Genomic DNA, 72,089 nt, shown 5'->3' on the forward strand with positions numbered 1-72,089 from the left:
CATGGGTCCATTTCCTGGGCACAGTGTTCATTGCTTGGTAGCTAGTTTCACCAAATGCTGTAGTCAAAAAGGGGGTGTACGGAGGACACCACAATCCGATCATTTTGTGCAGCTCCACTAAAATCAAGCTGACCATCCCTGTTTGCAAAGATATCCAGTCAGTGTGATTACAATAATAGTGGAACTAGATGATGAAACATAACACACACAAATAGAAGCCGATCACCTCTATGATCTCTCTTTAGGACTAACTACTTGTTGGAGAAGATTAGGCATGGAGTTGGATGAGGAGGATAGCAAAACCAATCTCCCTTTCTGCAATCCCACAGAAATGTAAAAATGTTGCCCTGTGTGACATTTTGGAGAACTGCACAAAACACTCTTAAGAAAAAAAAGTGATTTGTGCAGTTCACCAAAAGGTCGCAATAGCAACGAGGTGAAATGGATAGCCCTGTTTGCAAAAAAGAGGTAGAAAGGAAACAATTACTGGCGAATAACACGAGTTGAAGACACATACACCGACAAAAAAGAAGCATATTCCATGTAATATGGGAAAGATAGCTGCATGGTGGTTTATCAAAAATAGTTTGAGGACGAGATTGCAAGATGGAAAGTACGCCGGCCGAGATACGTTTTAAGCAAACAACTAAAGAAGATCCACATGCAGCAACGTGGGAAGATGGGCAATGGAGCAAGGCCAGAGGAAGCTGTACCTGAGGGTCGTCGGGATGTTACTAGGAGAGCGCCGGCGACCGGGATCTGCCCATACTGCGGCAGCGAGCAAGTGGCGAAGGCCCTACCGCGCCGGAGCTTGGTCAGAGAGAACGGCGGGTACCGCAGATCGGGACGTGCTGCCTCAAGGCCATCGAACGGAGAAACGATGCACATCCTCCCTTTCCGCCGGCAGACGGGATGCGGCCAGATCACTGACCAACGGTGAGAGAGAGAGGCCACTGCCGCCTTGTGTGATATGGTGTGATGAGAGACAAACCCCAGCAGGCAGGCTCCGTTGTATATAGTGGAGCGGATTTTTCCATTTTCCCCACGGCAATCGTTTTATATTCTGTACTACGCGCCATTGAGGAGGAATATATAACTTTATTTAATACTAACGCGTCAAGTTGAACTTTGTTCCGTCTAGGCATGGTACCCGACCCTCCTTCGAGTAAACAACCGCTACACGCGTCAAATTATCACGTGGGCTGCCTTTTCGTACAGAAATGAACTCCACCGTGTACCTGCGCGGGTGTGGCCGGGAATGAGACCTGAGTACATGCGTCCTGCGTGCACCTCTTCTTCAGGTGCAGGTACGTACGTGGGTGGGTGTGAGAGAGATGGTTTGTGCGAAACCGAGGCAATGTGTCGATGATATCTCAATCAAAAAAATGTAACATATGCAATGTGTGTGAAAAAGAGTCATGGATATATCATATATAGAGGGACCAATCCAGGACAAGAGAGTGGAGGGATCATCGGCATGAGATATCGATAGAATCGAAAACAGGGATGAAGTGTGTGGCTGCGCGATCGATAAAGAGTGCCATCAAATTTATGTTTGCCCACGTCAAAGCTACAGGGCTGCTGGCCTACTAGAATTTGAGAGGGAAGAGGTGCAGTTTTCTCTGTGGCATGGATACGTACCTACAACATTCAACTATCAGTTGGGGGGAGGGGGCAGAGACCTAACTATAGAGAGGTAGATCGACTAGTATATGTGTGGAGAAGGAGAGAGAACTAGCTATGTATAGACGGAGATCGATCGGCATCCATGGATATGTGTAGCAGAGGAATAAGGTTGGGAGAAAGACAAAGGTAGAGTGTCGGAGGGTTGGTGGTGGAGTGGTGTCTCACAAATGGTGGGAGAGGCCTGCTAGACAAACGGAGGGTACGAGTGCAATGTCAATAAGAGAGGGTGGGGATGTCTGTTTGTCTATGCACGTGCGTGTGAGAGATGGGTCAGGAGGTATGCAAGGATTAAGAGGGGAGACGATACAGTTGTGGTAAGCATACGCAACTACATAGGAAGATCAACTGTTGTGTGTCCGAGAAAGGGAGAGACGTAACTAGTGAGGTAAGTCTATCAGTGCGTGGGGAAAAAGAATTATAGTCGACCTAGATATATGTAGGGAGATCAGTACGTATACATGCATGCATGTGTTAGAAGAAAATAAGGTCCGGAGAGACAGACATGAGGAGAGGGGTGCGGCTAGGAGGTGGTGCGAGAGGCCTACTATGTCGAGGGGGAGGAGTGTGCGAGTATGAGATTGATGAAAAGAGGGGCGGGAGTGTGCACCTGCGTGGAACCGTATTGGACATAGGGGGCATGGACGGTGTCGGCGTTCTGGGAACGGGGGTCCCCAGACTTGCCTGCCTGCCGCCCACGGCGTGGCTGTGCTAGCAGGCATGTACGGCCCATCTTCATCAACGAGGCACTCAAGACCCTCGCGAGGGGCCAAGCCTCGCGAGGCGGACGACACAAGACTTCCTCAGGAGCGGCCTCACCAGGCTGCCTCGCGAGGAGCGGAAAGATCAAGGCAAGGCAAACCTCGCGAGGTTCTCGTGACGTGAGCCATGAAGATCAGGATCAGGCAGGCGCCAAGCGGGCGCCAGCACGCGCAGCGTCCTTGTTTCCTCTTTGGTGCTAAGGAGGCAAGCGCAGGCGCGGAGTACCGAGGCATCAAGCAAAGGTTTCCATATCAGTGCAACGATACCAAGACCAGCAGGACGGCAAGAGGGAGGTCACCATGGAGCCCAAGACGGCGTCACCACCAGAGCCTTTCGCAGGCGAAGACCGCTTTTGTCAGGATAAGCTGTACTAGTTGTCCCCTTTCAAATTGGCCGTTGTTGGCTCCCTTCCCGCTCAATATTTGGGGAGAGGACCATGGCCTATATAAGTAGAACTAGCCACCATAATAGAGGGCAAGCAAATCAGATCTAGAGCCAGCCCTTAGCCACACACCGAACACAAGAACACCTCAACCTCAGGAGACAGTTCTTCCCCTTGTACTGTTCATCATCAGCCCAAGAGGCAATCCACCACCACCACACTAGACTAGGGTATTACACCACAACGGTGGCCCGAACCAGGATAAATCTTGTGTCTTTTGTGTTGTGAGTTCGTCGAGTTCGTCCGCACGATCTTAGCAGTTAGGACGCAGATTGGTAGGGAGGAAATCTTCGTGCGCACCCCATTATTCGAACCTTGAGGGTTTTGCCGGAACCCATGATCCGCCATTTGGTGCGCCAGGTAGGGGTGTGCCGTAGCTTCTCTTCAGTCGATCTATGCTCCGTCGCCACCGCGCTCCGCCCTCATGGCAGGCGCCCCGCTACCGACTCCGACGGCCGGCGTTGACGACGGGGCCAGGGGGCTCCGAGCCCTGGCCCCGCCCTACGGCAGGTGCGGTGGCCACCCAAGTTCAAGTCGGAGATGCCGCCGCGCTACAACGGTGCGGCGGACCCGTCGGCTTTCTTGCTGGCATATGAGGAGGCCGTCCTCGAGGCCGGGGGTGACGACAAGGTCATGGCCAACTGGCTTCCCATGGCCCTTGCCGGCGAGCCACGCGCCTGGCTGCTCAACCTCCCCGGATCCACGATGGCGTCTTGGGAGGAGCTCTGCGACCTCTTCACTGCGCGCTACGCGGCACCGGCGCACCACGCGGTCGCGGCCCTGCTAGGCGGCTCTCAGGCGCCACCTTCAGATCGCCACATCAAGCCATTCCTCCGCCAGATTGGTGCCGCTTCCAAGCGCTCGGGGGCTCCGCCGGGCTGGGCTGCGCCTGAGGCCGACCTCACCTTTAGCTCAGAAGACCACCCCGTCACCACCGCCAGCTCGGGCATGCTTCCGATGCTCTGCACGCCCACCATCTGCAACGTGGCCGTCACCAAGACCCTCATCGATGGCGGCGCCGGCCTCAACTTGCTCTCCGTGGAGGCCTTCAGCATTCTTCACGTGCCGCTCGAGCGGCTCAGCCTCAGCAAGCCTTTCTCAGGAGTTGGTGGCGGCACTGCCCGCTCCCTAGGGCAAATCCGCCTCCCCGTCACCTTCGGCACGCACGACAACTACCGCACCGAGCTGGTCGACTTCGACATCGCCCGCATCGGCCTCCCGTACAACGCTATTCTCGGGTACCCATCTCTGGCCCAGTTCATGGCAGCGACTCATCCGGCCTACAACCTCATGAAGATGCCTGGAAGCAAAGGCGTCCTCACCGTCAAGGGGGACGCCAAGGAGGCCCTCGCGGTGCTCAAGCTTGCCCTCAAGACCGCTGCGGCGGCGCAGCCTGCCGACGCGGACACCTCCGAGCCCAAGGGAGCCGCACCAACCAAGAAGAAGCAGTTGTTCACACAAGACAAGGCGGAAATCAAGCAGGTGCCAGTCAACGAGGACGGGTCCTCACGAGCCACCTTTATCATAGGTGCCGGCCTCGACCCAAGCCCAGAGGAAGCATTGGTGAAGTTCTTGCGCGCAAACAAGGATATATTCGCATGGGAGCCCAATCAGCTGGTGGGGGTCCCGAGAGAGGTGATTCAGCATCACTTAAGGGTATGCCCCAATGTGTGCCCTGTGAAGCAGCGGGCGAGACGGCAGTCCACGGAGAAGCAGGCCTTCATCGTCCAAGAGACCCGCAAGTTGGAGGCGGCAGGTGCCATTCGCGAGGTTAGGTACCCCGAATGGCTGGAGAACCCCGTCGTAGTGCCGAAGAAAGGCGGGAAGGAGCGAATGTGCGTCGACTTCACCAACCTCAACATGGCCTGCCCCCAAGATCCGTTCCTGCTCCCACGCATCGACCAGATCGTTGACTCCACCGCCGAGTGTGACCTGCTGTGCTTCCTGGATGCGTTCTCAGGGTATCACCCAATCAAGATGGCGGTGGAAGATGTAGAGAAGACAGCCTTCCTGACCCCCTTTTGGGGTGTATTGCTACACCTGCATGCCCTTCGGACTGCGCAACATGGGCACGACCTTTCAGCAGCTGATGCACATCGCCTTAGGGCGGTAGCTCGGGAGGAACACGGAGGCCTACGTCGACGACATTGTGGTGAAGCCTCGGGAGGCAAGAACCTTGATCCAAGATCTGGAGGAGACCTTCGCGAGCCTGCGCCAGGTGAACTTGCGACTAAACCCGGAGAAGTGCATGTTCGGTGTCCCTTCCAGCAAGCTGCTGGGATTCCTCGTGTCCCACAGAGGGATCGAGGCGAACCTGGAGAAGATCAAGGCCATTGAGGATATGAGCCCACCGCAGACCCTCAAGGAAATGCAGAAGCTGGCTGGTCGGGTAACTGCGTTGGGATGCTTCATCTCCAAGCTAGGAGAGCGCGCCCTACCCTTCTTCAAGCTGATGAAGAAGAAGGGCCCATTCGAGTGGACCCCGGAGGCCGACCGAGCTTTCCAAGACCTCAAGAGATACCTGACCAGCCCTCCGGTGATGGTGGCGCCACGGCCTCTCGAGCCTCTAGTACTTTATCTTGCCGCCACCCCATACTCCGCCAGCGCGGCGCTGGTGGTAGTTCGGGAGGAGCACCAAGCCAAGGGCACGCCGCGCCAAGCTACGCCGCCAGCCGAAATGACGCAAGATCAGGAAGACACAGCAAGAGCCGTAGCGGCATCAACAGAAGACCAAGCTCGGCAGGACGACATCATAGAGATTCCCGCAAGCGATCAGGCACCAGGAGTTCCACCACCTCAGGAGACACCCCAACTTTCGCAAGACACGAGCCTCACCAACGCGTCTGCCCTCGTCGAGCACCCGGTGTATTTTGTCAGCACGGTGTTGCGGGACGCGAGGGCACGATATACCATGCCTCAGAAGCTCCTGCTCACGCTCCTGGTGGCCTCGCGCAAGTTGCAGCACTACTATCAGGGACACCCCATCAAGGTCGTCTCAGCCTACCCATTGGAGAGGGTGCTCAGGAGCCCGAACTCTGCTGGAAGGGTCGCTGAGTGGAACATCGAGCTGCAGGCATTCCAGTTGGAGTTCAGCACCACCAGGGTCATCAAGGGAGCCGTGCTCGCTGATTTTGTAGCGGAATGGACAGATGCCCCGACACTTGAAATAGGCGAAGACCGGTCCACCTCACCAGAAAGCGAGGCGCCAGACGGTTGGGTCATGTATTTCGATGGCGCCTTCGCGCATCAAGGCACGGGGGCTGGAGCAGTACTCATCTCGCCCACTCAGGACAAGCTCTACTACACTGTGCAACTCTGCTTTCAGCAGGGCGAGAAGGTCTCCAACAACATCGCAGAATACGAAGGCCTCATAGCTGGCCTGAAGGTCGCGGCAGCTCTGGGGGTGAAGCGCCTCACCGTTAAGGGCGACTCACAGCTCCTCGTCAACTTCTCCAACAAAGTGTATGAGCCAAAGGACGAGCACATGGAGGCATACCTCGCGGAAGTGCGTAAGATGGAAAAGCAGTTCCTGGGCCTGGAGGTGCAGCATGTGCCCCGTGGCACCAACAAGGAAGCCGGTGCTACCTCTTGAGCACTGCATTGGTTTTCCCTTGAAGAGGAAAGGGTGATGCAGCAAAGTAGCGTAAGTATTTCCCTCAGTTTTTGAGAACCAAGGTATCAATCCAGTAGGAGGCCACGCACGAGTCCCTCGCACCTACACAAACAAATAAATCCTCGCAACCAACGCGATAAGGGGTTGTCAATCCCTACACGGTCACTTACGAGAGTGAGATCTGATAGAAATGATAAGATAATTTTTTTGGTATTTTTATGATAAAGATGCAAAGTAAAATAAAAGCAAAATAAAAGGCAATGGAAATAACTTGTTGATGGGAGATTAATATGATGGAAAATAGACCCGGGGGCCATAGGTTTCACTAGTGGCTTCTCTCAAGAGCATAAGTATTTACAGTGGGTGAACAAATTACTGTTGAGCAATTGACAGAATTGAGCATAGTTATGAGAATATCTAGGTATGATCATGTATATAGGCATCACGTCCGAGACAAGTAGACCGACTCCTGCCTGCATCTACTACTATTACTCCACACATTGACCGCTATCCAGCATGCATCTAGAGTATTAAGTTCATAAGAACAGAGTAACGCTTAAAGCAAGATGACATGATGTAGAGGGATAAATTCATGCAATATGATATAAACCCCATCTTGTTATCCTCGATGGCAACAATACAATACGTGCCTTGCTGCCCCTACTGTCACTGGGAAAGGACACCCGCAAGATCGAACCCAAAGCTAAGCACTTCTCCCATTGCAAGAAAGATCAATCTAGTAGGCCAAACCAAACTGATAATTCGAAGAGACTTGCAAAGATAACCAATCACGCGTAAAAGAATTCAGAGAAGATTCAAATATTGTCCATAGATAAACTTGATCTTAAACCCACAATTCATCGGTCTCAACAAACACACCGCAAAAGAAGATTGCATCGAATAGATCTCCACAAGAGAGGGGGAGAACATTGTATTGAGATCCAAAAAGAGAGAAGAAGCCATCTAGCTAATAACTATGGACCCGAAGGTCTGAGGTAAACTACTCACACATCATCGGAGAGGCTATGGTGTTGATGTAGAAGCCCTCCGTGATCGATGCCCCCTCCGGCGGAGCTCCGGAACAGGCCCCAAGATGGGATCTCACGGGTACAGAAGGTTGCGACGGTGGAATTAGGTTTTTGGCTCCGTATCTGGTAGTTTGGGGGTACGTAGGTATATATAGGAGGAAGGAGTACGTCGGTGGAGCAACAGGGGGCCCACGAGGGTGGAGGGCGCGCCCAGGGGGTAGGCGCGCCCCTACCTCGTGGTCTCCTGGTTGATGTCTTGACGTAGGGTCCAAGTCCTCTGGATCACGTTCGTTCCGAAAATCACGTTCCCGAAGGTTTCATTCCGTTTGGACTCTGTTTGATATTCTTTTTCTGCGAAACTCTGTAATAGGCAAAAAATAGCATTTCTGGGCTGGGCCTCCGGTTAATAGGTTAGTCCCAAAAATAATATAAAAGTGTATAATAAAGCCCAATAATGTCCAAAACAGAATATAATATAGCATGGAACAATCAAAAATTATAGATACGTTGGAGACGTATCAAGCATCCCCAAGCTTAATTCCTGCTCGTCGTCGAGTAGGTAAATGATAAAAACAGAATTTTTGATGTGGAATGCTACTTGGCATAATTTCAATATAATTCTTCTTATTGTGGCATGAATGTTCAGATTTGATATGATTCAAGATAAAAGTTTAATGTTGACATAAAAACAATAATACTTCAAGCATACTAACTAAGCAATTATGTCTTATCAAAATAACATAGCCAAAGCAAGTTATCCCTACAAAATCATATAGTCTGGCTATGCTCCATCTTCCCCACACAAAATATTCATATCATGTACGACCCCGGTTTTGGCCAAGCATTTGGTTCATACTTTTAACGCGCTTCAGCCTTTGCAACTCTTACGCAATACATGAGCGCAAGCCATGGATATAGCACTATGGTGGAATAAGGTATAATGGTAGGGGTTATGTGGGAAGACAAAAAAGGAGAAAGTCTCACATCAACGAGGCTAATCAACGGGCTATGGAGATGCCCATCAATTGATGTTAATGCGAGGAGTAGGGATTGCCATGCAACGGATGCACTAGAGCTATAAGTGTATGAAAGCTCAAAAAGAAAATATGTGGGTGTGCATCCAACTTGCTTCTCACGAAGACCTCGGGCATTTGAGGAAGCCCATCATTGGAATAGACAAGCCAAGTTCTATAATGAAATTTCCCACTAGTATATGAAAGAGACAAAAAGAGAGACTCTCTATTATGAAGATCAAGGTGCTACTTTCAACCACAAGTGTGGTAAAAGGATAGTAACATTGTCCCTTCTCTCTTTTTCTCTCATCATTTTTTTATTTGGGCCTTTTCTCTCTTTTTTTATGGCCTCTTTTTTTTAGTCCGGAGTCCCATCCCGACTTGTGGGTTAATCATAGTCTCCATCATCCTTTCCTCACTTGGGACAATGCTCTAATAATGATGATCATCACACTTTTATTTACTTACAACTCATGAATTACAACTCAATACTTAGAACAAAATATGACTCTATATGAATGCCTCCGGCGGTGTACCGGGATATGCAATGAATCAAGAGCGACATGTATGAAAGAATTATGAACGGTGGCTTTGCCACAAATACAATGTCAACTACATGATCATGCAAAGCAATATGACAATAATGGAGTATGTCATGATGAATGAAACGGTGGAAAGTTGCAGGGCAATAGATCTCGGAATGGCTATGGAAATGCCATGATAGGTAGTGGTGGCTGTTTTGAGGAAGATATAAGGAGGTTTATGTGTGATAGAGCATATCATATCACGGGCTTTGGATGCACCGGAGAAGTTTGCACCAACTCTCAAGGTGAGAAAGGGCAATGCGCGGTACCGAAGAGGATAGAAAATTGCAGAAAGGTAAGTGTGCGTATAATCCATGGACTCACATTAGTCATAAAGAACTCATATACTTATTGCAAAAATTTATTAGCCCTCGAAGCAAAGTACTACTATGCATGCTCCTAGGGGAAGGGTTGGTACGAGTTAACCATCGCGCGATCCCGACCGCCACACAAAGGAAGACAATCAACAAATACTTCATGCTCTGACTTCGTTACACAACGGTTCACCATACGTGCATGCTACGGGAATCACAAACTCCAACACATGTATTTTTCGATTCCACAATTACTCAACTAGCACAACAATGATATTACTACCTTTATATCTCAAAACAATTATCAAGCATCAAATTTCTCATGATATTAATTAAAGCAAATTGCCATGCTATTTTAAGACTCTCAAAATAATATAAGTGAAGCATGAGAGATCAACAGTTTCTATAAAACAATTCCACCACCGTGCTCTAAAAGATATAAGTGAAGCACTAGAGCAAAACTATATAGCTCAAAAAATATAAGTGAAGCACATAGAGTATTCTAATAAATTCCGAATCAAGTGTGACTCTCTCAAAAGGTGTGTACAGCAAGGATGATTGTGGTAAACTAACAAATAAAGACTCAAATAATACAAGACGCTCCAAGCAAAACACATATCATGTGGTGAATAAAAATATAGCTCCAAGTAAAGTTACCGATGGAAGTAGACCAAAGAGGGGATGCCTTCCGGGGCATCCCCATGCTTTGGCTTTTAGGTCTCCTTAGATTATCTTGGGGTGCCTTGGGCATCCCCAAGCTTAGGATCTTGCCACTCCTTGTTCCAGAATCCATCAAATCTTTCACCCAATACTTGAAAACTTCACAACACAAAACTCAGCAGAAAATCTCGTAAGCTCTGTTAGCGAAAGAAAACAAAATACCACTTCAAGGTACTGTAATGAACTCATTCTTTATTTATATTGGTGTTAAACCTACTGTATTCCAACTTCTCTATGGTTTATAAACTATTTTACTAGCCATAGATTCATCAAAATAAGCAAACAACACACGAAAAACAGAATCTGTCAAAAACAGAACAGTCTGTAGTAATCTGTAACTAACGCAAACTTCTGGAACTCCAAAAATTCAGACAAAATAGAACGACCTAGAAAATTTGTTTATTGATCAGCAGCAATTGGAATAAATATTTTATCACGTTCTGGTGATTTTTAACAATTATTTTCGTCAACAGAAAGTTTCTGGAATTTACAGCAAGATCAAATAACTATCATCCAAGAAGATCCTATAGGTTTAACTTGGCACAAACACTAATTAAAGCATAAAAACACATCTAACCAGAGGCTAGATCAAATATTTATTCCTAAACAGAAGCAAAAAGCAAAAAAAAACTAAAAATAAAATTGGGTTGCCTCCCAACAAGTGCTATCGTTTAACGCCCCTAGCTAGGGATAGATAATTCTAATGATGCTCGCATGAAAGACAAGAATTGAAGCGCAAAAAGGGCATCATAAAACACGTAACAAACACATCTAAGTATAACATACTTCCTATTCATAGGCATTTTATAAGCAAACAAATTATCAAGGCAATCAAAAACTAGCATATGCATGGAAGAAGAAAGAAACAATAGCAATCTCAACATGACGAGAGGTAATTTAGTAACATGAAAATTTCTACAATCATATTTTCCTCTCTCATAATAATTACATGTAGGATCAAAAGCAAATTCAACAATATAGCTATCACATAAAATTTTCTCTACATGATCCACATGCATGCAAAGTTGACACTGTTCCGAAATAGTGGGATTAACATTAACTAAAGTCATGACCTCTCCAAACCCACTTTCAATAATATTGCAAACACTATTATCAATCTCATATTCATCATGGGGCTTAAATAAATTTTCAAGATCAAAAGAAGAATCACCCCAATCATGATCATTGCAACAAGTAGTAGACATAGCAAAACTAGCATCCCCAAGCTTAGGGTTTTGCATATTATTAGCACAATTGTCATTAAGAAAATTTATAGTAAAATTATTGCAATCATGCTTTTCATCGAAGGAACTACCAAGTATGGGTGCATTAGCAACGATCTCATGTTTAACATAAGGAACTACAGCAAATTCATCTTCATAAATATTGGCATCATGGCCACAAGGATAGCAAGCATCATGTTCATCAAGGAATATTTCAACCAAATCATCGGAATCATCATTATCTATAGATTCATGCATATCATTATTTTCTTCCAAAGCAACGGTCATTCTTTCAATAAATTCTTGGACATAGACATTATGAGCAAAGTTTTCATTGCAATATTTAAGTATGACAGAATTTTCAGATTTGTTGAGAGTAAAATCATACTTTTCAATCAAAGAAGCAACTTCATGAGCGCCCTTAAAAACGACAAGTTCTTCAATTTGTTCGATATCATAGTAACTATAAATACCCTTTGCATAAGAAGATAAGATTTCATTATCATTGAACTCACATAGGTAGGGAAGGTGTTTTTTAGGGTTCTTAGAGCAACAAGTAAAATCACAAATTTCACAAAGATTCCAAGCATAGCATAGCAAACTATTTATATGATACCATAAGAGCTTCCCTTTTTCAGACAAACGATGACGCACAAAATGAGCATGCTCATCTAAAGATTTCCCATCAACTAGGCTAGTTGGGGTTTCAGCACGAGCGCATAAGGATCGAAGATGATCCAAGTAGAACACTTTAAGTGGATCCATATCAATAGATTTTCAGCAAGCGAAGATGCAAGCATATAGAAGGCACATGGCAACACGAGCAAACAAAAGGACGAACAGAAAAGAGAGGGCAAATAAAATGGCAAGGGTGAAGTGGGGGAGAGGAAAACGAGAGGTAGATATCCGTTCTGAGGCGGATTCAGACGCAGCTGACCACTCCTATTTACCCCCCAAGGTGTTTGCTCTAACTTGGTCGCCATAGATGGATTCAGAGACAGATGACCAGTCCTATTCCCCCATCAAGGTGTATGCTCTAACTTGGCACGGTTATACTGCTCATATCATGCATATGGTGTCTTGCATTGCATAGTTCAGACATCATATACACAATATTCAACACCATGTTCTTAGTTCAGACATCATATATGCGAATGCCCTCCGCTTAACATATAAATCACATATGTGAATTAAATCATGCGATCCTGGTTACTTAGATATCATGTATGTGAATTATGTCATGCGATCCTGTTTAGTTAGTCATCATATCTTTGCATTATGTTATGCTATCCAATCCAGTTTAGATAGACATCATATATGTGAAATTATGTCATGCTATCCATTTTAGTTAAACAATATACATGTCAATTATTTAATGCCCTATTTTTTCCACACTATCTATTGCATCTGTCTCTCATACAATGTATGTACATTCAACTATGTTTCCTGTTTATCAGCCATTTGAATTGGAGCGGGTGATGGTAGTATCTAGCGGAGTAAAAACACGGTCTTCAAATAAAACAGTGCTACCTCTTGGTGGAGCTACCACCCCGGTTGTACATGCACAAGAACCAGCCCTACCACACATAACCCAGACTCTCGCAGATTTTACCCCTACTGGGATGGACAGAGAACCAGCTTCACCCAATCTAACCCCAACCCCAGCAGATAGTAACCCAATTCCTGTTGACACAGCACCATCTCCACCACAGAGCTCCCAAACAAGAGTAGTTAGTAAGGCGGCTCCAGTGCCCAAAGCGCCAGTACTACCACGGCAAACCCCACCTCCACCAATTAGTACACCTATTCCTGTGGAGGAAGCACAACCAGCCATTGATAGTTTAGCATCTATCGCATTTGATGTTGTTAAATCCTATGTGCGTATCTTCCCATCATGGAAATATTATACTGAAGATGAAGGAAAATGCCAGTTGTAGGTGTTTGTCCAGGAGTTATGTGTAAGTAATGTTATTCATGGAAATTACTTTGCTTTGTCCCATACATTCTACCTCCATGATGGTTATAATACATCAAATTTTCCCATTTTTCTCTATAGAGAAGGACCTATTTGGAAACTCGGGATGAGGTAACCTATGCTAATACCTCTGCTATCTTCAAGAATGCTTGGTGGTAGTATCAGAATTACCTGAAGAAAACGTACTTCACTGGCAAAGAAATTCATCAAATTCCCTTACGTTCTCCTGAGACACATTTCCTGGACGATGACTGGGAACGCCTTGTTCTTTACTGGTCCCGAACCAAGAATGTGGTAAGGTCTATGAGCTCATTTTATTTTAAGTACTATATGCTTGTGTCTTACTATACTCTATTCATGTAGAACAAGTGCTTAAACCTGAAGAACAACTGTTCTCATTTAAGATTCCATTGCTATCGTGCATACTGCTTTGCTCTTGTATCACTGTATTTACTCATACAAACTAATTTTAAATTGAACTATCCAATGTAAACTCCAATGGCACAACAGGTATGTTTACACATGTTTCTTTAACAGGTTTGCTCTTATAAATAGCTCTGTTGATTTCAATTTCAATTGTGTATACAGTTGACTTCTCATATCATGCACATTACTAGCATCATAACAGGGTCAATAGTGTTGTTGTACATGTAGACCTGTGGTACCCATCTGAAATCTTGTTGTGCCCTTTAGTTTCCCACGCTTTGTATTCTTTCAGTGCTACTTTCTCTTGAACTGATATGATTTGAACCGTGTCTCTATTTTGTTTTGGCAAGACAATGCAGTGACCATAGGACATAGTTATATGTTTGTTTGATGCTTTTATAATGTACTACTTGGCAATAGAAGACTTGGTAGTTTAATCTTGTCCACCTTACTAATGAACTGGTTCACCGAAATGAGTTTCATATACTAGTACATGCTAAACCTGTTATGTGTCTGCTTGTTTCTTCTTTTAGAATGCTGACAGAATATTGGGGAAGAGTGCCTTATTAAGCAATGATAAAGGAAGTAATGCAGATAAGGTTCAGGATCGTGAGACATCCTTGTTGGTCTCCAACAAAGCTGATAAAACAGCTAAGGAAAACTATCTTGAAGACAGTGAGGCAACCCCAAAGTACTGTCTTGGTTTACTGTTCGAGTTACTGGCCACTACCGCTTGCACAAGCTATTCAAACTCATTGTCTGAATCAGTTCGGTTTCTTGAGTCTCAACTACAAGCTGAAAGACATCGATCAGCTGTGCTGCGACAAGAAGCGGAAGGACTGCGAAAGTCCCTGGAGCATTCAGATGCATACTTTCTAGTGCAACAACAAGCGTTGGAGAATTTTAGCGCCAAACAGGACAAAGCTAATAAGCTTGCTAAGCTTATTGCCAGCATGGTGGATACCCAGGATAACGTTTCTTGAGCTCTTCTGAAGTTGTTTCAGTTATGGACTTGTTTTTCTTCCGCGTTTATTTGCATTGGTGGCCAATTTTGACGGCCAATGTATGTAATATGTTGCTTTGTTCCCTATATTTGCACTGGTGGCGAACTTTGATGCCCAGTGGATGTAATATGTGAAATAGCTGTAATAAGCTAGTGTTAGTTTCTTGCTTATTTATTTCCTTATTGTCTTGTTTAGTTGTTTGATTGTAGTCATTGCAGTTCTTTTTCCGCGTTTTTCTAGTGGCCACAATAACCTATTTTTGGTAATTTGGTCACAATAAGCACGGAAACACACGGACTGTTGTAACCATGGGCCTCCTGCGGGCCATAGGATCCATGGGCCTTTTACGGGCCGTAGGATCCATGGACTTTCTACGGGCCATATGATCCATGGGCCTTCTACGGGCCGTTGGATCCATTGGTCTTCTACGGGCCGTAGGATCCATGAGCCTTCTACGAGGTGTATAATCATTTCGCCAAACATTGGCCGTACTATTCGTGGACCATAATGGGCCGTTAATAGGCCATATTTGATAACGCTATGAAAACAGCCCAATGGGTTAACGGGCCACAAACGGGCCGAATGTAACCACGGGTTGTATTTGGCCCACAAACGGAACAGGCCAGTAACGGACTGTATCTAACCGAATTCTAGAAATGAGCCCAAGAATAAATGGGCCCTTAGAAGGCCGAAAGTTAACACGGGCTGGAAACGGCCGACGGAATAATGGGCCGTTAATGGGTATAAAGCGATACACTGTTCATTATGGGCCAGTTTCATCTCGGGCCTTTAATGGGTCGAGAGTCACAAAGGGCCTCATATGGGCCAAAAGACATCATGGGCCATACATGGGCCGGAAGTTACAACAGGATGGAATCATATTGGACGGCCCAGATGAAGCTACTGGGCTTAATTCCGACAGGCCGTAACGGGCCGGTAGTTAGCGGGCCATAAGTGGGCTATATACGAACATGTCGTTAACAGGCTTTCCGTGGGTCGGCCCGTTACCTTTTGAATAAGTCAAACAGGCTGGCCTTTTCACCGGAATGGGCCTCTGTTGGGCCGTGCCACGTGTCGACGTATCATAGGGCCTCCTGTCCAATGAGTGGATGACAACTGTCCCAACGGTGAGCCAACACGTGTTTCCTCTGGCCAATGAGAATTTTACATGTGGAAAATCCCTATTGGTCCGGGCTGTTAATGGGTTATCGGATCCAAAACCGGACCCGATAGCTTAATGACGACCTGTTACGGTGGATGCCACGTGTCGGTCACCCTTGACGAAAGCACTTCTATGACGCGCGATTTATCGTCATGGAAGTGGACACTTCCGTGATGATAAATTTGGTAATGTCATGGAACACTTCTACGACAGCACATGTATGACTATCTTGATTCTGTCATAAAATCGTCATGGATGTACATGCATGACAGAAAATGTGACCTACTGTGACAAACACGTATCATCACGGAAGTGTATTTTTTTGTAGTGTAAAGACTCAAATCCCGACCACGGCAGAAAATAGAAAGAGAATGAAAAGTCATTCCCTATGCCTCAGTCATAGGTTCTATAAAGTATGTTATGCTGTGTACCAGACCTATTGTGTACCTCACCATGAGTTTAGCAAGAGGGTACAATAGTGATCCAAGAGTGGATCACTGGACAACGGTCAAAATTATCCTTAGTGGAATAAGGAAATGTTTCTCGGTTATGGAGGTGACAAAGAGTTCGTCGTAAAGATTTATGTCGATGCAAGCTTTAACACTGATCTAGATGACTCTAAGTCTTGATCTAGAAACATATTGAAAGTGGGAGCGATTAGCTAGAGTAGCTCCGTGCAGAGCATTGTAGACATAGAAAATTTGCAAAATACATACGGCTCTGAATGTGGCAGACCCGTTGACTAAACTTCTCTCACAAGCAAAACATGATCACTCTTTGGGTGTTAATCACATAGCAATGTGAACTAGATTACTGACTCTAGTAAACCCTTTGGGTATTAGTCACATGGAGATGTGAACTAATCACATAAGATGTGAACTATTGGTGTTAAATCACATGATGATGTGGACTACATTATTGACTCTAGTGCAAGTGGGAGACTGAAGAAAATATGCCCTAGAGGCAATAATAAAGTTGTTATTTATATTTCCTTATATCATGATAAATGTTTATTATTCATGCTAGAATTGTATTAACCGGAAACTTAGTACATGTGTGAATACATAGACAAACAGAGTGTCCCTAGTATCTCATTAATCAAAGATGGTTAAGTTTCCTAGCCATAGACATGTCTTGTCATTTGATGAACGGGATCACATCATTAGAGAATGATGTGATGGACAAGACCCATCCGTTAGCTTAGTGATCGTTTAGTTTACTGCTATTGCTTTCTTCATAACTTATACATGTTCCTCAGACTATGAGATTATGCAACTCCTGAATACCGGAGGAACACCTTGTGTGCTATCAAACGTCACAACGTAACTGGGTGATTATAAAGATGCTCTACAGGTGTCTCCGATGGTATTTGTTGAGTTGGCATAGATCGAGATTAGGATTTGTCACTCCATGTATCGGAGAGGTATCTCTGGGCCCTCTCAGTAATGCACATCACTATAAGCCTTGCAAGCAATATGACTAATGAGTTAGTTGCGGGATGATGAATTACGGAACGAGTAAAGAGACTTACCGGTAACGAGATTGAACTAGGTATTGAGATACCGACGATCGAATCTCGGGCAAGTAACATACCAATGACAAAGGGAACAATGTATGTTGTTATGCGGTTTGACCGATAAAGATCTTCGTAGAATATGTGGGAGCCAATATGAGCATCCAAGTTCCGCTATTGGTTATTGACTGGAGACATGTCTCGGTCATGTCCACATAGTTCTCGAACCCGTAGGGTCCGCACGCTTAACGTTCGGTGACGTTCGGTATTATCAGTTTATGTTTTTTGATGCACCGAAGGTAGTTCAAAGTCCCGGATATGATCACGGACATGACGAGGAGTCTCGAAATGGTCGAGACATAAAGATCGATATATTGGACGACTATGTTCGGACACCGGAATGGTTTCGGGGAGTTTCGGACACATACCGGAGTACCGGGGGGTTACCGGAACCCCCGGGGAATTTAATGGGCCAAGATGGGCCTTAGTTGAGAAGAGGAGGGGCGGCTAGGGCTGGCCGCGCCCCCTCCCCCTCTAGTCCGAATTGGACAAGGAGGGGGGCGGCGCCCCCTTTCCTTCCCCCTCTCTCCTTCCCTTCCTTTTCCCCTCCTACTCCAACTAGGAAAAGAGGGAGTCCTACTCCCGGTGGGAGTAGGACTCCTCCCTGGCGCGCCCTCCTCCTGGCTGGCCACCCCCTCCCCCTGGTCCTTTATATATGGGGGCAGGGGCACCTCTAGACACAACAATTGATCTCTTGATCTCTTAGCCGTGTGCGGTGCCCCCCTCCACCATATTCCACCTCGATAATATCGTAGCGGTGCTTAGGCGAAGCCCTGCGTCGGTAGCATCATCATCACCGTCACCACGCCGTCGTGCTGACGGAACTCTCCCTCAAAGCTCGGCTGGATTGGATTTCGAGGGACGTCATCGAACTGAACGTGTGCTGAACTCGGAGGTGTCGTACGTTCGGTACTCGGATCAGTCGGATCGTGAAGACGTACGACTACATCAACCGCGTTGTGCTAACGCTTCCGCTTTCGGTCTACGAGGGTACGTGGACACACTCTCCCCTCTCGTTGCTATGCATCACCATGATCCTGTGTGTGCGTAGGAATTTTTTTGAAATTACTACGTTCCCCAATAGTGGCATCCGAGCCTGGTTTTATGCGTAGATGTTATATGCATGAGTAGAACACACGTGAGTTGTGGGCGATACAAGTCATACTGCTGACCAGCATGTCATACTTTGGTTCGGCGGTATTGTTGGATGAAGCGGCCCGGACCGACATTACGCGTACGCTTACGCGAGACTGGTTCTACCGACGTGCTTTGCACACAAGTGGCTGGCGGGTGTCAGTTTCTCAAACTTTAGTTGAACCGAGTGTGGCTACGCCCGGTCCTTGAGAAGGTTAAAACAGCACTAACTTGTCGAACTATCATTGTGGTTTTGATGCATAGGTAAGAAAGGTTCTTGCTCAGCCCGTAGCAGCCACGTAAAACTTGCAACAACAAAGTAGAAGACATCTAACTTTTTTTGCGGGGCATGTTGTGATGTGATATGGTCAAGGCATGATGCTATATTTTATTGTATGAGATGATCATGTTTTGTAACCGAGTTATCGGCAACTGGCAGGAGCCATATGGTTGTCGCTTTATTGTATGCAATGCAATCGCCCAGTAATGCTTTACTTTATCACTAAGCAGTAGCGATAGTCGTAGAAGCAATAGTTGGCGAGACGACAAGGATGCTACGATGGAGATCAAGGTGTCGTGCCGGTGACGATGGTGATCATGATGGTGCTTCGGAGATGGAGATCGCAAGCGCAAGATGATGATGGCCGTATCATATCACTTATATTGATTGCATGTGATGTTTATCCTTTATGCATCTTATTTTGCTTTGATTGACTTTAGCATTATAAGATGATCTCTCACTAAATTTCAAGATAAAAGTGTTCTCCCTGAGTATGCACCGTTGCCAAAGTTCGTCGTGCCGAGACACCACGTGATGATCGGGTGTGATAAGCTCTACGTTCATCTACAACGGGTGCAAGCCAGTTTTGCACACGCAGAATACTCGGGTTAAACTTGACGAGCCTAGCATATGCAGATATGGCCTCGGAACACTGAGACCGAAAGGTCGAGCGTGAAGAGGAAGAGGAAGAGGAAGAGGAAGAGGAAGAGGAGGAGGAAGAAGAGGAGGAAGAGGAAGAGGAGGAGGAAGAAGAGGAGGAAGAGGAGGAGGAGGAGGAGGAAGAGGAAGAGGAAGAAGAGGAGGAAGAGGAGGAGGAGGAGGAAGAGGAGGAGGAAGAGGAAGAGGAAGAGGAGGAGGAGGAGGAAGAGGAAGAGGAAGAGGAAGAGGAAGAGGAAGAGGAAGAGGAAGAGGAAGAGGAAGAGGAAGAGGAAGAAGAAGACGAAGAGGAAGAGGAAGAGGAAGAGGAAGAGGAAGAGGAAGAAGAAGAAGAAGCTGCACCAGCAGCGGGGCATTATGGATGGATGAACTATTTCCTCTCTTGTAAAAAAATATTCCCTCTCTGTGTATATTGATATAGATGGACTATTTTGATGGTGTGCATGTCTTTGGAACAAGTAGTAGCGTCGATCCGCTTGACTATAAGGAACTATTTCTCCGCCTAGCTTTCTCTACTACTCCTTCCGGTGATCGGTATGCAATCCATGTGTCCGTAGACATGACAGCTTGTCCATGGAAGTTCAACTACAGCGACCATCACATTTCATCCACTGCCACTCGCGATTCCCATGACACCGCTCCAACCCACGACACCACGTCCCCCGACGTGTGCCTCACCCCTCTCGGCCGCACCGCCCCTCTGCCTTTGTGTGCATGACTGAAATGCGGCGAGCATCAAGTTTCTACCACAGCCACACGCGATTCCCACGGCGCCACTCGAACCCATGACACCACACGTCCCCCGACCTGCGGCTCACCCCTCTTGGCCCCACTGTCCCTCTGCCTTCGGGAGCATTACATGTGGACCAGCCACCTATCAGGTCCACATGTTATTGACTCAAAGGCATGTGTCGTAAGGCACTGAAACTCAGACCCGAGGGCCTCGAGAGGTAAATGTAACTCCTGCGCGGTGCTACCGCTGCACGAACTTGTGGCAACCTCGAGATTTATTTCTTTACTATACACGCACGCAACGATTTAATGGACATTGTAATCTGAACATGTGATGGGGAGCTCTAAATTTGAATTTGAAACTTATAAAACAAAAAAATCAAAACAAATAAACTAGAAGAGAGGGAGATACCGTAGGATGTGTCCCATATGAAACAAGTCCCCTGGTTTGTCACCGCAAAGATACGGTTAGAAAGGACCACAGCGTCTTTGTACTCGTATGGCAACAAATCGGCCGCAGACAACATCGTCCACCTTTGACCGCCATGTGCAAGGTTCATGCTATCTTCTTCAATCTCACCGTGGTTCCATCGTACCAATTCAGGCGGTGGCCCGTTGCATGGCTGATCCCAATGTTGCACAAAGGTTCTACGGGAATGGTGTCACCGTTGTAAATGTTGTGGAAATTGATGTTGGTACCCTCCCGCACATATGCAAGCCAATCTCCACTCGCATCGAGCATAACCTGTGAAACAGTGGGCAGGGGGAGAATTAGGAAATGGACACAGAAGTAACCTTTAGAATGCATTTACTATGTGATCAAACTCATCTTACCTGCTCATCGGACAAAATCTGAGTGCCCCTCAATGACGGCATCTCAAGGGGCGTCAACTTGCAACTACGGCAACGCCGCGCTGGAGAGACCCCCAAGGAAACATCCTCATGCATCGCACGGAACATCAAGATGCATTTGTATGAGTAGTTTATCTTGTGAGAGAAAAGGATAAATGAGGGAAGGCCTTATTTGCAAATGTAGATAGGGGTGTAGGTTTCTTTTTGCAAAATTGCCACAGTTTTCTTCCTATCCATCAGATATAAATCGGACGGCCTATATTGCAGGGTGGCAGGCACACCATCATCACCAACTCTGTTTTTTATAAGAGTAGAGTCTAGAAAGATGCCCGTGCATTGCACGGAACATCAAGATTTTGTGGGAGAAAAAGGTGAATGAGGGAAGGCCTTATCTGCAAATGTGGAGAGGAGTGCGGGTAAATTGTCATAGTTTCCTTCCTACCCGTTAGATATAGATCGGACGGCCTATATTGCAGGATGGAAGTGTTGGGGAACGTAGTAATTTCAAAAATTTCCTACGCACACACAAGATCATGGTGATGCATAGCAACGAGAGGGGAGAGTGTGTCCACGTACCCTCGTAGACCGAAAGCGGAAACATTAGCACAACGCGGTTGATGTAGTCGTACGTCTTCACGATCCGACCGATCAAGTACCGAACGTACGGCACCTCCGAGTTCAGCACACGTTCAGCTCGATGACGTCCCTCGAACTTCGATCCAGCCGAGCTTTGAGGGAGAGTTCCGTCAGCATGACGGCGTGGTGACGATGATGATGTTCAACCGACGCAGGGCTTCGCCTAAGCACCGCTACGATATTATCGAGGTGGATTATGGTGGAGGGGGGCACCGCACACGGCTAAGAGATCAAGAGATCAATTGTTGTGTCTAGAGGTGCCCCCTGCCCCCGTATATAAAGGAGCAAGGGGGGGAAGGCGGCCGGCCAGGAGGAGGCGCGCCAGGGAGGAGTCCTACTCCCACCGGGAGTAGGACTCCCTCCTTTCCTAGTTGGAGTAGGAGAAGGGGGAAGGAGGAGGGAGAGAGGAAGGAAAGGGGGGCGCCGCCCCCCCCCCTCCTTGTCCAATTCAGACTAGAGGGGGAGGGGGCGCGCGGCCTGCCCTGGCCGCCCCTCCTCTTCGCCACTAAGGCCCATTAAACCCCCGGGGGGTTCCGGTAACCCCCTATACTCCGGTAAAATCCCGATTTCACCCGGAACACTTCCGATATCCAAATATAGGCTTCCAATATATCAATCTTTATGTCTCGACCATTTCGAGACTCCTCGTCATGTCCGTGATCACATCCGGGACTCCGAACTATCTTCGGTACATCAAAACACATAAACTCATAATATAACCGTCATCGAACTTTAAGCGTGCGGACCCTACGGGTTTGAGAACTATGTAGACATGACCGAGACACGTGTCCGGTCTAACCAATAGCGGAACCTGGATGCTCATATTGGCTCCTACATATTCTACAAAGATCTTTATCGATCAAACCGCATAACAACATACGTTGTTCCCTTTGTCATCGGTATGTTACTTGCCCGAGATTCGATCGTCGGTATCTTAATACCTAGTTCAATCTCGTTACCGGCAAGTCTCTTTACTCGTTCCGTAATACATCATCCCGCAACTAACTCATTAGTTGCAATGCTTGCAAGGCTTATAGTGATGTGCATTACCGAGTGGGCCCAGAGATACCTCTCCGACAATCGGAGTGACAAATCCTAATCTCGAAATACGCCAACCCAACAAGTACCTTCGGAGACACCTGTAGAGCACCTTTATAATCACCCAGTTACGTTGTGACGTTTGGTAGCACACAAAGTGTTCCTCCGGTAAACGGGAGTTGCATAATCTCATAGTCATAGGAACATGTATAAGTCATGAAGAAAGCAATAGCAGAATACTAAACGATCGAGTGCAAAGCTAACGGAATGGGTCAAGTCAATCACATCATTCTCCTAATGATGTGATCCCGTTAATCAAATGACAACTTATGTCAATGGCTAGGAAACATAACCATCTTCGATCAACGAGCTAGTCAAGTAGAGGCATACTAGTGACACTCTGTTTGTCTATGTATTCACACAAGTATTATGTTTCCAGTTAATACAATTCTAGCATGAATAATAAACATTTATCATGATATAAGTAAATAAATAATAACTTTATTATTGCCTCTAGGGCATATTTCCTTCAATCTCCCACTTGTACTAGAGTCAATAATCTAGATTACACAGTAATGATTCTAACACCCATGGAGCCTTGGTGCTGATCATGTTTTGCTTGTGGAAGAGGCTTAGTCAACGGGTCTGCAACATTCAGATCCGTATGTATCTTGCAAATTTCTATGTCTCCCACCTGGACTTGATCCCGGATGGAGTTGAAGCATCTCTTGATGTGCTTGGTTCTCTTGTGAAATCTGGATTCCTTTGCCAAGGCAATTGCACCAGTATTGTCACAAAAGATTTTCATTGGACCCGATGCACTAGGTATGACACCTAGATCGGATATGAACTCCTTCATCCAGACTCCTTCATTTGCTGCTTCCGAAGCAGCTATGTACTCCGCTTCACACGTAGATCCCGCCACAACGCTTTGTTTAGAACTGCACCAACTTACAGCTCCACCGTTCAATGTAAATACGTATCCGGTTTGCGATTTAGAATCGTCCGGATCAGTGTCAAAGCTTGCATCGACGTAACCATTTACGACTAGCTCTTTGTCACCTCCATAAATGAGAAACATATCCTTAGTCCTTTTCAGGTATTTCAGGATGTTCTTGACCGCTGTCCAGTGATCCACTCCTGGATTACTTTGGTACCTCCCTGCTAAACTTATAGCAAGGCACACATCAGGTCTGGTACACAGCATTGCATACATGATAGAGCCTATGGCTGAAGCATAGGGAACATCTTTCATCTTCTCTCTATTTTGTGTAGTGGTCGGGCATTGAGTCTTACTCAACTTCACACCTTGTAACACAGGAAAAACCCCTTTCTTTGCTTGATCCATTTTGAACTTCTTCAAAACTTTGTCAAGGTATGTGCTTTGTGAAAGTCCAATTAAGCATCTTGATCTATCTCTACAGATCTTGATGCCCAATATATAAGCAGCTTCACCGAGGTCCTTCATTGTAAAACTCTTATTCAAGTATCCCTTTATGCTATCCAGAAATTCTATATCATTTCCAATCAGCAATATGTCATCCACATATAATATCAGAAATGCTTCAGAGCTCCCACTCACTTTCTTGTAAATACAGGCTTCTCCAAAAGTCTGTATAAAACCATATGCTTTGATCACACCATCAAAGCATTTTTTCCAACTCCGAGAGGCTTGCACCAGTCCATAAATGGATCGCTGCAGCTTGCACACTTTGTTAGCTCCCTTTGGATCGACAAAACCTTCCGGTTGCATCATATACAACTCTTCTTCCAGAAATCCATTCAGGAATGCAGTTTTTACATCCATTTGCCAAATTTCATAATCATAAAATGCGGCAATTGCTAACATGATTCGGACAGACTTAAACATCGCTACGGGTGAGAAAGTCTCATCGTAGTCAATCCCTTGAACTTGTCGAAAACCTTTTGCAACAAGTCAAGCTTTATAGACAGTAACATTACCGTCAGCGTCTGTCTTCTTCTTGAAGATCCATTTATTCTCAATGGCTTGCCAATCAACGGGCAAGTCAACCAAAGTCCACACTTTGTTCTCATACATGGATCCCATCTCGGATTTCATGGCCTCAAGCCATTTTGCGGAATCTGGGCTCACCATCGCTTCTTCATAGTTCGTAGGTTCGTCATGGTCTAGTAACATAACTTCCAGAAAAAGATTACCATACCACTCTGATGCGGATCTTACTCTGGGTGACCTACGAGGTTCAGTAACAACTTGATCTGAAGTTTCATGATCATCATCATTAACTTCCTCACTAATTGGTGCAGGTGTCACAGGAACCGGTTTCTGTGATGAACTACTTTCCAATAAGGGATCAGGTACAGTTACCTCATCAAGTTCTACTTTCCTCCCACACACTTATTTCGAGAGAAACTCCTTCTCTAGAAAGGATCCAAATTTAGCAACAGAAGTCTTGCCTTCAGATCTGTGATAGAAGGTGTACCCAACAGCTTCCTTTGGGTATCCTATAAAGACACATTTCTCCGATTTGGGTTCGAGCTTATCAGGTTGAAGCTTTTTCACATAAGCATCGCAGCCCCAAACTTTAAGAAACGACAACTTTGGTTTCTTGCCAAACCACAGTTCATAAGGCGTCGTCTCAACGGATTTTGATGGTGCCCTATTTAACGTGAATGCAGCCGTTTCTAAAGCATAACCCCAAAAAGATAGCGGTAAATCAGTAAGAGACATCATAGATCGCACCATATCTAGTAAAGTACGATTACGACGTTCGGACACACCATTACGTTGTGGTGTTCCGGGTGGCATGAGTTGCGAAACTATTCCGCATTGTTTCAAATGAAGACCAAACTCGTAACTCAAATATTCTCCTCCACGATCAGATCGTAGAAACTTTATTTTCTTGTTACGATGATTTTCCACTTCACTCTGAAATTCTTTGAACTTTACAAATGTTTCAGACTTATGTTTCATTAAGTAGATATACCCATATCTGCTTAAATCATCTGTGAAGGTGAGAAAATAACGATACCTGCTGCGAGCCTCAACATTCATCGGACCACATACATCTGTATGTATGATTTCCAGCAAATCTGTTGCTCACTCCATAGTTCCAGAGAACGGTGTTTTAGTCATCTTGCCCATGAGGCACGGTTCGCAAGCATCAATTGATTCATAATCAAGTGATTCCAAAAGCCCATTAGCATGGAGTTTCTTCATGCGCTTTACACCAATATGACCTAAACGGCAGTGCCACAAATAAGTTGCACTATCATTATCAACTCTACATCTTTTGGCTTCAATATTATGAATATGTGTGTCACAACTATCGAGATTCAACAAAAATAGACCACTCTTCAAGGGTGCATGACCATAAAAGATATTAATTGAACTTAAATTTATCATGAACTTAGTACCTGATAGTATCTTGCTTGTCTATGTTGATTGTAGATAGATGGCCCGTGCTGTTGTTCCGTTGAATTTTAATGCGTTCCTTGAGAAAGCAAAGTTGAAAGATGATGGTAGCAATTACACGGACTGGGTCCGTAACTTGAGGATTATCCTCATTGCTGCACAGAGGAATTACATCCTGGAAGCACCGCTGGGTGCCAGTCCTGCTGCTGATGCAACTGACGATGTTAAGAACGTCTGGCAGAGCAAAGCTGATGACAACTCGATAGTTCAATGTGCCATGCTTTACGGCTTAGAACCGGGACTTCAACGACGTTTTGAACGTCATGGAGCATATGAGATGTTCCAGGAGTTGAAGTTAATATTTCAAGAAAATGCCCGGATTAAGAGATATGAAGTCTCCAATAAGTTCTACAGCTGCAAGATGGAGGAGAATAGTTCTGTCAGTGAGCATATACTCAAAATGTCTGGGTATAATAATCACTTGATTCAACTGGGAGTTAATCTTCCGGATGATAGCGTCATTGACAGAATTCTCCAATCACTGCCACCAAGCTACAAGAGCTTCGTGATGAACTATAACATGCAAGGGATGGATAAGACGATTCCGGAGCTCTTCGCAATGCTAAAAGCTGCGGAGGTAGAAATAAAAAAGGAGCATCAAGTGTTGATGGTCAATAAGACCACCAGTTTCAAGAAAAAGGGCAAAGGGAAGAAGAAGGGGAACTTCAAGAAGAACAGCAAGCAAGTTGCTGTTCAGGAGAAGAAACCCAAGTCTGGACCTAAGCCTAAGACTGAGTGCTTCTACTGCAAGCAGACTGGTCACTGGAAGCGGAACTGCCCCAAGTATTTGGCGGATAAGAAGGATGGCAAGGTGAACAAAGGTATATGTGATATACTGGTTCTGTTGCTAATATTTGCAACTCGAAACAGAGGCTACGGATTAAGCGAAGATTGGCTAAGGACGAGGTGACGATGCGCATGGGAAATGGTTCCAAAGTCGATGTGATCGCGGTCGGCACGCTACCTCTACATCTACCTTCGAGATTAGTTTTAGACCTAAATAATTGTTATTTGGTGCCAGCGTTAAGCATGAACATTATACCTGGATCTTGTTTGATGCGAGACGGTTATTCATTTAAATCAGAGAATAATGGTTGTTCTATTTATATGAGTAATATCTTTTATCGTCATGCACCCTTGAAGAGTGGTCTATTTTTGTTGAATCTCGATAGTAGTGATACACATATTCATAATATTGAAGCCAAAAGATGCAGAGTTGATAATGATAGTGCAACTTATTTGTGGCACTGCCGTTTAGGGCATATCGGTGTAAAGCGCATGAAGAAACTCCATACTGATGGACTTTTGGAACCACTTGATTATGAATCACTTGGTACTTGCGAACCGTGCCTCGTGAGCAAGATGACTAAAACGCCGTCCTCCGGAACTATGGAGAGAGCAACAGATTTGTTGGAAATCATACATACAGATGTATGTGGTGCGATGAATGTTGAGGCTCGTGGCGGATATCGTTATTTTCTCACCTTCACAGATGATTTAAGCAGATATGGGTATATCTACTTAATGAAATATAAGTCTGAAACATTTGAAAAGTTCAAAGAATTTCAGAGTGAAGTTGAAAATCATCATAACAAGAAAATAAAGTTTCTACGATCTGATCGTGGAGGAGAATATTTGAGTTATGAGTTTGGTCTTCATTTGCAATAATGCGTAATAGTTTCGCAGCTCACACCACTTAGAACACCACAGCGTAATGGTGTGTCCGAATGTCGTAATCGTACTCTACTAGATATGGTGCGATCTATGGTGTCTCTTACTGATTTACCGCTATCGTTTTGGGGTTATGCTTTAGAGACGGCCGCATTCACGTTAAATAGGGCACCATCAAAATCCGTTGAGACGACGGCTTATGAACTGTGGTTTGGCAAGAAACCAAAGTTGTCGTTTCTTAAAGTTTGGGGCTGCGATGCTTATGTGAAAAAGCTTCAACCTGATATGCTCGAACCCAAATCGGAGAAATGTGTCTTCATAGGATACCCAAAGGAGACTGTTGGGTACACCTTCTATCACAGATCCGAAGGCAAGACTTTTGTTGCTAAATTCGGAATCTTTCTGGAGAAGGAGTTTCTCTCGAAAGAAGTGAGTGGGAGGAAAGTAGAACTTGATGAGGTAATTGTACCTGCTCCCTTATTGGAAAGTAGTTCATCGCAAAAACTGGTTTCTGCGACGCCTACACCAATTAGTGAGGAAGTTAATGATGATGATCATGGAACTTCAGATCAAGTTGTTACTAAACCTCGTAGGTCAACCAGAGTAAGATCCGCACCAGAGTGGTACGGTAATCCTGTTCTGGAGGTTATGCTACTAGACCATGACGAACCTACGAACTATGAAGAAGTGATGGCGAGCCCAGATTCCGCGAAATGGCTTGAGGCCATGAAATCTGAGATGGGATCCATGTATGAGAACAAAGTGTGGACTTTGGTTGACTTGTCCGATGATCGGCAAGCAATTGAGAATAAATGGATCTTCAAGAAGAAGACTGACGCTGATGGTAGTGTTACTGTCTATAAAGCTTGACTTGTTGCAAAAGGTTTTCGACAAGTTCAAGGGATTGACTACGATGAGACCTTCTCACCCGTAGCGATGCTTAAGTCTGTCCGAATCATGTTAAAAATTGCCGCATTTTATGATTATTAAATTAGGTAAATGGATGTCAAAACTGCATTCCTGAATGGTTTTCTGGAAGAAGAGTTGTATATGATGCAACCGGAAGGTTTTGTCGATCCAAAGGGACCTAACAAAGTGTGCAAGCTCCAGCGATCTATTTATGGACTGGTGCAAGCCTCTCGGAGTTGGAATAAACGCTTTGATAGTGTGATCAAAGCATTTGGTTTTGTACAAGACTTTTGGAGAAGCCTGTATTTACAAGAAAGTGAGTGGGAGCTCTGTAGCATTTCTAATATTATATGTGGATGACATATTGCTGATTGGAAATGATATAGAATTTCTGAATAGCATAAAGGGATACTTGAATAAGAGTTTTTCAATGGAAGACCTCGGTGAAGCTGCGTATATATTGGGCATCAAGATCTATAGGATAGATCAAGACGCTTAATTGGACTTTCACAAAGCACATACCTTGACAAAGTATTGAAGAAGTTCAAAATGGATCAAGCAAAGAAAGGGTTCTTGCCTGTCTTACAAGGTGTGAAGTTGAGTAAGACTCAATGCCCGACCACTACACAAAATAGAGAGAAGATGAAAGATGTTCCCTATGCTTCAGCCATAGGCTCTATCATGTATGAAATGATGTGTACCAGACCTGATGTGTTCCTTGCTATAAGTTTAGCAGGGAGGTACTAAAGTAATCCAGGAGTGGATCACTGGACAGCGGTCAAGAACATCCTGAAATACCTGAAAAGGACTAAGGATATGTTTCTCGTTTATGGAGGTGACAAAGAGCTCATCGTAAATGGTTACGTTGATGCAAGCTTTGACACTGATCCGGACGATTCTAAATCGCAAACCGGATACGTGTTTACATTGAACGGTGGAGATGTCAGTTGGTGCAGTTCTAAACAAAGCGTCGTGGTGGGATCTACATGTGAAGCGGAGTACATAGCTGCTTTGGAAGCAGCAAATGAAGGAGTCTGGATGAAGGAGTTCATATCCGATCTAGGTGTCATACCTAGTGCATCGGGTCCAATGAAAATCTTTTGTGACAATACTGGTGCAATTGCCTTGCCGAAGGAATCCAGATTTCACAAGAGAACCCAGCACATCAAGAGATGCTTCAATTCCATCCGGGAATTAGTCCAGGTGGGAGACCTAGAAATTTGCAAGATACATACGGATTTGAATGTTGCAGACCCGTTGACTAAGCCTCTTCCACGAGCAAAACATGATCAGCACCAAGGCCCCATGGGTGTTATAATCATTACTGTGTAATCTAGATTATTGACTCTAGTGCAAGTGGGAGACTGAAGGAAATATGCCCTAGAGGCAATAATAAAGTTAATATTTATTTCCTTATATCATGATAAATGTTTATTATTCATCCTAGAATGGTATTCACAGGAAACATAATACTTGTGTGAATACATAGACAAACAGAGTGTCACTAGTATGCCTCTACTTGACTAGCTCGTTGATCAAAGATGGTTATGTTTCCTAGCCATAGACATGAGTTGTCATTTGATTAGCGGGATCACATCATTAGGAGAATGATGCGATTGACTTGACCCATTCCTTTAGCTTAGCACTCGATCGTTTAGTATGTTGCTATTGCTTTCTTCATGACTTATACATGTTCCTATGACTATGAGATTATGCAACTCCCGTCTACCGGAGGAACACTTTGTGTGCTACCAAACGTCACAACGTAACTGGGTGATTATAAAGGTGCTCTACAGGTGTCTCCGAAGGTACTTGTTGGGTTGGCGTATTTCGAGATTAGGATTTGTCACTCCGATTGTCGGAGAGGTATCTTTGGGCCCTCTCAGTAATGTACATCACTTAAGCCTTGTAAGCATTGCAACTAATGAGTTAGTTGTGGGATGATGTATTACGGAACGAGTAAAGAGACTTGCCGGTAACGAGATTGAACTAGGTATTGAGATACCGACGATCGAATCTCGGGCAAGTAACATACCCATGACAAAGGGAACAACGTATGTTGTTATGCGGTCTGGCCGATAAAGATCTTCGTAGAATATGTGGGAGCCAATATGAGAATCCAGGTTCCGCTATTGGTTATTGACCGGAGACGTGTCTCGGTCATGTCTACATAGTTCTCGAACCACCGCACGCTTAACGTTTCGATGACAGTTATATTTTGAGTTTATATGTTTTGATGTACCGAAGGTTGTTCGGAGTCCCGGATGTGATCATGGACATGACGAGGAGTCTCGAAATGGTCGATACATGAACATTGATATATTGGATGAATATATTCGGACACCGGAATGGTTCTGGGGGTTATCGGATATATACCGAAGTACCGGGGGGTTACCGGAACCCCCCCGGAGGCTATTGGGCCTCATGGGCCCAATTGGTGGAAGAGGAGAGGAGGCCAAGGGGCAGCCACGCGCCCCTCCCCCCCCCCAAGTCTGAATTGGACAAGGAGGGGGGCGACGCCCCCCTTTCCTTTCCCCCTCCCTCCTTCCCTCTCCTCTCCTAGTCCAACAAGGAAGGGAGGGAGTCCTACTCCCGGTGGGAGTAGGACTCCTCCTGGCGCGCCTCCTCCTGGCGGGCCGCACCTCCCCCCTTGCTCCTTTATATACGGGGGCACGGGGCACCCTAGAGACACAACAATTGATCGCTTGATCTTTTAGCCGTGTGCGGTGCCCCCCTCCACCATAGTCCACCTCGATAATACTGTAGCGGTGCTTAGGCGAAGCCCTACGTCGGTAGAACATCATCATCGTCACCACGCCGTCGTGCTGACGAAACTCTCCCTCAACACTCGGCTGGATCGGGGTTCGAGAGACGTCATCGGGCTGAATGTGTGCTGAACTCGGAGGTGTCGTGCGTTCGGTACTTGATCGGTCGGATCGTGAAGACGTACGACTACATCAACCGCGTTGTGCTAACACTTCCGCTTTCGGTCTACGAGGATACGTGGACAACACTCTCCCCTCTCGTTGCTATGCATCACCATGATCTTGCGTGTGCGTAGGAATTTTTTTGAAATTATTACGTTCCCCAACAACAGGTGGCAAGAAGAAAGATGCATCTATCAACGTACGACCTCCTCCTCCTCAACTTAGTACGCCAGGCCACCGACCAGAGGCTAAGGAGCGGAAGCTTTTGTGGCGAGGTCAAGGTGCTCAGCAAAGGCATCCAAGGCTTCCAGCCGGTTGAGGATGGCCAACGTCGTAGCGTCCTCAATGGCGTTGTAGATACCTATGTACACGATTTGCTCGTACATGTGGATGTGTAGGTCGACGAATTCTTGCAGGGCAAGGCGCCTCGCGGCGAGCGCGACCTCCAGGTGGACATTCTTTGTGGCGTCGGCGGGCAGTCGCAGGGCCACCAGTGCTTGAAAGAGGTTCCGGCCATGGAGGCCAATTAGGGTAGCAGGCAATGAGGAGCCCGGGCGCACGGGCTGGAGGAGTACGGCGATGTCGTCCCCGAGCTTCTTGAGGACGGTGAACTTGTTGGTGGTGGCAACGATCATCTGGTCCAACTGAGAGTCGTAGTTGGCATCGACGGCGGCCATACACCAGCCAGTCGCGAACACCGTATGAAGACGATCCTCGGCGCCATGCCGCAGGCTGGCGTCGTGGACCATCTGGCACAGCCGGTTGCCGCTCGCGCGCATCGCCGCCATGGGTCTGGAGTGAGCACTTTTGCTCTTAGTGTAGGTGGTTAGGCAAATGCTTAGGTGCGTACGATGTGGTAGATGCATTGGAATGGAGGGGCGCTTTTATATGAGTGCAAACTGCATTGCATTCACATCGTGCAGCCTCTTTTCCCAGTCCTCCTCCCATTACTTCCCTCATGCATGCACGATGCTAATTGAAGGAGGATGCATCATTGGCCGTTCAACATTTCGGGAACCGCTACCCCTCCCTCGTCTGCATTAAAGCTGTATCGAGAACTGTGCCACCCGCTGTCAAATCGAATAGTACCGCGCCGCCCGCTGCACGCCCGGCTGAACACGACTCCTCGCCTCCATCAAACCCCTCCGTTAAACCCGCATGCAAACCGAGAAACCTACTCCGGCCACACGTCCGTCCATGAGCGGGCCGGAATTAAACGCAACACCGGCCGAGCTCCTCCCGTCCGCCCTCAGTTTAAACGAGGCCATACGCCGGCCAAGCTCCTACCGTCCGCCCTCTATTTAAACGAGGCCAGACAGACAGCGGGCAAGAATCGCACCCCTCCGCCGCTCCCCCATCTCCTCCTTCACCATTTTCTCCACTCTTCTGATGGCTTCCGAGGAGCCGTTCTCCGGCATACTACCTGGCTGGGTGGCCCGCCAAGCCCTCCAGATATGGGCGAGGCCGCTCGGTGCTTCATCAACCTCGCTTGGCCCGACGGAGCCAGTTGCCGCCCCAATCCGGCGCATGGTTCAGCAACTCGCCACACCAGTTCAGCTCAATGAGGAGTGGCGATTTGCTCCACGCCGGCACGGCGGCGAGCACACCGGTACAGGAGTCGTGGCTGCCGCGTCGTACCACGCCACCAGTGTCTGTGGTGGCCATGCCTCCCGTGTCTGTGGGCGCGCCTCCCGCGCCTGTGGCAACGCCATGCAGGTGGAGACAGAAGCCGGGTGCATGGAAAGCGATGAGTCGGTGGCCAGCTTCTCCGTGTCCACCGCCGTCATCGAGGAGAAGTAGAACACGGGAGGCCGCCACCACTTGGGTCCCATGAAGGCCACCACCGAGGCGACGACTGTGCATTCAGGTGGTTTCTTTGCTGCTTCTTCCGAGGACCTTCGTCGACCCCGCAAGTGTCTGCCGGACATGAAGAAGACAAAGGGATCCACGGGCGGCCATTTAGATTTGGTACTCCCTCTCCGGTTGGCGGGAAATATTTGTTCTAAGAATGGATAAATTGGATGTATCTATAACTAAAAGAAGTCTAGATACATCCATTTCTAGGACAAGTATTTCCGGACGGAGGGAGTATTAATTATACCAAGGGAGCCGGATTAGCACCGCTTAGTTCATGTAAATGTAATGAAATCCATCATGTTTATATGAAGATCCGGCTTTTTTATATGAAATCCTGCATGCTTATATGAAAACAGTCGATGTTTGCACGAATTTCATCTGGTTGGTTAGAGTTGTGAAAATGTATGCCGTTGGCGTTTGATGTCGTCCTCCGCGAAAGGAAGCGGGAGGAAATTTGCCAGCTGCCGTTGGAGATGCTCTTATGCTGGAAATAATAGAGTCACATCCAATCCATTTGAGTTAATTGCGTGTATGATTCTCCCTCTATGAAAATTTAATTGCATGTACAGTGTACACGTGACTTGCAGGGTGGCTACAGCTTCGTACAGAAAGTTAAAAAGAAACAAGTCCACCCTTAGTCTTGTATTCTAGGTACTCTGTGGGTTTCCACTGTCAGTACAGTAGCGAAAGAAGTATATTTAAATAAGTAATATATAACATAAAAATCTAAAGTTAAAGACAGAATCCGAACTCAGGTCATCGCGTTTCGAGCATCCGGCGCTAACCAATCCAGCACATTTTTGTTGTAGACCTGCTGGAGATATATCTCCGTGTCTACTCTTATACTCCATCTGTTCCTAAATATTCGTTTTTTAGATTTCAAATGGACTATCACATACGGATGTGTATGTAGACATATTTTAGAGTGTAAGTTCACTCATTTTGCTCCGTATGTAGTCACTTGTTGAAATCTCTAAAAAGACAAATATTTAGGAATGGAGGGAGTAGAAAACAGAGTTGGTGATGATGGTGTGCGTGCCATCCTGCAATATAGGCCGTCAGATTTATATCTAACGGATAGGAAGGAAACTATGGCAATTTTGCAAAAAGACACCCACACCCCTCTCCACGTTTTCAAATAAGGCCTTCCCTCGTTCATCCTTTTCTCTACTCTTACTAGCAATGTGCCCGTGCGTTACAACGGATCCAAAATACTCCCTCCGTCCGGAAATACTTGTGATCAAAATGGATAAAAAGAGATGCACCTAGAACTAAAATACGTCTAGATACACCCCCTTTTATCCATTTTGATGACAAGTATTTCCGGACGGAGGGAGTATAATAATACATGTTCACAAACTTGAAAGAAAAACACTCTAGTTTGGTGTATATATCACTAAAAATATACTCGTATTAGGTTTCACTCAAAATATATTCCTTGTGGCTGTTTTGATGAGGTGGGGGAGGGATGTGGTTGGTTTCAAGATACTAAGGGGTTTCTGCAAATTGGAGCAGAGAAGTGGGGTCTTGTTGCAAAAATGCCACGACTTACATCATAGTCGTTAGATGCAGATCTAATGGTCAGAAATAACGGATGGCAGACACACCATCATCACCAACTGAGTCTTTTATAGGAGTCTCTACTCTTACAAAAAACAGAGTTGGTGATGATGGTGTTCCTGCCATCCTGCAATATAGGCCGTCCGATTTATATCTAACGGATAGGAAGGAAACTATGGCAATTTTGCAAAAAGATACCCACACCCCTCTCTACATTTGCAAGTAAGGAATTCCCTCGTTCATCCTTTTCTCCCACAAGATAAACTACTAATACAGATGCATCTTGATGTTCCGTGCAACGCATGGGCATCTAGCTAGTAGAGATAAAAAACAGAGTTGGTGATGATGGTGTGCCTGCCATCCTGCAATATAGGCCATCCGATTTATATCTGACGGATAGGAAGGAAACTATGGCAATTTTGCAAAAAGATACCCACACCCCTCTCCACATTTGGAAATAAGGCCTTCCCTCGTTCATACTTTTCTCTCACAAGATAAACTAATCATATAAATGCATCTTGATGTCTGTGCAATGCATGGGCATCTTGCTAGTCTCACACAAGATAACTACTCATACAAATGCATCTTGATGTTCCGTGGAACGCATGGGCATCTTGCTAGTTTCTTTTAAAATAGTTACTACGATAATTGGGTTGAAGTGATATATTTTATGTCTGCCCCGAATGATTTCAGATTCACTAGTAGTAACAAAGAAAAGGTTGTCTGTTTAATTAACAGAAAATAGGGTGAAAACCATCACATGAGGCCGGTAAAAACAAGGCACATTGGGTTCAGCGTCATCGTCACTACAGCTGTGCGCGCGCAAGAAGTCTACATATCAAGGGGGCTACGGAGAAAAAGACGTATCGAGTGTGTCTGAGCGAGGCACAGAGACGCAATGTTTGAGAGAGAAACCAATTGACAGATTAAGATCAGGTCGAGTTGTCACCCTTCTGCTGTCATTGTTGGGGTCGGGGGGTTGGGAGGGGGAGGGAGAGAAAGACGTATCGAGAGTGTGCGCGGTAGGCACAGAGGCACAACTAGCGAGTGTGTGTGTATCTGTGTGTGTTTGAAAGAGGACTAGATAGATTACTATCAAGATCGAGGTGCCACCCTACTCCTTTGGTGTCGGGTAGTGTGTGTGTGTGTGTGTGTGTGTGTGTGTGTGTTTGAGAGAGAAGCCAGTCGATATATTAGTATCAAGATCGAGGTGTCACCCTACTCCTTCGGTGTCGGGAAGTATGTATGTGGGTGGGTGGGGGGGCAGTGACACTTACATATCTCTACTCTTATAATAAAACAGAGTTGGTGATGATGGTGTTCCTGCCATCCTGCAATATAGGCCATCCGATTTATATCTGACAGATAGAAAGGAAACTATGGCAATTTTGCAAAAAGATACCCACACCCCTCTCCACATTTGCAAATAAGGCACTCCCTCATTCATCCTTTTCTCCCACAAGATAAACTACTCATACAAATGCATCTTGATGTTCCGTGCAACGCATGGGCATCTTTCTAGTAGGGAGAAGGAGTTTGTGTGACACATATCTATATTAAGGGATAGGTAGATAGGATGTGTGCGAGGCATACTTAAAGCATCACGGAGATAAACAAACAGTGTGCATGCAAGTGCCGGAAAAAATGAAGCGATAAACAATGTCTACGAAATCTCAAAACAAAAGGTGATCTGCTGGAATCCCATTGTATGTATTCATATGGTTCCGGAACTCGAGTTAACCTTAGGCATATGTGTGAGAGACACAATTATCCTCTGAGACATTAGTGGCTGTGGGTGGGCGGAATTAAAGCGGTCGGCGTGTTCGACAGAGAGAGTGTGTATGTTTCTGTGTGAGGGACTTGTAGGACGGCATAGAAAGACGAATTCTAACCTTGGCGGAGGGAGAGAAATACACGAAGTGCGCGTGTGTGATTCTGATGCCCACGGAGAAATGAGATATGTATGCGTGTGAGAGAGATTGCACAATTCATTCATGTATCACTATCTAGCGATAGCGATCGTGGACGTGCATCGCTTGAACATAAATCAATATCTACTTCGTATCGTGGCCAAAGGTACAATATCGATTCAACGCTATAAATATTGGACACTCACATATCACATTTTTTCTATCTAAATAAACCTTTTCAATTGTGCATGCCAAAGTTACAGTGATGTTTCTTCAAACAACCAATGTAGCTATCATGTAGATGCACCATTGTTACTCTTGCATTCAAATTCATTAGTCTTGGATGATTTAAGGTTCTATTATGATGTAATATGTAATATTCATATATGAATTCAACGGGTATGGAATTTATGAAATGGAGGCTATGTAATCATATGAGGTAACACTTTTAAGTAGCGGGCTAAAATATCCATTTCTTTTTGTGCGCCTCTACACTAACACGTCAATGCATCTATTTATATATAAAAAGTACTTTACGGGTTAACCAGAAAAAAGAGAGTCAGCTAGAAATTACCAAAAAAATTAGGAACATCTAGCCATTTATTTGATCGACTAACAATTTACATCATTCGATCTAACTAAGCGAAAATTAATTACCCACCTTTGCCATTACATATCCTACTGGTAGTTATTTTCCTTTGCCATATATTATGTGTAGGCCCATGATATTGAAGACTCAAAGCAAAACGTTTCAAAAAGAAAAAATACTCATCCTGAAAAAAAAAACTCAAAGCTAAAGCTCAAAGGAAAAAAAATAGACTAAATAATGAACACACGATCAGGTCTTCCCTCATCGCTTGATGTTTCCTTCCTTCCCAGCAAGGCTCCCATCCGATCCTTTCAACTAGCCGCCGCCACAACCTTTGGCCTTGCCCTCCAGCAGATCATCGACGCGCACAGGCCTCCGTCTTCTTCCCTTCTTTCTTCCTTCGTCCGCGGAGTGCGAGCAGTAATCGGCGATCTGGTTCCGCGGATGGCTGCCATCGAAACCATGCTTCAGAAATAGCACATGCAGCCACGTTCAAGCGCGTACTCAGCGATCTGTCATGAGAGATAGTAGATGCAGTCAAGTTGGCGGCGATGTTAGGCTGGACTCACAAGATTGCGCTGTCATGAGAGATAGTAGATGCAATCAAGTTGGCGGCGATGTTAGGCTGGACTCACAAGATTGCCGAAGGGCAGTGCTTGCACCAGCGGATGCACAAATTGCTATCCATACAAAGGAGCCCATCAATTTCTAGGTATCCTTGCTTTCTGGCACTTAATCTCACCAAGTATCTTTTCTATTTTTTTGGCATTTGTTCAATCGATTTCCTAATAGGTGGAGCACACAGACTAGGACCTTCGCTTGAAGGTTGTCCGTGGATGCTGCCACACTCTCCATTGTTCATTGTGCAGTTTCTATTAGAAAATTTCTAACCATATCTTGGTATCTTCGCCTGCCATTCTTACTACTCCCTCTGTACCGAAATAGTTGTCGTTTTAGAATCTTAGTACAATTTCCGTCACGCTACCAGTTTTCTTCCCTTTCCCATTTTGCCCTCCCACTCGCACCGACCAGGCGACCACTCGCTCTCTCCCCAGTCGCTCCTCCCGAGCCCAGATCGCTCGCCGGCCAGTCGCCGTCCACTCCCTCTCGTCGGTGTCTTCCTCGCCGTCGTCTTGCTCCTCTACCACCCCAATTCGTACCCCTAAGGCCCTAACCCTATTATCCCGCCTGCTAGCTCTTGGTCAAAGGTAACATTTTTAGAGCCGATGTGCTTTGTCCGTGGGCGGCGTTGCTCGATCCATGGGCGGCGGTGCTCGATCCATGGGCGGCAGTGCTCGATCTGTGCTGGAGCAGCGGAAGGAGGACGGCAGTGCTGGATTGGAGCAACGGGAGGAGGACGGCGGTGCTGAATTGGAGCAGCGGGAGGAGGACACCGGTGCTGGACCGGAGCAGCGGGAGGAAGATGGTGGTGCTGGTCCGAAGCAGAGCGTGTCGGAGCTGGAGTTCGAGGCCTTCATTCGGCAGCACATCACCGCCGCCGAGGCCGAGGCCTAGCGGGGCAGGCGCGGCCATGGACCAGACGACATCGGGTTCGGCGAGCACGGGTGGGACGACGGCATCTTCTTCCCTGGCGGTGGTGCCAGACCTCTGCTTCGGTGACTCGGTGAGCGGCTGCTAGTATTAGCTCAGCCTTTAACTGAATTTCGTGCGTTTAACTGAATTTCATGGGCGGCGATGCGTTTAACTGGAGGAGTAGTTCATCTGCTTAACTGAGTTTCCTCCTATGCTTAACTGAATTTCCTCCTGTGCTCCAGCAGAACTCCCAGGAGCTGCAAGAGAGCAACGCCGGCCAATTGTGGTGGTCTGAAGGCCTCCGGGCGCCAAACCACCACACAGTCCCGACGCCGACCAGCCATCTCCGGTATGCGCAACATACTCCTTCAGCCTATTTTGCTTGGATGTGTGTTTACTGAATGTGTATTTTGCTTGAATGTGTGTTTACACAGAATGTTGTAGGTTAAGTCAACACCTGTTTTGATTGAATGTGTGTTTACTGAATGTTTGTTTTGCTTGAATGCTGGAGTTTGTGAGGACAGTAGGTATACATTAGATATAAAAAAAGCTTGATATTCTGAACAAGCTGGAGTACATGTTTCAGTAGCTACATGTTGGAGTACTTTTGTGTGATAGCAAAATTTGATTGTATCAAAACAGTTAGTTTTGTTAAGTTGGAGAATGTTCAGAATGGTACTCCTACTTTGTCAAATGAAGTATTGAAGAATTTTGCAAATTCAGTAAACAAAATTTCTATTCTTAGGAGTAGCTTGAAGGAGTACAGTGCAGCTTCTTTTTCTCCTCTTTTTCTTCTCATTCTCTTCTCTGCTAACAAGAGCACTGCAAATAATTTTGGATAGGATAAGCTTGACAGCAACTACCTCATATTTAGGGAAACACAAGTGCAATAGTTAAAACTTAGTTCTTGGAGTAGGAGCATGGTGTAGGATCTCTTATCTTCTCCTTCCTTTTGTTGGATTTCCAGTAGCAATTCCAGTAGTAGTAAACACAAATTCTACTCCTTAGAAACCACTCACCTTTAAGTTAATTAAGGTGCAGTATGATGAAACTTTTAAGTTAATTAAGGTGAGTGAGATGAACCAAATGAAAATTTGAAGTTAATTAAAACTAAATGAAACTTTTAAGGTAATTAAAACTAAATGAAAATTTTAAGTTAACTACACTAAAATGGAAATTTTAAGTTAATTAAACTTAAAATGGAAATTCTCCCCTCCTCTCCTCCCTTCTCCTCTCCTACTCTTCTCCTCCAACATAATTCAAAAATCAATTAAATAAAACTAAGATAAAAAAACTTGGAGTAATTCAAACTAAATTCAAGGATGCATCAAGGAGTTACACATACTCCAACAAGGAGTTTCATCTTCTCTTTATTTTAATTTACACGAGAGAATTGCCAATGTTGAAAGACATCAAAAATAATTGGTGAGCATGTACAGTTTGCTTTCAAACAATCCAGACAAAAACTGAATTATGAGCCTGGTTTCAGGATAATAATCCAGTTAGTATCCCAAGAATCTACTCCTTGTTGTTGATCATTAAGAGTACTTGGATTAAAAATGGAGTAGCTAACCTACTGTTGATCTTGCTTTGTCAATTTTCTGCTGATTTGTCAATCTTGCTTTTGTTTTCACAGGTGGACAGATGGACAATGGTCAATCCAAGCAATTCTGATCAAGTGGAGTAACACAATGGGAGGACCCATGTTGCTGCAACACTTCTGATCAATCCAAGCAATTGATCAATCCAAACACATACACCTGTTGGTCCCTGTTGCTGTTCACAAACAGAGCCCTGTTACAGGTAGCAATTCACAATTTGGTTGGTCCCTGTTGTTGTTCTTCCTCCAAACAAACCCATGTTGATGTTCTTCCTCCAAACAGGAGAACCCCTGTCGTTGTTCTTACTCGATTTGCTTGGTCCGCCAGTCACAATTTGGAGGAAGCGAGAGCAGGAGAACCAGTGAGGAAGAGAGGCGTGACGAGGCGACCTGGCTGCTCGCCGACTAGGTCAATTGGCCGGATCCGGAGCTCCGGCGTTGGGAGGCTGAGGTGCTGGAGTCGCCGGCGCAGGAGTCGCACAGCAGGCGCGACGGGCAGGTGTCTGCAGGCGCTGGAGGCTGTGCTGCTACAGCAGGCGCGACGGGCAGGAGTCGCCGGCGGCTGGAGGCGCTGTAGCAACAGCGGGCGTGACGGGATGTTTTTTAATGGTGATGCCATGGATGTTGGTTCCCGTGTATTCACGTTAAGATAATATACTCTAGAAGACTAGAACCACACTGCATGTATAACAGACAAAAATGGGATTGCTTGCTGCGATATAGAGAAACACATATGGTGCATCAGATGGTTTTCATATTCGACCAACCTCAAATTCGATAGTGGGTTTCTGTCTTAATGCCACAGCTCCGTTCTGAAACAAAAGATCAAATCAATAGTCAAAAAATATATTCATTCATAATATGGTTTCATATATCTATTCCAGTTAAAAAAATATTAAATTTACTTTGTGATCACATAATCACTAGAGGCCATTGCAAAATAAAATTGTGTATTTATAAAGCTGTCATGTCGTTATATACTTACTTTACTAATCAACATTTTGTTCTTATATTTTTAGGGCCTCAAGGAGTATGGCACCCAAACCGCTGAATTCATTGACTAGACGAAACGAGACATGGACCATCAAAGTCAAAGTCTCAAAGTCTTACGACTTTAGGACACAATTAACTTATCAACTAATGAACTCATTAGCATTGACAAGATTTTGTGAGATAAAAAGGTCCAAGTATTACATATATAATGTCTCTTCAGTTTTCCTTTTCCGAAGCTTGCTAATGTTCTCTCTGTGTAGGGCAATGGAATCCATGCTTCTATTGGGAACAAACTGTCAATAAATTTAAAGCAAAAAATAAAGAGGACTCAATCTACATAATTAAGACCTAAAAAGCACGGATATGGGGACACGGACACGGCGACACGCATACGGGGACACGGGATACGGCATTTTCCATAAACAGCCCATCGGGGACACGGCAAGTATATATAAAAATAAATAAAAATATGCCATGTAATATAGAGTTAAAGACCAAAAAATAACGAGAAAGAGATTGCCCCATTCAGCAGTAAATGGGCCACAAAGAAGATGATCCATTAGTAGTTGGGCCGGCCCAGCTAGTGCCATTTCAAGAGCAACTGGATGCTACAGATTAATCTGCACCGTCAAGCCGCCACTCTCCTCCCAGCGATGGATCTCTCATCTACCCGGCAGCAGGCCAGCAGCTCTCGCCACCGCCCTCCTCCTAGCGTGCTCCTCTTGCCGCAGCAGCAGCAGCGGCCAGCGCTGCAGTGGGGCATGCAGCAGCAGCGGCGGCGGCGGCGCGGGCGCAGCAGCAGCGGTACCGCGGTGGCGAGGGCGCAGCAGCGCGGCGGCGAGGGCACATCAGCAGCACGGCGGCGAGGGCGCAGCAGCAGCACCGCGGCGGCGGGAGGGTGCTCCAGATCTAGCGTTGGCTTGTATCCCTTCCGTGTCCCAGCCGTGTCCTCTCTTTTCTTTCTTTCTTTTAATTCTTAATTCGGGAAATACGGCGGGATACGCGTATCCCTGCGTGTCCAAGCGTGTCCCCGTGTCCCGCCGTGTCAGCATGGGGATTCGACAACTTTTGCCATGTCCATGCATTGTAGATTAAGACCTTGAAAGTTTGAGAGTATGAAAACTACCGACCATTGAAGAACAATATCAAAATCAGTTTTCCTTTTTGATACAACAGGGATGGAAGTGGATAAAGAAAAATCAAAGTTTTTGGACTAACACTTCGAATTTTGCTTATAGTGATACCTTGGAGAGTAGGGTGAATACTTATAAACAGTGCTCAGGTATGACCAGAATCCAATACCAAAGAACAAGCATTGATCAATTAGATTTATAAACATGATTTGATTAGTACAATGGAACCAATAGAGCGGGTACAAAAAAAGGGACGAGCATTCTTCGAACTTCAAACATCCGTGAGATTGGATTTGTTAATCTAAACTGTGGAAAAGATGGTGTGGCTATCAGTGTATGTATCTGTGAATTAAGCATGGCAGTGGGAAGCATCTTTAGTATCAAATGTGGCCATCGGGATCCTTGTCAGTAGTTAATGATGATAATTAGTGCTGGCAGGCATGGTTGACATGGACAACCTAATGGGAGACCTGTTATCAGGTAAACCGATACAAAAGGAGCAACTCAAGATGCTGAACTTGGTTCATTGTTCAGGGATGGTTACCACTAATAAATACTAAAATGTGCTTCATGAAATGTGGAATTATTTGATTCCAGCAGATAAAAGAGATCAAAAACATCTTTCCGGTTCATATTTACGCCTTTCCTCGATATGGCATCCGATTTGGACCATTCTTTATAGCACTGTGATGAACTGATGATAGGTCTCTATGCTTTATAATGTTGTGATGATAGGTCTCTATACTGTTATGATAGAGCTAAAGGAAATTACTCTGAACAGAACATCCACCAATCCAATGGAACTGATATATTACCAGGATATATTCTTGTCATCTCTTTTTTATCATTCTAGCTACCAAACATCTGTGATACTCCCTCTGTAAACTAATATAAGAGCGTTTAGAACACTAAAGTAGTGATCTAAACGCTCTTACATTAGTTTACGGAGGGAGTACATGACAAGTATGATGGAAATCTGAGATTAGATTAGCATGTACGCACACTTCCCTAACCAAAATTCAGTTAATTTTGAGAGACTAAAATTCAATGTTGATTTGCCATATATAAACACAATGTTTGCTTACAAAAGGAAAGGAGCAATTGCAGAGTCGCGAAAAGGAAAAATTCTAAAAGATAAAGATGGTAATATGACAGAGTCGCTAAAAGAAAAAATGGGGACCTGCAGTTCGAATTGAAGAATGTTGCCGCAGTAGAGGATGTGAATGATGTGTTGAGCTGCCTCGCGCAGAAATAGCGGCGATGCGTTTGGTTTGCGCGCTTGGGGAAGAAAATGTCTCCAGCTCCCTCATACTGAAGCTGGATCCAAGAGGCTGCGGGCCTGCAGGAGATGAAATGCGTGACAAAATCACTGCACAGACGCCATCATAAATCCAGCCCCATTTACCAGCCTAGGAGACGGAGGAGGCGTACGAGGGGCCAAACCAGCCGCCGTCGATGGTCACCCTGTGGCAGCACCAGCTCCAGTGGTGGCTTGAGGTGAGGAGGAGCAACCTCAATACAGCGGATCAAGAGCAAGCTGATGAGAGCTATCCAGCAAAACCAATTTTTGTGTGAGAAGAGAAAATTCTAACATATCAGATGGCTAGCCGACCCGCTCACCTAAGGCTTCCTCGATTTCGCACCGTTTGTGTTCGTTCGATTGCCTCTGGTCTGGTCAACGTGGCTGTGGCTACCGTTCGATTTTCACTGCCCGTTTTGACTTAGCAGTCTTGTGTAGAACCCGATGACCGGTGTGCTCGGCGAGGTTTCTGGTTGGCTGGGTTTGAAATTTTCGGGTGGCCACTCGTTGCGCGTCGCGTGGCTGTTTCGGCGCTGACCGCAGCGTGCGTGCGTGCAGGGCCGCACGGGTTGGCTGGCGAGATTGGTCGACGCATGCGCACCCGGTTAGCGCATCCTCCTCTCACTGATAGGTGGGCCGGTGGTGCTGCTGGACCCGCTCGTCAGATTCGCTGGCTAGGCTCAGGTCCTCACGGGATGGTGTGTGCGCGGGCAATCGCCTGCCGTTGCGCGGGCCCCCACGGGATGGACTGTGCGCAGGAGGTCGTGCGTCGTTGCGCGTGGACCGCTGCACACGGGGTGGAAGGACCGAGGCGTGGAGAGGCTGATTTGCTGGTGGGGATATACCCGTTGGTTCTTCGCTTGGGATGACATGTGGGACACCCTGCTCCCTGGTCCTACGCGTCAGCGGGTGGTGTTTGTTCGTCGTGTCTCCAGCTTTCTGTTCGGGGTTGGAGGGAGTTGTTGGCTTTGTCAAATGGCGCATCTACACTTGAGCCACATCTGGAGGTAGTTAGGATAGATAGAGATAGATAGAGATAAGTTGTTTCTTTCTCTCCAAGTTCTATCTTCTCCTCGAATATCTCCTGTAATCTAAACCACATTGTATGCGCTGTATGGGAGGTGCGCCCCACTATATTAACACGAACCCGTCGGCCTCAACAGGCAAGACGTTTCCAGCTATCGCACATGGTAGTCAGAGCTATCCTTTTCCCATCTAAGCTCCCTGCAAACTCCATCTAGCCCTAGCCATGTCTTCCTCCTCCGGCGCATCCCAAACCAGCCTCAATGGCCAGGTTACCGAGAAGCTGACGCGCACAAACTATGTGCTATGGCGCACGCAAGTCATCCCCCAGCTGTGTGGCGCCGGTGTCTACGGCTACGTCGACGGCACCCAGCCGGAGCCGGCAAAACTCCTCGTCACCACCAAGGACGGCAAGGAGGTCTCATCATCGCCCAACCCTCTCCACCCAATTTGGGTCAGGGAGGATCAGCAGGTCCTTGGATATCTGCTGAATAACCTGACGCGTGAGGTGCTGCTCACGGTGACCACGGTCACCACCGCGGGCGCGCTCTGGCCGACGCTCGCTGGGATGTTCTCGTCCCAGTCTGCCAGCCGCATCAACAACATCCGAACATCCCTCATCAACGCGCAGAAGGGGAACCTCTCCGTCGCCTCCTACTTCGCCGTCATGCGTGGCTACGCCGACGAGCTAGCTGCCGCAGGAAAGGTGATCCCCGACGACGAACTTGCCTCCTACATCATCCACGGGCTCGACGCCGACTATCAGCCTCTGGTCTCTGCCCTCGACGCTCGCGTGACCGGGGTAACCCTTGATGAACTCTTTGCCATGTTATCCAACTTCGATCAGCGCATGGCTCAATTCCAGGGGGCCGGCGGCGGCTTCAAATCATCCGCGAACACGGCCACTCGCGGGCGGGGTGGCGGCTCTCGCTCGCGTGGGCCCTCTCGCAACAAGGGCAGGTCCAGCGGCGGCGGCAACCGTGGCGCCACGCCACCACGATCTGGTGGCCGAGGCCGCCGCGGACGTGGCGCTGGTGGCGGCGGCAGGAACCGTCCGGACACCCCTCGGTGCCAGATCTGCGGCAAGGTCGGGCACACAGCAAAGGATTAATGGTACAGGTATGAGGAGGACGACTACGACTCTCAAGATGAAGAAAAAGTCGCTGCGGCGGCCGATGGCTCATATGGCGTCGACACGAACTGGTACGTCGACAGTGGTGCTACCAACCACATCACCAACGAGCTCGAGAAAGTAACCATGAAAGAGAAGTATCGTGGCAAGGATCAAATCCACACTGCCAGTGGAGAAGGTATGAGTATAAGTCACTTTGGTCACTCAATATTTCGTACCCCTCATCGCAATATTCATCTTAGAAAAAAATTGCATGTCCCTAGCGCCAACAAGAGTCTTATTTCTGTCCATCGAATTGCCCTTGATAATCATGTATTTCTTGAATTTCACACTTACTTCTTTTTGATCAAGGATCAGGCCACGAGGACAATTCTCTATCGAGGTAGATGCGTTGGCGGCCTCTATCCGTTGATTCCGGAGTTTAGAAGACCAAATAAATATGCTTGTGGTGCTATCAAGCTTTCGTCCACACGATGGCATGATCGTTTAGGACATGCATCTTTTTCTTTAGTTGAAAAATTGCTTAGGAAAAATAAGCTCCCGTTTGTTGGTGAGCGTCATAATGAGACAATTTGTGATTCATGTCAAAAAGCTAAAAGTCATCAGTTGCCTTACCCAATTTCTAGCAGTGTTTCTACCAAACAGTTACAATTGATTTTTTCTGATGTTTGGGGCCCTGCCCCTACTTCTGTTGGCAGACACACCTATTATGTTAGCTTCATCGATGACTTTGGCAAATTTTCTTGGATCTATCTTTTAAAGAAACGATCCGATGTGTTTCAAGTGTTCAAAAACTTTCAAGCTCTTGTTGAGCGAAAATTTGACAGCAAAATCATCTCTGTCCAGTCAGACTGGGGAGGGGAGTACGAAAAGTTGAACTCCTTCTTCCAAACACTTGGTGTCTCACATCAAGTGTCCTGTCCTCATGCTCACCAGCAAAACGGGTCAGCTGAACGTAAGCATCAACACATCGTCGAGGTTGGCCTTGCTCTTCTAGCAGGCGCCTCCATGCCTCTAAAATTCTGGGATGAAGCGTTTTTAACCGCAGTCCATATCATCAACATGCTTCCTAGTCGTGTTATTAATAATGAAACTCTGGTAGAACGACTTCTCCACACCAAACCAGACTATAAGTCTCTTCGTGTATTTGGGTGTGCATGTTGGCCCAACCTTCGTCCCTACAACAACCGAAAGCTCATGTTTCGATCAAAACAGTGCGTATTCCTTGGCTACAGTGCCCAGCACAAAGGGGTCAAGTGCTTAGATGTCTCCACCGGGCGAGTATACATCTCCCGTGATGTCGTTTTTGATGAAACCAAGTTTCCATTCGCTGATCTCCACCGCAATGCTGGTGCACTCCTTCGAGAAGAAATTCTTCTCCTACCTCCTCATCTCACTAGTTTTCATAAAGGGGGACCAAATACTGATGATCATTCGTTGACTAACTCATCTAATGGCATACATGAGCTTTGCGTTGATGAAACAGGAGAAAATTGTGAAGAAAACAACCAAAACGGTGCAGAAATTGGGCCATATCTCATGTGTCCCGTGGCAGGAGACAATGCGCCAGGGGACAGATCCTCCTCGGGATCAGCAGCGCCGTAGGAGACCAGATCCCCCTCGGGATCGGGTGGTGCAGGGGCGACAGGTGCAGGCGAGTGCACCGCCCCGCCAGATTTGCGCGCCTCCACCACCGACACGCGGGCCACGCCCGACATGCGGGTCCCCCCAGGCGGCACGCAGTACGGCGCCCGCCCTGTCACGTACAAGCGGCGCGAATCCGCGCGGGCCAGCGCGGACGCGGACCCCGGAGCTGGTCCCACCGCTGTCGATCGACCGACCGGCGCGTGGACTCGAGCCACAGCGTCATCATCGCGCAATGATGAGCGGGTTCCCGCCTCGGGATCTTCTGCGCCAACTCTGGACGAGGCGCTTCAGCGAGTGGTCACAGAAGATCCGGCCAACCCTGCGCCGACTGGAACTGCTGCTGGGTCCGCGGCAAGATCTCCCTCGGGATATGTTGCCGATCCACCTGTGCAGCCCGCTGGATCCTCTGTGGTTGCGGATTCTGCTGCTCCCCCATCACGGCGAACACAGCTCCAACAAGGGTTAACTCAGCCTTTAAATTATAAACATGTAACCAAATATGGTTTGGTCTGTTCCACAGGAGAACCAGATGAGCCAGCAACCCTTGATGCAGCGCTTCGTGATGATAAGTGGAAGAAGGCAATGGATGAAGAATACATGGCATTGAAGAAAAATAAAACTTGGCACTTGGTTCCTCCACAGCAAGGTAAAAACTTTATTGATTGCAAGTGGGTTTTTAGGATTAAGAGGAGATCTGATGGAACCATTGATCGCTATAAGGCTAGGCTAGTTGCAAAAGGCTTCAAACAGCGATATGGCATAGACTATGAGGATACGTTTAGTCCTGTGGTAAAAGCAGCCACTATTCGTCTTGTTTTGTCCATTGCTGTTTCCAGGGGATGGAGTCTCAGGCAGCTTGATGTACAGAACGCGTTTCTTCATGGTGTTCTGGAAGAGGAAGTGTACATGAAACAACCTCCTGGGTTTGAAAGTTAGAAAACTCCCTCCTATGTGTGCAAACTTGATAAAGCTTTATATGGATTAAAGCAAGCTCCAAGGGCATGGTACTCACGTCTCTGTCACAAGATGCAAACACTTGGATTTATTCCCTCTAAGTCAGACACATCATTGTTCATTTATAACAGATCCAATACATGCATATTTGTTCTCATCTATGTTGATGATATAATTGTGACCAGTTCATCTGATGAAGCAATTAGAGGACTGTTGAAAGACTTGAGTACAGATTTTGCGTTAAAGGATCTCGGAGACTTTCATTATTTCCTTGGGATTGAGGTAAAGAAGCATTCGAATGGACTTCACCTTTCTCAAGCTAAGTATGCAACTGATCTGGTTAAAAAGGCAGGACTACAAGGTTGTAAACCCTCTCTCACTCCGTTATCCAGCTCAGAAAAGTTGTCACTTATGGAAGGTAAACCTTTGAGTCAGGAAGATAGCACAAAATATAGAAGTCTAGTAGGAGCTCTTCAGTACCTAACTCTTACCAGGCCTGATCTTTCATTTGCCGTCAACAAAGTCTGTCAATTTTTGCATGCACCTACCACTGTTCACTTGACAGCTGCCAAACGTATCATTAGATATGTTAAACATACTCTGAGTATAGGCCTGAATTTCAGCAAGTCATCCTCTACTCTTGTCAGTGCCTTTTCTGATCTGATTGGGCAGGCTGCCTGGATGACAGACGCTCCACAGGAGGCTTTGCGGTATTTTTTGGACCTAACCTGATATCATGGTGTGCACGCAAGCAGGCTACTGTCTCCAGGTCAAGCACTGAGGCAGAGTACAAGGCATTAGCAAATGCCACAACTGAAATCATATGGGTTTAGTCTATGTTGAAAGAGCTTGGTGTGAAGAGCAAACAAGCTCCATGCTTGTGGTGTGACAACCTTGGTGCTACTTATCTTTCTGCTAATCCTGTGTTTCATGCTAGAACAAAGCATATAGAGATAGATTTTCATTTTGTCAGAGAGAGAGTTGCTCAAAAACAACTTGACATTCGGTTTGTGCATTCCAAAGATCAAATTGCAGATGGATTCACAAAGCCCCTGCCTACAAAGAGTTTTGAAGACTTCAAGCATAATCTCAACTTGATGAAGTTGTGACTAAGGGAGGGTGTCAAACATGCTGTCACGTTATGGTACGTGGTACATGGCGCATCTACACTTGAGCCACACCTGGAGGTAGTTAGGATAGATAGAAATAGATAGAGATAAGTTGTTTCTTTCTCTCCAAGTTCTATCTTCTCCCCGAATATCTCCTGTAATCTAAACCACATTGTATGCGCTGTATGGGAGGTGCGCCCCACTATATTAACACGAACCCGTCGGCCTCAACAGGCAAGAAGTTTCCAGCTATCGCACAGGCTTGCCCCGTGAAACTCGTCATGCGAGGCTGACTCCTGCGCCTGGTCTCGCTGTGGCTGATGCACGGCTCGACCAGTCGGACGTGTGTGCGCCGCGCCGTGGAGCCCGCCTCTACGCTGAGCCTGCACGTCCCCCTCTTGCGCGAGCGTCTTTCAGCCGCTGGCCTGCTGTCTGTATGACGGTGGGCCAGAGTGGCCCGCTTAGGATGCGTGTCTTCCGGGCGGTGGTGGGTGTGTTCCCGTGCGCCGAGTGTTTCCTGATGTGGGGAGAGACCGCGCCCGGCCCTTTCTTCCTTTTTCATCTTTCCTTCGTTGCTCCTTTTCTCTCTCCCGCTCTCCATTTTCGTTGTCCGTCGTTCGCCTGCTTCGCCCCCACCACGCTTTGCTTCCTCTCCGACCCGTTGCGGCTGACTGGTATTCTTCGCCGTCCATGTGCGTCGCCATTGTGATGGCGTTCCATAGGTGCTGCTGGTTAAGGTCGGTGCTGGCCTTCCTTCAGATCGTCTGCATTTTACGCAGTGCACCCTGCTTACCTCGGTGTTCTTCCTCTTGCGTGCTACATGTACAGGTCCTTCCCCTGCTATCTCCTGCGCCTGCCGTCGCGTCGGCTCTCCAACCCACATCATATGTAAGAACAACGGCGGCAGCGAGCATGGGAGCGACAAAGCTAGCTGAGCTGGTCGACTGTGAGGAATGACTGCGCTCAACGCCGACCTCCAACCTGTTATTCTAAAGGCGACGGCGGCAGCTTCTCGTCTCTCCTCTTCATCTCACGGATGAGGCGTCGGCTACAGGAGCGCTAGGAGCCTAGGAGTGGAACACCACTTCCTCCAATCTTGCAGAGGTGCTCCTCTCTCGTTGCTTTTACTTCATCATTCACATTTAAACTTGTTAATATATTTGTCCTGATGGAAGCTGCATTTTATTCCCCTTTCTGTATAGTGAATGCTTTGTAGATTGACATTATTGAAGCAACATGTTTAAAGAAATGTTACAGGTGGCCACACGTGAGTAGGCTTCCTGATTAGGAATCAGGTAACTAATTAGACTTGGTACCCCAGTCCAATATATCAGTTAAACAGTTGTTAACATGGATACACCAAGCCAAAATATATGCTAGATCCAAATTATATATGCTACTAGATCGGTTTGTGTTTTTTTTATAATAGTTAGATTCAAGCTCTGCCCCGTTGTACTTTGGTTAGCAGATAAAATGTGATGTTATCCTATTGAGGTTAAATATCCACACTACCCATGTACAAAATTGTTAACATGGGTACATTTTTGCTTGGACTAAGAACAACTATATGTGGTTAGCACTGGTGTGTATACTCAGTTACAAAATGGTACATATGTTCCAATAACAGTTTATGAAACTAGAGTTCATCGTATTATATTTTATTTTCTGAACACATGGAACATTTAAGGAATAAATCTGAGGAGTCTTGGCAATGGCTTTGGCCTGAACGATTTAGACGGTGAATATTTTTTGATCCATAGTGTAGCAGCCTCCTTTGTTTGGTTTGCATAGATATTGATCAATGCATTCTGAGAATATTTTGTAAGGTATCCTGATTGGCATATCAGAGGCTGCTAGAGCTGTTCAAGCAGTTGTGTGCGTTCAACTTTCAGTAAATTTGCTATCCATATTTTTTACTTTGTTTAGTTTGAATAGATACCATAACAAGGCTAGGTTCAATAACTATTTGATTTCTTTTTTACATAACGGCTGAATTAAAATCATTATCCTCTTTCCCTGGTGCTCACGGTTTAATTGCTATAGTTGCTGGAGCCATTGGCCATTTATACATAATACTGTATACATTTATAATATCGATCCTTGCTCATGGTACACCTTTCTTGGTTTTCTGGTGACAAGAATTAGCATATTAACCATGTGAGTAGGCCTTGCATTGACCTCAGTATTGACAACAGGTCCGACTAAAATTACCAACTTGATCTTAACGATTATACTATGGGTTTGCCTTAGTTGACCATCAACTGTGCATCATGCAATTAAAAAAAGCTCTTGCAACTGTAGTTTTACTGCTAGCTAAAGGGATTCAGTTGATTGTGAGAGCAGAGCAGAGCAGCAAGAGGGGAACTCACTCCTCAACACGGCGACCTGCGTGAGCTTCGCCGCGAACCTGCTGATGGCGTTCTTGTGGCTGTAGACTTCACCCTGTTAGGAAAATATGCAACTTGTATTCCCATGAGGCCATAGGCCGATATATATACATGTACAGGTGTGGAACATATGCAGGAAACCCCTTATACAACGGGATAAATACAAAGGGGTACATGACTTATATTATAACTCTAACACACCCAACCTTCTTGTAGCTGTAGACCATCATGTCATATAATTACTTGCAGAAGAACTATATTGTTTTATTGGGATTGCAAAGCGGAAACGGTAGAACTCTACAACTTCTCTATTAATGTCGTTTGACTATTTACTTTCTCAAGTAGTGTGAATATAGTGTCGTCGGGATATCAAGTATATGCATGAAGATATGCAAATTTTAAAAATGGCTGTAGTATCCCCCATTTGTCAAATCCCCATATGTTGTTGGTAGTCATGCTTATGTGCATATACACTTTACTAAATATATGCATGTTGTACACACCCAGAAAGCTTTGAACAGGCTAAGCTTTTAGTATCCCGTTTCCTTTTCACTGATTTGGGTTTCTTCTTGCTTTCATTTTTGCCTCTCTTTTCTGCTGCAACTCCGCTGGTTCTTTGTTGCTGCTGCACTTCGGGTTGACCTGCCATGGAACCGTTTGGCTGAGGTGTCTCCATCACCATTATTTGCTATGTTTTGGATTTACCCGCTCGCTGATTGCCGCATTTTGCCTCCTGTAGGCCTCTGCTTTTTTCGTTGTCATCTATTGGTCCAAGCTGCTGTTGTCCGCTCCGTCGCCTTCCAGTTGCTTCTGGAGCGTTCTGCGGATTCGTTGTGCCTCCTTCCAATGTAAGTTCTCTTTGCTTCCACTGCCTTTGCATATGCATGTGTGATATTTTAATTTATAGAGTCCAGAGAAGAACAGAGGAGAAGTCTGAAATAGATGAGTTTGTGCTGAAGTTCCTGACTAATTCATGCAGTATTGGCCATGGCTACATGTTTGTTAGTCATTTGGCTAGGTCAAGCTTATTTAGGGAATTTTTCCTTAATGAAGGATATGGTAATAGGAAATAGTAAGTGTAGTTCTGGCATATGTACCTGCACATTTCTCAAGGATCAATCATAGTTGTTCTTGAACAAAGCATTCATGGAATTTCAGTTTCAGTTTCAAGTATTAAAGGAAAGATGAATATAAAGAAATAGGATTGTGCTTCTGTGGCGTGCAGTGTAAGGAAATATGTGATAATATTGAATTGCTTCCTTCCATACTTGGATCTCGCTAGATTATTAATGTAACATTGGATTAAGCATGAGATTATTTGTTGATGGTTTTTTTTGCACTTGCTCGACCAACAAAGCTTGCAGCTAAGAGCAGGTTTGGTTCATGCTTTAGGGAGGTTAAGTTTCAGTCAGCTAGAGAGTGATTGCTAACATTGTTCAATTTGACCACCACCAGGTAAATGTTTGTGCTGAAATGGTAGCCAAGATAAACACAGTAATCGAATCAAGAAATTAGAAGGACGAGCAAATGGATGATGGGACCGAAGATTGGGGACAAAATAACTCAAACCAACAGACCAACCATGAGGGCTCCACACATACGGCAAACGGGTAGTTGACAAAATGAGGTGAGATCACAGGTAAATCAGAACTAATGGAGAATAATGCATAAGAAAGGTAACTTGGGAACAATGAAAGAATGGTGGAGATAAATTATCTTGGAATCTGTAAGACATTTAAAATTGTTGTATGCAAAAAAAATTATTTCATAACAGTATGAATAATGTCAAACATTTGCTGCTATCATTAATCGGATAAAAAAATTATACCTCCAGGATGGGATAAAACCGGGACAACATCCATGTTGACTCTTCCCCTATTCGTTCTTTTCTGATACCATGTTTTTTCTGAAAATTGTAGAATTGAGTGAATAACTTCTACTGCAATATAAGTATTTAAAAGCTATATGTTTGGAAGAACTAATACACAAGTAAAATAATGCAACAGGCTACTTACATATTTCAAATTTCATTGGAAGACTGCCTTTTGAAGACTTTTTAGTTTCATGAGCACATAGGCAACCCATATTATTCACTGCGATCATATCATCGGAACATAATCCGGCCAACTGGGAAAATAATCTCTTACTGAATTAGTTATAAAACAACAAATTAACAACTGGCTGATTGAAGAGTTGAAGCTACAAGCCTTTAATGCAGAAATTCTTAGAAACTGTCTACTGTACAGAATTGCCAGTTTTTATATTCAAATGTCATATCTGAATGTAGCATGCTTAAAAATTTGCATATGCTACATGATTAGTTAGTGTAGGCATGAGAGGTCTGCACTTCTTTTTCCATTTTAGCTCTTGAGAATCACATGAGACTGAATTCCTCTACAATAATAACTTCTCCAACATCTTTTCTTTTATGAAGAAATACATCTTCTTTCGAAAAGATACTGCACCATGTTAACTCTTGGATCCACTCACAACCAAAAGATGCAGCACAACCTAGAGCAGAATAATACTCAGTTAAATCAGCTTATCTAACAAAGCCCTATAAGGCTATAATAGAACAGATTATGCAAAGTCTTGAAAGGGAACATTCATGGCGATTTCTCAGTGAGGCGACGCAGCTGGTGACGAACCGAATTTACTGAGAGGAGCAGGCGGCTGGGTTGGAGAGAGAGACTTACCTGGACCCGGACAATCGCGCGGGAGAGGGTGGAGAGGCTCATGGCGGCGACGGTGAGGGCATCAGGAGGAGGGAGGGGCCCGACGTCGCTGGTGAGCACGCCAAGCTCGAGCGCCTCCTCGAGCAGTTCTGCGACTGGATTCGAAGGAGTAGGGCAGAGGAGAGGCGTGCAAGTCCCGCGCCTTCGCGTACGCCTTCGACGGAGCCTAGAGCTGGCGCAAGCATGCCGAGCTCGAGGGCCTCCTCGGCCACTTCCGCAGCCAGATTCGACATGAAGGGGAGGAAGATTAGTGGCTGCAAAGCTCGCGCTGGCTATGGTAACAAAGGGAAGGGGTGGCCTAACCTGGGACCGCCGGCTGTGGAGGGAGGGAGCTGGCGATGGGAGAAATGGGGAACGGGGGAGATGTGAGGAGGATGACTGCCGTTTTTTCAGTACTCCTGTATGAGGAGTACTATACTACTGTACTACTATACAGTATTTGACAGTGACCAGATATTGTGAGCGAGTGGGAATGGGTGCGTAGGTGGTGGGAATGGATGCATAGGCGGCTGGAGCCAAACCAATTTTCTTTATCTTCTGAAATAAAAAAGAATCATTCCTTTTTTCTCTAACAAATCCATTATATTTTATCAGGCGTGTCCCATTCACCTGCGTGGGTCCTATTTTTTTATCATCAGGGCTTGTTATAGTCATGATCATTTGATAATTTTAAAGTTTTTTATATAACTATCTATAAAAATTGATAAAAAGAAATTATTGAATATATTGATTCTGTAATTATGTAGGTCATCTTGCGGTCCGTGGATGTTGAATTTTATGGAGTAATTCACATGAGATTTTTTGTCTGACACTTCTACACAAGTATTTTTTGTTGTGTATCATTATATTTATTCTATGTTGTATCGCTATTTCAAAACTAACTCTGACTATTACTTTACAGGATCATATGACAGGTTTTAGAACAAAACTAGCTATCATTTTATTGGACTCGAAATTAAATGATGATAATATAAGAAATTGAGACTTGGAAGATGACGGAAACAACACATATTCCCACGATTTAATGATTCTAGATAGACCCCTAAGAACAGAAACAACATAGATCCTGCCGTTCTTTTCTTTAGTAAAGGACGTTAAATTTGTTATCATATGTGCTTGCCCACAACTAAATTATAAATTTCCTTTTTAATGTACACATGGGTTCAATAGAAATGATGGTTTAGGAATATTCGATAGTTATAAAACAAATGTCATAGATGATACTCCCTCCGCCCCATAATATAAGAACGTTTTGCAAGCTAAAACGGCTTGCAAAACGTTCTTATATTGTGGGACGGAGGGAGTAGTTATTGTTATTATGGAGATGTTTCGAACTATTGTTCATCTGCTATTCAATGTTTGATGATTCTTCATTATTTTTATATCAAGGGGCTAAAAACCACCAATCATACATGTTTGCTCAAACCTAAAGCTCCAAACTAATGAAAATGTTTTGAGAGCACTTATGATTTTAAAGGTACATACATTTTTAAACAAAAGCCTATGTATGTTTGCTCAAACACATAGCTGCTGAAAAATGCAAATATTTTCAATGCGAACTTGGTTTCAAACTGGTCTCTGCGAACATGGTGGCAAATATTTTGTGCCATCAAATTAAAATGTGTATATACATCCCACTGTAGATAACAATCCACCATATTTCCAATTAAAGGGGATTAAACCATGGATATTTTTTTCATCACACACATGGATTTAGCATGTCTCTGCGTCATTTGGCGCAACGGGTCCACTAGTAAGGAAATGAGAAAGGGAATGAGTGGAGAAAAGAGGAACGGAGAAGCCGAGAAGACTACAGAATGGGGAAAGTGAAGAATCATACTGGTGGGACCCATGAAGCTAATGACGTTCTGTACATGCATACAGTGAGAGCAAACTATGTGACGTGAAAATGTAAGCCACCCTTTGTACTACTGACTGCACGTGTATGAAGGCAACGACCTACCAACAAAATTTCCTGTGAATAAGTATATAGAAATAGATAAACTAAATCTTTTAACTATACAAAAAACACTAAATATAAAATGTGATAATCTTGCACAGTGTGAGCAAATTAAACTACGATTATACAAAAATAATGAAAAATGTTAAATTTATGATTACAAAAAAATAAGAACATGATAAAAATGTCAGAAAAATACAAATGTAATTTGACGAATGCAACTGATTATGAAACTATAGTATGGCATGCATAATTAGTAAGTAAACCATCAACGGACAACACATGTATATATGCATTAGTAAAAACCCAAATATGCCAAAGACAGAACTATGTTGGGAAAGGTCTTATAGTTAAAAATGTCATTACATTTTGTTTCAATTTTTATTGGACAAATAAAATAATATATTCTCACACTTAACTTAATGAAATTCTAGCCCGCGCATTGAGCGGGCCACTTGCCTAGTTATGTTTAAAGTAAATAACCAATGGCACTAAATTATCTATTTACACGATAAATACATAGGCTGAGCGTTTGATCTTTTTTTGTGAACGCGCCTCTACACCCGTACGATTGGCCGCGCCCGTGTGAATATCCAAGTTATCGGCGCATCATCCCGAGTTATTGTCTTTTTTCTGGGGTGGACTTCACACCAGTTATTAACTGCTGACACGTGCCCTGTGTACACTATCTCGCATGACCTTCCCGCTAGCACGGTCCAAAATTAGCTGAAACTGGATACGAACGATCCCGCAGGCGGCAAAATCTCCCGCTTCCTCCTAAAATTTCCGCCACCTAGTCTTTAGCATGCGAAATTCCCCTTTCGTCCTTGGTGCATGGAGAACAGCAGTAACAATACCGCCCTCATCTACATAATAGGTCGGGGCTGCTTTGGTAACTTCCGGTTCCCCCCACCACACGTCACCCCCATTTCCTCTCCCCCTCCCGCAAAAACGACTAATTCCACAGCACCAGAGCATCTTACATCACGCCGTCCGTACTTCATCGGCCTTTCTACCCCTCCCCTCTTGAAACCCTAGACTGCTCATCCACCGGTGTACCAGAGCCCATTCACTGCCAGCGGCGTCCACCTCGCCGGATCTGCTTCTCCGGCCGCATCTACCCCTCCCACCTCCACTAGAAACAAGTAGACTGCTCATCCACCACTGTACCATAGCCCATTCAGTGCCGACCTTGTCCACAACGCCGGATCTGCTTCGCCGGTACTCTAGTCAACCGCAGCGCATCTGCAGCGGCTCATTCGTACTCCCCACCGGAGACGCTTCGTCCACCCCCCCGGAGCCGCCCCACCGACGCCCCCATCGACGGCCTCTGATCCTCTTCGCCGACACCTTCCTCAACCCTACCGGAGCTGCTTCGCCGACACCATCGTCAACCCTACCAGAGTAGCTTCGCCGATACCATTCTCAACTCACAAGTCCACGGCCACAGATCCGCTTCGTCGCACCCTCATCCAACCTACCGGAGCAGCTACTGACGCCCCGTCCACGGCCGCAGATCCGCATCGTCGACACCATCCTTAACCCAACCACCAGAGCAGCTTCACCGACGCCCTCGTCCACGGCCACAGATCCGCTTCACCCACACTGTAGTCCACCCTACCGGAGCCACTCCACAAACACCCTACTCGACGGTTCTAGATCTCCCTACCGGACCCCGACAGCCAGCGCAGCATCATCACCCTTGACTTTTCTAACCTGATTCCCACCGCCTGGCAAGATGCCAAGCACCCGCCACGGCCTAGGTACTTCACCTTTAAACCCGTCCAGCATCACCTGCCCGATGTGAAGGAAATATGCCCTAGAGGCAATAATAAAGTTATTATTTATTTCCTTATATCATGATAAATGTTTATTATTCATGCTAGAATTGTATTAACCGGAAACATAATACATGTGTGAATACATAGACAAACAGAGTGTCACTAGTATGCCTCTACTTGACTAGCTCGTTAATCAAAGATGGTTATGTTTCCTAGCCATAGACATAAGTTGTCATTTGATTAACGAGATCACCTCATTAGGAGAATGACGTGATTGACTTGACCCATTCCGTTAGCTTAGCACCCGATTGTTTAGTATGTTGCTATTGCTTTCTTCATGACTTATACATGTTCCTCTGACTATGAGATTATGCAACTCCCGTTTACCGGAGGAACACTTTGTGTGCTACCAAACGTCACAACGTAAATGGGTGATTATAAAGGTGCTCTACAGGTGTCTCCAAAGGTACTTGTTGGGTTGGCGTATTTCGAGATTAGGATTTGTCACTCCGATTGTCGGAGAGGTATCTCTGGGCCCACTCGGTAATGCACATCACTATAAGCCTTGCAAGCATTGTGACTAATAAGTTAGTTGCGGGATGATGTGTTACGGAACGAGTAAAGAGACTTGCCGGTAACGAGATTGAACTAGGTATCGAGATACCGACGATCGAATCTCGGGCAAGTAACATACTGATGACAAAGGGAACAACGTATGTTGTTATGCGGTCTGACCGATAAAGATCTTCGTAGAATATGTGGGAGCCAATATGGGCATCCAGGTCCCGCTATTGGTTATTGACCGGAGACGTGTCTCGGTCGTGTCTACATAGTTCTCGAACCCGTAGGGTCCGCACGCTTAAGGTTACGATGACAGTTTTATTATGAGTTTATGTATGTTGATGTACCGAAGGAGTTCGGAGTCCCGGATGAGATCGGGGACATGACGAGGAGTCTCGAAATGGTCGAGACGTAAAGATCGATATATTGGACGACTATATTCGGACTTCGGAAAGGTTCCGAGTGATTCGGGTATTTTTCGGAGTACCGGAGAGTTACGGGAATACGTATTGGGCCTTATTGGGCCATACGGGAAAGAAGAAAAAGGGCCTCAAGGGTGGCCGCACCCCTCCCCTTGGTCTGGTCCGAATTGGACTAGGGAAGGGGGGCGCCCCCTTCCTTCCTTCTCTTTTTCCCTTCCTCTTTTCCTATTCCATATGGGAGGTGGAATCCTACTAGGACTAGGGAGTCCTAGTAGGACTCCACACTTGGTGCGCCCCCTCCTAGGGCCGGCCTCCTCCTCCCTTGCTCCTTTATATACGGGGGCAGGGGGACCCCAGAGACACAACAATTGATCCTTGAGATCTTTTAGCCGTGTGCGGTGCCCCCCTCCACCAAATTACACCTCGATAATATCATTGCGGAGCTTAGGCGAAGCCCTGCGTCGGTAGAACATCATCATTGTCACCACGCCGTCATGCTGACGAAACTCTCCCTCAACACTCGGCAGGATCGGAGTTCGAGGGACGTCATCGAGCTGAACGTGTGTAGAACTCGGAGGTGCCGTGCGTTCGATACTTGATCGGTCGGATCGTGAAGACGTACGACTACATCAACCGCGTTGTGATAACGCTTCCGCTGTCGGTCTACGAGGGTACGTGGACAACACTCTCCCCTCTCGTTGCTATGCATCACCATGATCTTGCGTGTGCGTAGGAAAGTTTTGAAATTACTACGTTCCCCAACAGTGGCATCCGAGCCTGGTTTTATGCGTTGATGCTATGCACGAGTAGAACACAAGTGAGTTGTGGGCGATATAAGTCATACTGCTTACCAGCATGTCATACTTTGGTTCAGCGGTATTGTGAGATGAAGCGGCCCGGACCGACATTACGTGTACGCTTACGCGAGACTGGTTTCACCGTTCGGAGCACTCGTTGCTTAAAGGTGACTGGCGGGTGTCTGTCTCTCTCACTTTAGTTGAACCGAGTGTGGCTATGCCCGGTCCTTGCGAAGGTTAAAACAGCACCAACTTGACAAACTATCGTTGTGGTTTTGATGCGTAGGTAAGAACGGTTCTTGCTAAGCCCGTAGCAGCCACGTAAAACTTGCAACAACAAAGTAGAGGACGTCTAACTTGTTTTTGCAGGGCATGTTGTGATGTGATATGGTCAAGACATGATGTGATATAATGTGTTGTATGAGATGATCATGTTTTGTAACCGAGTTATCGGCAACTGGCAGGAGCCATATGGTTGTCGCTTTATTGTATGAGATGCAATCGCCATGTAATAGTTTTACTTTATCACTAAGCGGTAGCGATAGTCGTAAAAGCAATAAGTTGGCGAGACGACAACGATGCTACGATGGAGATCAAGGTGTCGCGCCGGTGACGATGGTGATCATGACGGTGCTTCGGAGATGGAGATCACAAGCACGGTGCTTCGGAGATGGAGATCACAAGCACAAGATGATGATGGCCATATCATATCACTTATATTGATTGCATGTGATGTTAATCCTTTATGCATCTTATCTTGCTTTGATTGACGGTAGCATTATAAGATGATCTCTCACTAAAATTTCAAGATAAAAGTGTTCTCCCTGAGTATGCACCATTGCAAAAGTTCGTCGTGCTGAGACACCACGTGTTAATCGGGTGTGATAGGCTCTACGTTCAAATACAACGGGTGCAAAACAGTTGCACACGCGGAATACTCAGGTTAAACTTGACGAGCCTAGCATATACAGATATGGCCTCGGAACACAGAGACCGAAAGGTCGAGCGTGAATCATATAGTAGATATGATCAACATAGTGATGTTCACCATTGAAACTACTCCATCTCACATGTTAATCGGACATGGTTTAGTTGCTTTGGATCACGTAATCACTTAGATGATTAGAGAGATGTCTATCTAAGTGGGAGTTCTTAAGTAATATGATTAATTGAACTTAAATTTATCATGAACTTAGTCCTGATAGTATTTTGCAAATTATGTTGTAGATCAATAGCTCGCGTTGTTGCTTCCCTGTGTTTATTTTTTGTTCCTAGAGAAAAATTATGTTGAAAGATGTTAGTAGCAAAGATGCGGATTGGATCCGTGATTTGAGGATTATCCTCATTGCTGCACAGAAAAATTATGTCCTTGATGCACCGCTAGGTGACAGACCTATTGCAGGAGCAGATGCAGACGTTATGAACGTTTGGCTAGCTCAATATGATGACTACTTGATAGTTTAGTGCACCATGCTTAACGGCTTAGAATCGGGACTTCAAAGACGTTTTGAACGTCATGGACCATATGAGATGTTCCAGGAGTTGAAGTTAATATTTCAAGCAAATACCCGAGTTGAGAGATATGAAATCTCCAACAAGTTCTATAGCAAAAAGATGGAGGAGAATCGCTCAACTAGTGAGCATGTGCTCAGATTGTCTGGGTACTACAATCGCTTGAATCAAGTGGGAGTTTATCTTCCAGATAAAATAGTGATTGATAGAATTCTCTAGTCACCATCACCAAGTTAGTAGAACTCGTGATGAACTATGGTATGCAAGGGATGACGAAAGTAATTCCCGAGCTCTTCGTGATGCTGAAATCGACGAAGGTAGAAATCAAGAAAAACATCAAGTGTTGATGGTTGATGAGACCACTTCAAGTGTTGATGGTTGACGAGACTGCTAGTTTCAAGAAAAGGGCAAAGGGAAAAAGGGGAACTTCAAAAAGAACGGCAAGCAAGTTGCTGCTCAAGTGAAGAAGGCTAAGTCTGGTCCTAAGCCTGAGACTAAGTGCTTCTACTGCAAAGGGACTGGTCACTGAAAGCGGAACTACCCCAACTATTTGGTGGATAAGAAGGATGGCAAAGTGAACAAAGGTATATTTGATATACAGATTATTGATGTGTACTTTACTAGTGTTTATAGCAATCCCTCGGTAATTGATACTGGTTCAGTTGCTAAAGAGTAGTAACTCGAAAACGGGAGTTGCAGAATAAACAGAGACTAGTAAAAGGCGAGGTGACGATGTGTGTTGGAAGTAGTTCCAAGATTGATATGATCATCATCGCACACTCCCTGTACTTTCGGGATTAGTGTTGAAACTAAATAAGTGTTATTTGGTGTTTGCGTTGAGCATGAATATGATCTGATCATGTTTATTGCAATACGGTTATTCATTTAAGTTAGAGAACAATTGTTGTTCTGTTTACATGAATAAAACCTTTATGGTCATACACACCAACGAAAATGGTTTGTTGGATCTCGATCGTAGTGATACACATATTCATAATATTGAAGCCAAAAGATGCAAAGTTAATAATGATAGTGCAATTTATTTGTGGTACTGCCGTTTAGGTCATATTGGTGTAAAGCGCATGAAGAAACTCCATACTGATGGGATTTTGGAATCACTTGATTATGAATCACTTGATGCTTGCGAACCGTGCCTCATGGGCAAGATGACTAAAACGCCGTTCTCCGGAACTATGGAGAGAGCAACAGATTTGTTGGAAATCATACATACAGATGTATGTGGTCTGATGAATATTGAGGCTCGTAGCAGGTATCATTATTTTCTGACCTTCACAGATGATTTGAGCAGATATGGGTATATCTACTTGATGAAACACAAAGTCTGAAACATTTGAAAAGTTCAAAGAATTTCAGAGTGAAGTGGAGAATCATCGTAACAAGAAAATAAAAGTTTCGACGATATGATCGCAGAGGTAAAATATTTGAGTTACGAGTTTGGCCTTCAGTTAAAACAATGTGAAATAGTTTCACTACTCACGCCACCTGGAACACCACAGTGTAATGGTGTGTCCGAACGTCATAACCGTACTTTATTGGATATAGTGCAATCTATGATGTCTCTTACCAATTTACCACTATCGTTTTGGGTTATGCATTAGAGACAGCTACATTCACGTTAAATAGGGCACCATCAAAATCCGTTGAGACGACGCCTTATGAACTGTGGTTTGGCAAGAAACCAAAGTTGTCGTTTCTTAAAATTTTGGGGTTGCGATGCTTATGTGAAAAAATTTCATCCTGATAAGCTCAAACCCAAATCGGAGAAATGTGTCTTCATAGGATACCCAAAGGAGACAGTTGGGTACACCTTCTATCACAGATCCGAAGGCAAGACATTCGTTGCTAAGTATGGATCCTTTCTAGAGAAGGAGTTTCTCTCGAAAGATGTGAGTGGGAGGAAAGTAGAACTTGATGAGGTAACTGTACCTGCTCCCTTATTGGATCACAGAAATCTGTTCCTGTGACTTCTACACCAATTAGTGAGGAAGTTAATGATGATGATCATGTAACTTCAGATCAAGTTACTACCAAACCTCGTAGGTAAACCAGAGTAAGATCCGCACCAGAGTGGTACGGTAATCCTGTTCTGGAGGTTATGTTACTAGACCATGACGAACCTACGAACTATGAAGAAGCGATGGTGAGCCCAGATTCCGCAAAATGGCTTGAGGCCATGAAATCTGAGATGAGATCCATGTATGAGAACAAAGTGTGGACTTTGGTTGACTTGCCCGATGATCGGCAAGCAATTGAGAATAAATGGATTGTCAAGAGGAAGACAGACGCTGATAGTAGTATCACTATCTACAAAGCTAGAATTGTCGCAAAAGGTTTTCGACAAGTTCAAGATGTTGACTACGATGAGAGTTTCTCACTCGTATCTATGCTTAAGTCTGTCCGAATCATGTTAGCAATTGCCGCATTTTATGAAATCTGGCAAAGGGATAAACAAAACTGCATTCCTTGATGGATTTATTAAAGAAGAGTTGTATATGATACAACCAGAAGGTTTTGTCAATCCTAAAGGTGCTAACAAAATATGCAAGCTCCAGCGATCCATCAATGGACTAGTGCAAGCATCTCGGAGTTGGAATATACGCTTTGATAAGTTGATCAAAGCATATAGTTGTATACAGACTTGCGGTGAAGCCTGTATTTACAAGAAAGTGAGTGGGAGCACTACAGCATTTCTGATAAGTATATGTGAATGACATATTGTTGATCGGAAATAATGTAGAATTATTCTGCAAAGCATAAAGGAGTGTTTGAAAGGAGTTTTTCAAAGATAGACCTCGGTGAAGCTGCTTACATATTGAGCATCAAGATCTATAGAGATAGATGAAGACGCTTGATAAGTTTTTCAATGAGTACATACCTTAACAAGATTTTGAAGTAGTTCAAAATAGAACAGTCAAAGAAAAGAGTTCTTGCCTGTGTTACAAGGTGTGAAATTGAGTAAAGACTCAAAGCCCGACCACGGCAAAAGATAGAAAGAGAATGAAAGTCATTCCCTATGCCTTGGCCATAGGTTCTATAAAATATGCCATGCTGTGTACCAGATCTATTGTATACCCTACACTGATTTTGGCAAGGGAGTACAATAGTGATCTAGGAGTAGATCACTGGACAGCGGTCAAAATTATCCTTACTGGAATAAGGATATGTTTCTCGATTATGGAAGTGACAAAAGGCTCGTCGTAAAAGGTTACGTCGATGCAAGTTTTGACACTAATCTAGATGACTCTAAGTCTCGGTCTAGATACATATTGAAAGTGGGAGCAATTAGCTAGAGTAGCTCCATGCAGAGCATTGTAGACATAGAAATTTGCAAAATACTTACGGATCTGAATGTGACAGACCCGTTGACTAAAATTATCTCACAAGCAAAACATGATCACACCTTAGTACTCTTTGGGTGTTAATCACATAGCGATGTGAACTAGATTACTGACTCTAGTAAACCCTTTGGGTGATGGTCACATGACGATGTGAACCATGGGTGTTAATCACATGGTGATGTGAACTATTCATGTTAAATCACATGGCGATGTGAACTAGATTATTGACTCTAGTGCAAGTGGGAGACTGAAGGAAATATGCCCTAGAGGCAATAATAAAGTTATTATTTATTTCCTTATATCATGATAAATGTTTATTATTCTTGCTAGAATTGTATTAACCGGAAACATAATACATGTGTGAATACATAGACAAACAGAGTGTCACTAGTATGCCTCTACTTGACTAGCTCGTTAATCAAAGATGGTTATGTTTCCTAGCCATAGACATAAGTTGTCATTTGATTAACGAGATCACCTCATTAGGAGAATGACGTGATTGACTTGACCCATTCCGTTAGCTTAGCACCCGATCGTTTAGTATGTTGTTATTGCTTTCTTCATGACTTATACATGTTCCTCTGACTATGAGATTATGCAACTCCCGTTTACCGGAGGAACACTTTGTGTGCTACCAAACGTCACAACGTAAATGGGTGATTATAAAGGTGCTCTACAGGTGTCTCCAAAGGTACTTGTTGGGTTGGCGTATTTCGAGATTAGGATTTGTCACTCCGATTGTCGGAGAGGTATCTCTGGGCCCACTCGGTAATGCACATCACTATAAGCCTTGCAAGCATTGTGACTAATAAGTTAGTTGCGGGATGATGTGTTACGGAACGAGTAAAGAGACTTGCCGGTAACGAGATTGAACTAGGTATCGAGATACCGACGATCGAATCTCGGGCAAGTAACATACTGATGACAAAGGGAACAACGTATGTTGTTATGCGGTCTGACCGATAAAGATCTTCGTAGAATATGTGGGAGCCAATATGGGCATCCAAGTCCCGCTATTGGTTATTGACCGGAGACGTGTCTCGGTCGTGTCTACATAGTTCTCGAACCCGTAGGGTCCGCACGCTTAAGGTTACGATGACAGTTTTATTATGAGTTTATGTATGTTGATGTACCGAAGGAGTTCGGAGTCCCGGATGAGATCGGGGACATGACGAGGAGTCTCGAAATGGTCGAGACGTAAAGATCGATATATTGGACGACTATATTCGGACTTCGGAAAGGTTCCGAGTGATTCGGGTATTTTTCGGAGTACCGGAGAGTTACGGGAATACGTATTGGGCCTTATTGGGCCATACGGGAAAGAAGAAAAAGGGCCTCAAGGGTGGCCGCACCCCTCCCCTTGGTCTGGTCCGAATTGGACTAGGGAAGGGGGGCGCCCCCTTCCTTCCTTCTCTTTTTCCCTTCCTCTTTTCCTATTCCATATGGGAGGTGGAATCCTACTAGAACTAGGGAGTCCTAGTAGGACTCCACACTTGGTGCGCCCCCTCCTAGGGCCGGCCTCCTCCTCCCTTGCTCCTTTATATACGGGGGCAGGGGGGCACCCCAGAGACACAACAATTGATCATTGAGATCTTTTAGCCGTGTGCGGTGCCCCCCTCCACCAAATTACACCTCGATAATATCATTGCGGAGCTTAGGCGAAGCCCTGCGTCGGTAGAACATCATCATTGTCACCACGCCGTCATGCTGACGAAACTCTCCCTCAACACTCGGCTGGATCGGAGTTCGAGGACGTCATCGAGCTGAACGTGTGTAGAACTCGGAGGTGCCGTGCGTTCGGTACTTGATCGGTCGGATCGTGAAGACGTACGACTACATCAACCGCGTTGTGATAACGCTTCCGCTGTCGGTCTACGAGGGTACGTGGACAACACTCTCCCCTCTCGTTGCTATGCATCACCATGATCTTGCGTGTGCGTAGGAAAATTTTGAAATTACTACGTTCCCCAACACGATGTACTTCAAATATACTAACATGTCGCTGTCACCTGTTATGCAGCTGGAAAAAACTACAAGGACAATGTTTCTTCTGGATCTAACAGCTTGGCCAACCAAGATCCTGGACTGAGGCATTGTTATGATCTTGTAAGTGCGTCTCTCTCTCTTGTATTGCTGTGTGCCTGCTAGCGTGCTTTGCTAGGATTTTCGACCAGTAATCCCTTTGTGCAGACAATGATTTCTACTACTGGCTGCTAAATTAGATATGTATATGTCATACATGATACTACCTCGTACCTCCATTCCTAAATATAAGTCTTTCTAGAGATTCCACTATAGGCGACATACGGAGCAAAATGAGTGAATCTACACTCGAAAATGCATCTATATACATCTGTATGTGGTCCATACAGGAATCTCTACAAAGACATATATTTAGGAACAGAGGTCGTACATTACACAAAATCATAGGTGGCATGTAGGAATTCCAGTGCACTACATTAGGCTCCCTTAGAGTGCCTGCTAGTCCAACACACAGAGTCATGGCTAGTTTATACTACGCACACAATCGTTAATTGGTGGTTTAAATATGCGCAAGGGAGCAATGTATTATCATGTAGAGATGTCTGAAATTAGCCGTGTCAACTTGCAGATAGGGTTACACAATGAAAAAGTACAAGATGTATGTGGCAATTTCATGGACCATCGCAAAAAAGGAGAGGCAGCGATGAGCCTATACAATGTGCTATGGTAGGTCACTCCTCCATTGCAATCATCGTGACATGTTATTTGTATGTCAGTTCTATTGGTCAAGTTTCTTAGGGACAATTATTACGAGTTATCCTAAGAAAATAAGCACATGTGAATATAAGCTCCAGGTAATAAGTCAACTAGTTCTTTTCATTGCCTTCCTTTTCAGCTTATCTTTGGTATGATCAGTGAGAAGTCTAGATTGCATTATATGTTGTCATTTTTCTGCCCATATGAAAATTAATTTGACTTGCAAACATCACAAATTGAACCCACTGCAGTAATTAATATGATAGGAAAACAGACCATCACTATTTGTTCAAAATGCAAATAAAAAGATACCATCTACTTGGCACAATCTACTTTGGTCAATGTCTTCCATAGAGATCCCATTGCCTAATTTAAATGAAGAACGCATGACCCACATTTAAATGAAGAAAAAATATTTTATTGAAATTCGATGGTCCAAGTGACTGGTTATTATCATATAGCAGCCACCTGAAAGCATCATATAGCAGCAGCAGCAGCTCATAGCAACTCATCATACAGCAGCAGCAGCAGTAGCAGTGTGCAATTCATCATATACCAGCAGCAGCTCATATCAATTCATCATATAGCAATAGTAGTAGCAGCTCATAGCAATTCATCACATAGCAGCAGCAGAAGCAGCTCATAGCAATTCATCATATAGCAACAATAGGAGCAGCTTATAGCAACTCATCATATAACAGTAGCAGCAGCTCATAGCAATTCATCATATAGCAGTAGCAGCTCATAGCAATTCATCATTTAGCAGCAGTAGGAGTAGCTCATAGCAATGCATCATATAGCAACAGGAGAAGCAGCTCATAGCAATTCGTCGTATAGTGGATCAGAATGAAAATTTGGCAAAAAATCAGAGGAGATCCTCACCTTGTTGGTGAGCTCATCCTTCAACAGCACCTCAAAGCCACGACCTGGGAGGAGGGGAGGGGGAATAAGGTGTCTTCTGCGGCATCAACCATAGTTGTGCGGCGCCTGCCGAAGTAGTGCGTGGACGGACCACAGTGGGGCAGCTGCTGGAGACCATGAGAATGAGGGGCAGCGCCAGACGGAGGAGCAGCCAGGGAGATTTGGCCCTACCCGCCGGCCATGTAGCCTAGCTGGACAGAGCATCGTCGAGGACCAGGCTAGATGGGACCAGTGGCGACGGCTCGCTGGAGGAACCCTAGCGCTGCAGGCAGGGGATCGAGGTAGAGGGAAAGGGGAGAGGAGATGCAAACGGGTAGGGCAATTGCATTTTGAGTGTAATATAGGCAGACAACAAAGTCATTTCACTATTCCCCTTCCCTTCAATTTTTAGTGAGCTTCTACCTGAAACACCCCCCTCCAAAGCGAAATAAGTTAAGCCCAAGCCCATAACTAAAAATGACTTCTTTACATCTTTCATGGCTTATTTTGACAATAAGCTCTGAAAAGGCAGAATAGAACTGGCCCTTAACCTGCAATTCAATTCTGCGTGCAATAATGAATCACCTGTGTCTGCTATAGTGTATATTTAGGCATCATCATACATGGCATAACCTAATAAATGTGCATTCCATTGTAGAATCTGGAATATGCAATGTTTATGTTAGTTCATACGTTGCACATGATGTTTAAATGCCCCTTAAATCTGGTCAGTCAAGTGATGGTATTTAAGCCTCCTTCTTTGCTTCTTTTCTTGATACATCTGTTCAATTGCTTGTTTGCATCAGCCAGCCATACCAGAACTGTTTGCTTTGATTACTTGCTGTTCTTGACCTAACACTCTAACAGAGCTTGTCAACGATTTAAACACTAAGGGCTGTTGTAGTGGGGGCTTGTCTAACTCATAGGTGACATAATGGTTTGGCTGTACACTAAAGTAGGCTCTCCAAGAGTACCTGGAGATCCGGTTCGAAGGTATGCCTAGTTTTTACATAGTGCACACATAGTAAATGCTCATTTCATTGCGTGCAAGTGCAAGAGATATGGGATGTTTCATTATGTGGTGTTGTTTTGTTATAATCTCATCCTTTTGTGTTGTTCACAGACTGGAAAGTATGCATATTTATCTTCCAAGGAGACGAGTAACTAGTTTGTGTCACCTTGCAGAGGGGGTGCAATGAAGATAAGATTGAGGATTTCCATGTACAAGATGTTAGGAAGGAGCCTTGCAAGAGAAGTAGGAGCAGCGCTGAGCCTGTTCAACCAGTTAAGGTAAGTCACTATATCCAACTCAACAGTTCAATTCCTTGTTTGTTTCAGGCATAGTTAATTTGCTCTTCTCAATAGCTTTATTTGTCCTCAGTTAATAAGATGCCCAAACAATGATGCCTGATGTTGGGTACTTGTATAACTATTAGTTGACATAATTAAAGGCCTTACCATTTAATTACTCTGGCGAAGTGTGCCTGAAGCTTTGAAGTCTATTAACCAACTATTACTGCATGAGGCTCACAATCTAGTTTATACTAGGCTAATGATTGCATAGCTTTGCTTGCTGTAGTAGGTTTGTATGAATCCCTCTGCTGTTCATTATGCTCCCTAAGACTTTAATTGAGCTACAGAATGGCCAACTGCTTGCTTACTTATACGCAACATGCTGTCTAAATTTGTAACTTGTCTGTGTTTTGGATTTGGCCCCAACATCATGCTCCTCTGGTGAGCTAAGAGAGATTTCTGTATGCAGGCTGCATAGACTACCATTTTTATAATTTTTAAAATATCACCTACTTATGCTTCATGACGTGTAACATTATTGTTAGTCCTGTTTTGCCATGTACAAAATAGTCTGGCTTGCTCACTTCACTGTTGTAACTATATTTTTGCCCTAGTCATGTGTACTTACAAAAACATTTCAGGATGAAGTGACATCAACACAAAGATCTACGAGCAGTGCGGCATGGCCGTTACCGAATGATTATGGATTGGAATTGGAATGTGCTGATGTTCTCGAGCATCAACTAGAGGTGGCAAGACAACGTGTACATGATTCTCAACGTACAATCAACAAGTTGAGAATCGACATGCAGGTATTAGATGCAGGAGTAAAAAAATGAAACAAGACACTGAGGTAACCACGAAGGAATTGGAGATTTTGCAGACTGAAATTTGTGCTATCTGAATCCGGCCAATCCTATTTTCTGAAGAGATTATAGTTCAAATGGTAAGTTCTGATGATGCGTGTCCATGATGTATGAGCTTTATTTATCCAGTGTATGTAATTTGCTGTTTGTGTACGCTTTATTATCACTGGTGCCGAACTATAATGCCTAGTGGGTATATTCGGCTGTAATTTCTTTATTGTATAGTGTAGGATTATTCTACGTTTCGATGCCTTAGTCTTTTTTATTGTATAGTGTATGTTTTTTAGAGGCGATAGTATAGAGTAGGATAATTCTTGAATATGCTATATCGTTGAAATGGGGGCCCACACGCCCAAACATTTCCTGGACGCCATACAAACGAACAAACATGTGTAGTCAAAGCGAGCCTTAATTGGGCTGGTCAAAATAATATTAAGTGGATCCCAAATGATGTGGCCCACCGTAACAACGACTCTTAGCAGGCCGTTAACAGGCCAAAAGCTCGATAGGGCCGTATAAATGGAAATGGCCCGCGGGCCTCTAGAAGGCCGTAATAGATGTCAATTTTGTCTCGGCCCTTTTACTTTACGGGCCAGTAAGAGGCCGAAAGTGTTATGGGGCAGAG

General features: G+C 45.2%; 1 long non-coding RNA gene across 12 annotated transcripts; it reads right to left on the bottom strand.

The window, feature by feature from the left end:
* Positions 1-38,116: 38,116 nt before the first annotated feature.
* Positions 38,117-55,685, bottom strand: LOC120962972 (uncharacterized). Of its 12 annotated transcripts, XR_012182023.1 has the most exons (8): positions 55,236-55,512; positions 54,555-54,666; positions 54,368-54,445; positions 52,522-52,580; positions 44,419-44,499; positions 44,168-44,326; positions 41,629-41,673; positions 39,893-40,083 (listed from the first exon to the last, which is right to left on the bottom strand). It is a non-coding gene; the product is annotated as an uncharacterized lncRNA (long non-coding RNA). The 12 variants fall into 12 exon arrangements; XR_012182019.1 differs by lacking the exons at positions 39,893-40,083; positions 44,419-44,499 and adding an exon at positions 38,117-38,240 and having other exon boundaries at positions 52,522-52,594; positions 55,236-55,685; XR_012182025.1 differs by lacking the exons at positions 39,893-40,083; positions 44,419-44,499 and adding an exon at positions 38,117-38,240.
* Positions 55,686-72,089: the final 16,404 nt, after the last annotated feature.

Source organism: Aegilops tauschii, chromosome 4 (genome assembly GCF_002575655.3).
Source record: "Aegilops tauschii subsp. strangulata cultivar AL8/78 chromosome 4, Aet v6.0, whole genome shotgun sequence".
In the NCBI taxonomy this organism is placed as follows: Eukaryota; Viridiplantae; Streptophyta; class Magnoliopsida; order Poales; family Poaceae; genus Aegilops; species Aegilops tauschii.